Here is a 50,609-nt window from a genome sequence, read left to right on the forward strand (position 1 = left end):
ATGCATTTATTTTTATCTGTAGCTTATTTATGTACGAGAGAACAAAGTACATGAAAAAAAAAAAACAGACAGAATTTGAATTCACAAGACATGTGACACATAAACCATGTTATTAAACAATATTTATAATCATAATGTTATTATTTTGCAAGTTTTATTAATTATTTAGGCAATATTATAGTCATTGGTTGTTCATAATTCTGGCGGAGCTGGTGCATATTTCATCAACTGTAATCCCTTTCTTTCTTTCAAATCTGCATCTTCTTCTTCATCCGTATGCAGGACAAGGTTACAGGGTAGCATCATTGGTTGAGGGCATGGCTGTGCCACTGATGCAATGCCCTCTGCTGGTTTCGACAGGGATTTGGAATTTGCCTAATGTCCCCGGGAAAAACTCACCTACTCTTCGCGAAAGACACCATGGGGATCTATAATGTCCATGAACGAATGTTTATAGTTGGGACAGTTTATAATTGGGATGGGACTCGGGATTTGAACAAACATCAGACAGATTAGAGGAGAGTGTGCGAGTATGAAGAGTCACTTCCTACACTATTCCAATGGTGAAGAATGACTAAAATTTCTCATATCCTGATCCGGATTCGGATCGTCACCAAAAGCAAATCAATTTGTCCTTGTCACACACCCAACCTGTCCACCAAGTTGCGCCTGAATCCTTCAACAACTTTTTGAGTTATATATCCTGCTTACAGATAGACAGACAAACAAACACACAGCTAACGGCTCGTGTGGCAGAGGTAACTAGAACGGTAGTCAGTCGAGAGCATACCTCCGCCTAGTTGGCCATATCATTTATGGTGAAGAATTACTTCAAAATTCTACGAGCTGGATCCGGATCCGAATCTTCACCAAATTTGTATCGATTCTTCCTTGTCACACACACAACCTGTCCAACAAGTTTTGTCCAAATCCATCCATAACTTTTTGAGATATCCCGCTATGTATCGTTTTTGGCCCAATCTACCAATGGTGAAGAATATCACTTAAAAAATTCTAGTAGCCGGATCCGAATCCAGATTTTCACCAAAATCTAATCATTTCGACCTTGTCACATACGCTACATCTTTGCCAAATTTCGTCCGAATCCGTCCACAACTTTTTGAGATATTTTGTTCACAAACGGACAGACAAACGGACAGACAAACGTGCAAACAGACAGACAGGGGTGAAAACATAACCTCCATCCACCTTCGGTGGAAGAGGTAACAATTTGGGGAAATTGACAAGAATACCAATATATGTGGCTTTTCTTCAAATACATCACATGGTTTAAAACCCCAATAAGCAAATGCAGATGGGACGGTGGTGTTGATGCCGCTTCCGAAGGACAACCTATTCTGAAATGCTGCACCCAATGTGTATCCATGAAATGCCGTTTCAACAACCCACGTTCGTCGTTCCTGTTGCAACACATCTTAACAGGGACTTCATTAGTCGACAAATATAACCACTCTTCTTGAGCAGCACTAGAAGATCGAGTATAGAGCATGCAAGAGCAAAGCTAAACGAGCTAATTGTAGTGAGGGTATCCCATTTAAACCTAGAACGGCACTGGATAGTGGATAGAGTGCATACATACGCCAGGCTGGTTTTGTATCCCACTGATAGGCCGGATCTGGATCCGGACCTCAACCAAAATCTAATCGGCTTGTTCTTGTCACCTACCCAACTCATCCACCTCGTTTTGTCATAATCAATCCATAACTTTGAGACGTCGTGCTATATATCATTTTTGGTGCCATCTCTCAATGGTGAAGAATTACTTTAAAGATTATAGTGTTCGGATCCGGATCTTCACCAAAATCGAATCATTTCACCCTCGTGACACACCCAACCTCGTCCGAATCTGTTTGTACATTTTTGGGATATCCTGTTCAAAGAAAGACAGACAGGGGTGACAACATAACCTCAGTTCACCTTTGGTGGCGGAGGTAAAAACATTGTTCGTCCTCTGGGTTGTCTGATCATAAACTGTTCCCCATTAGCCTGTCTTTCCATACTCACAAACTATAAATACACATTACAGCAAAGACAGTTCAAGTGACGAGTTTCCAGCATGCAGAATTCCGACGTAAACATTCCTTCTTTTTTTTTTCAGACACAATCTCAATCCCTCTCATAAAATACAAGAAAATGAAATAAAATATTTCCAAAAAGCTTAAAACGAAACGTTTGACGAAGCACAGGTGAAGCAGACACGCCAATGAGCTGTCTAATCCGCGTTATATTCCCAGCCCAACTACAAACTATCAGCCTGGTGCTTCATGGGCATTGCCATTGCATCAACGTCCTTGGAAGAGATGATGGACATGATATGATGTCTAATTTTCCCTGATGGATATTACAAAAGAAAAATGCCACAGTACTTTCAAAAGGAGTGGGCCATTGTGTGTGGGTACTTTGGCCAAATAAATAAATAAATAAATAAAGCACTGCCGACTCCCACTGGAGAAGCAACGGTAATCTGCTCCGAAAGGCTGTCTTCTAAAGCTGAGGATACCTGTTTCTGAATTTTCCAAAGGGTTTTTATTCATTGTTAGGGTCAACTTGTTGATATAATGCATTCACACATCTCATCGAGTACCCAACGCACACTCCTGCACTGGGTCCGTGTTTGTGTCCATGCCACGTGCTCTTTTATTCCTCCCGTTTCATCACTCCTATCTTTTCCCCAGTGTGGTCTCTCAGCCAAGGGCAATAGTCAGGGCCCTTAGGGATATTTTGGGGCCGTTTGGTTCAAATTCTTCCAAAAGCACCTAATTTGGCCCAGATGTTGCCCATGCCATACTCGTTCGATTTTTGACGGGCGCCAAGACGGGCGCCCCCCCCCCCCCCCCCCGGGGGCCCCATATTAGCGAAATACTAAATGGCCGCCACCCGGATTAGAGGAAAATCAGTTAAATAACCAAAATGGTTGGAATCATGTATGATACCACTTTTCAGGGGTTTTCGAGGTCGAGGAATCCAATTATGATGTTATTTTGATGATTCGAGGTCAAGGTCAACCCTCAAGGTCATCTTAAAGGTCATTTTTGAATCAAACATGTCGGTTTTTGAGTTTTTTGTCAAGATTTACGCGAGGTTCACCATTTTATGTTTCTGGGTTGGGTAATCGAACTCTGACCTTATTTTTGACAATTAGAGGAAATATTTACATGTCTATTTCCTAATTTTCAGGCATATGCAGTTCATCAGTCTAATTACAAAGGTACGGATTTTGATGTTTTATGAACTGTACGCCATATCCTTGTGTTTAATTTTTGTGCGATCATGATCCGGGTTCATGTATACATGATTGTATACATGTCATAAATATGACGTCATAGGTCATGTGACCTGGCGGCCATATTGGATTTTATGAAAACCTTAAAAATGGATCCCTGCCTTCATTTTTCGATTGATTCATTTTGAACTTTGACCACTTATAGTACGCCATGTGATTGGATGCATATCCTAATTATGGCGTCATAGGTCAGGTGACATGGCGGGATGGACCGGAATGGTCCCCGGATCGCCTTGGCGCCCGTCAAAAATCGAAAGAGTATGGCATGGGCAACATCTGCGCCAAATTTGATGCTTTTGGAAGAATTTGAACCAAAATATCCCTAGGGGCCCTGACTACAAAGCATGGGAGGCAAATTCCTCGTGCTACACTTGGAACTCGTGCTCGAGTCGTGTGCCAGTTTGCCAGTTAGGAAGTTTACGTGCAATAGGACTCCCATCGGAATCGGTAATAGCACTAGAGCAGTGCTTCCGTCCCCTTCCGGACCCCCCAACAATTCTGCGGCCCCCCATGTAAACGACCGCCACACAGTGACAAAATTGCGACTTCTGAAAAATGTTTGCTTCTGAAAATGTATCGCGTCAACGTTCAGATGCCATTTGACATGTGATGTAATTTGGAGGTACAGGGTGCTGACATTACCTTCCCTACACCCTTTTCAACCACAATTACATCATCTGTCTTCATTGCTTTGGTGGTGGGACGTTCAAATAACAAAATGTTGCATTTCCTGTAGCTCCAGATTTCAATACCAGGAAATCATACCTCTCCGACAGACGCCAGTTCATCTCCATCAATAACTGCAAATCCCCCACTGCTCCCCTCCCCCAAGGTGTCCCCCAAGGTTCAGTTCTTGGCCCCCTCCTCTTCATCCTTTACCTGTCCCCCCTCGGTCACTTAATCCGCCGTCATGGTCTCCAATTCCACTGCTTTGCCAATGACATCCAGCTTTTCATCTCCACCAAGTCCATCTCCACCGCCACCCACTCTATCCTGACATACTGCATCACTGAAATAAAATCCTGGCTTCAAATCAACTTCCTCAAACTTAACTGTGATAAATCTGAAATAATCATCATTGGCCCAAAAACGCTCATAAAATCCACCCATAACTTTGCCCTCAACATCGACAGTTTCCCAGTATCCACCTCCCCTCACATCCGGAATCTTGGCATCATCTTTGACCAAACCCTCTCCTTCGACAAATACACTAAACACATTACAAAGACAGCCTTCTTTCACCTGAAAAACATCGCCCGTCTCCGTCCATCCCTCTCCTCCACGGCTGCAGAAACCCTCATCCATGCCTTCATCACCTCCCGTCTGGACTACTGCAACAGCCTCCTCTATGGTTCACCCTCAATAATCACCAATAAACTCCAATACATTCAGAACTCCGCTGCCCGCCTACTCACCCATTCCCGGACCCGTGACCACATCACCCCCGTCCTTTACAAGCTTCACTGGCTCCCCATCCCCCAGAGAATCCAGTACAAAATCCTCCTCTTGACCTACAAAGCCCTCCATAACCTGGCCCCATCCTACCTGGCTGACCTCCTCTCCAGACACACTCCCACCCGCAACCTCCGCTCTGCTGGTACCAACCTCCTGACCCCCCGGCCCCCCCCCCCCCCCATCCGGACCAAATTCAGATCCTGGGGGGACAGGGCCTTCTCCATCGCTGCTCCCACCCTCTGGAACTCACTACCTCACACCATCAGAGACTCCTCCTCACTCACCACATTCAAAACATCACTCAAGACCCACCTGTTCAATACTGAATTCAACATTTAACCCACAGCATTTAACCCCTGACTATCTCTTCTCCTTCTCCTTCCTTTTGCTTTGATTATTTACCTGTCGATTTTTGTCTTTTTGCACTTGTTTTTTTTGTACTCTGTCAAAGCGTCTTTGGGCTTCTTGAAAAGCGATATATAAAATAAATGTATTATTATTATTATTAAATCTGTTTCTGAGATGCAGGCAATCCCATAATACCCACATCAAGACACTTTCTCTTCAAAGTCCAAAATAGCGCTGTTCAAGAACTCTGTTGACGGAGACTTTTGTATCCCATGACCTTTTGACGCCACCTTCTCCCTTCCACTCTCCACTTTTGGTGATGTTCCCAAGACCTTATAAATACTTATGATGGAATGAAGAGGTCTACTTTGGAGGTTGTTAAAGCAAAGGGGGAGATTTCACCATCTTTGTGCCCCCCCCCCCCCATTCTTCTTCTTCTTCTTCTTCTTCTATATCCTATATCCCCAACCACCAGCATCTCTTTGCAGAACACACCTTATAAAATGAAAGCCCTCGTTTGTCTTTCTCACCTTTTTTCGCCAAACGCGTAGCAGCAACGAGACACTGTCCCAACGCCTCATCCCGTCTGTATGGGATGGACCACTGCTCGGTAAACACTCGGTTTTCCAGCTCGCACAGAAGCCCGACTGGAAACTCCTGCCGGGAATTCTGGTTGCCATTGACATCGGAAAGCTGCGAATGGGGGAAAAGGGGAACACGTTTTGATTTGGTGCACACAATCCCAAATCGGATAAAACGTCCTCATTTCAAATCGTCCTCAGCGTAGCCGATGTTAAATGGACTTCCATGACCTCCAGTTCCGAATGAACGTCGGGTCGCGTGGCCTACGGTGCTCGGCTATCCGAGGCGCGAGCACCGCATCGTCCAAGGTGGATCCGCACCTGCAGATCGCCGTGAGTTTCGCGGCCCGAGTCCGTCCGCGCGTCCCGCATGTCCACGTCGCCGAGGCCGGGCCGCTCGTGCGTCAACAGGGACACCGCTTCGGACACGTCGTTGTTGGCGAGAAGCAACGCTTGTCGGACCGCGTCCGGGTCTGGGAAACCCATGGAGAGCAGAACGGCCTCCGGATCCATCATCGAGGAGGATGTGGGGAGAAGGAAGGGGAAAGGGAGGGGCCTGGAAGAAGGGAGGGGGGAAAAGGCCGAAAGCGAGGAGAAGGGACGAAAAGGGGGAATCGACTAAAGAGCTGAAGAAGGAAGTAAGAGTGAGGAAGAGAGGGGGAAAAAATATGATATAAAAGAGAATCGTTAAAAACAAAAAAAACCCACAAGTTGAGACGGGGAAGAAAATGAGGAAGCGAATCACGAGAGAGAAGTGAAAAAAGCGCGATTTGAGTGGTGAACGAGAAAGCAGAGTAAAGAAAAAAAAAAGAATGCAAAAGGAAAATGATGATGATAAAGTCACCAACAAAAAGAGGTGAACGTCATTTCTTGGCTGCTGGTGATTATAACGGTGGTGAGGAGCATGTGGTGATAAAGCGGTGTATAACCTTATCGCTGTCCGCACGGCTGCATGCATTTACATCCGTTATTTTTTTTCTTTTTCAGACGTTAAATTCAAATGACGGATTGGTCCACAAAACCTGGTCCAGTTAGCACACCAACGTTGGCCGAAAGTTGACAACGGTTGAATGGTCGTAAGAGGATTTCCGAGATTGTTCCAACGTTGGTAAAAGCGACCTCTATTTACGAGCGTTGGTGCAAGTCCAGCCCCCTGGGGTAAAATAGATGAGACGTCGGTCAGCGTTGGAAATATGGACAAAACCCTAACTCCACAAACTTTCCCCTGCCAAGGACCCTAACCCTAAGCCCTCCACCCCCACCCCTACCCCCACAATCCCCACACCACATCTTCCACCCAACCCAAATTACTCACCCCCTTCCCTCCACCAACCCTCCCACCCCACACCAACTCAACCCCAAGTCCATAAACCTCTCCCCCCCCAAACCTGACCTCGAGTCCCCATCTCTCACCCCACCCCCAATCTCCACTCCACATCTTAAACCCAACCCCAAGTGCTCAACCTCCTCCTCCCCCAATCACCCCCAACTCGTCAACCTCCTTCCATCCCCCCAAACCACACTTCTCAAACCCCCTACCCTCTCCAACAATCGACTCCTACCTTTTGATTAGTGAAGCAATTCAGTGACTCGATATGCAAATTCCTGAAATTTCAGGTCAATTGGGTGAAAATTATTGATTTTATGCAACTTTGACCTTTCACCTTTTTATCTAAAAAAAACAATCGGCTTGTCGCTTTTAATTGGTTAACCAATTATGTGACCCAATATGCAAATTCTTTAAATTTCAGGTCAATCGGGTGAATTTTTTTTTTCTGGGGGATACAGAATCGAGGCTCGTATAAGAGCTAACACATTGAACATGAAAACATGCACATACACATAAAACATACAATGAAGGGAGCGGGAGACAAGAGGGGGAGAGAGGGAAGCACACAAGCACAACAACAGAACAGAACAGGGACATCGGTAGATCTGTGGAAGGGGGAGGGCTGGGGAGGAGGAGGGAAGGGTACATGGTATAAAGCAAATGAACACTACTAGGAATTTCAGGAAATAAGTTGGGGGTTGAAAGAGGTGGATCGGGTGTGTTTAATGCAACCTTCACATACACGGATTATTCTTACGAGTCCTTACGGATCGCCAACTCGTAGTCAATCGCAAGCATCCGTAGATAACTCGTCACAACTCGCAAAAACTTTTGACATGTCAAAAATCATCTTCCGTTATTTACGGATGCTTGCGATTGACTACGAGTTGGCGATCCGTAAGGACTCGTAAGAATAATCCGTGTATGTGAAGGCACCCTAAACGGGGGTAGAAAAGATCAAGGTTTGGGATGGAGGAAGATAAGAGATGGTGGTGAACAGATGTTTTAAAGACCTGGAGGGAGGAGTGGGATTGAAGAGAGTGAGGGAGTTTGTTCCAGAGGCGAGAGGAAAGAGGAATGAAAGAGTGAAGGTGAGCAGAGAGTCTTGATTTTGGCAGTTTAACTATAAGAGGGTTGCAGGCAGATGTTGTGCGACCTGTAGGAATATTTTGGGGACAGAGCCCAGAGAGAGCTGGGGGAGCAAGGCCGGAGAGGAGTCGGTAGAAGACAGAAAGACCACCAACCTGCCTGCTTGAGAGAGAGAGAAAGGCCCTCAGAATCAGCTTCATCGTGGGAGATTCCAATGATTCTGAATGCTTTCGTTTCAACCGCGTGAAGCCGAGCTAGGTGTGAGGCAGGAGCACCAGCCCAGAGGGGAGAGCAGTATTCCATTGAGCAGTTTTCCAATTGGCGATTTTACACAACATTGACCTTTGACCTTTTGATCTAAAAAAAAAACAATCAGCTTCTAGCTTTTAATTGGTGAACCAATTCAAAATATGCAAATTCTTTTAAATTCAGGTCAATTGGATGAAAATTCACGATTGTATGTGATGCTGACCTCTGACCATTTGACCTTTTGACCAAATTATTAATTTACCTTCTCCATATTCTCATAATAAATATTTGTTGAAAATTTGATGAAAAAACTCAATCCCACTGATAGGCCGGATCTGGATTTGGACATGAACTAAAATCATATCAACTTGTTCTTGTCACCTAACCAACTCATCCCCCAAGTTTTGTTATAACTCGTCCACAACTTTTTAAAATATCATGTTATATATCGCTTTTCGCCTGATCTCTCAATGGTGAAAAGTCAGTTTAAAAATTATATAATCCATATTCAGATCTTCACCAAAATCGAATCGATTCGGTCTTGAAACACACCCAACCTGTCCACCAAGTTTCGTCCAAATCCATCCATAACTTTTTGAGATATCGTGCTACGTATCATTTTTATCCCTGTCAGTCAATGGTGAAGAATCACTTTGAAAATTATTCTCTGATCCGGATCCAGATTCGGATCTTCACCAAAATTGAATCAACTCTTCCTTGTCACATACGTAACCCCTCCACCAAGTTTCATCCGAATCGATACATAACTTTTTGAGATATCCTGCTATATATTGTTTTTGGCCCTATCTCCCAATGGTGAAGAATCACTTTAAAAATTCTGCCAGCTGGTTCAGGATCCTCACCAAAATCTAATTATTTCGTCTTTGTCACATACACACACTCTCCGCCAGATTTCGGCTGAAGCCGTCTACAACTTTTTGAGACATCTTGTTCACAAACAGACAGATAGACAAACAGACAGACAGGGGTGAAAACATGACCCCCACCATAGCTTGTAGAAAATGGCAAACAATCGAAATTAAAGGGACATTCAAAAAATGTCGTGTGCATGCGGGACTACCCTTGCGTTCTTAGGAGGAACCAAGTAATGCTCTAGAAAAGTTAATATAATGGGGCATCAATTTGATTCATACATCTGCATGAAGAAGTAAATGTATTTTATTTGCCAGATGTTGGACGCCCCTTTATATGAACTTTTCTAGAGCATATTTTTATATATTTATTTATATTTATATATACACAGTATATATATTTAATTTTAATTCAAAAACTATAGCACTGAGGAGGAAATTTGTTTTGAAAGCCATTAAATAGACCTATTGGCTGATGTATATTCCAAGTTTCAGCTAGTTTCAATGTATAGTCCTTGAGATATGAGCGCCAACACATTTTGGGCGGACGGATGGACAGACAGACATCAACGTGATTTCGAGGGTTTTCTAAATATAACTCAAGACGGACGTTGCTGAAATTTTGAACATATTACTTCAACATACAAAGCATTCACTTATGAAAATTGCATCCGATTTCGTCCAGTAGAAGCCGAAAAACGCATTTTCAGTCCCCATGTAAAAGCTGCATACAGAGAAACGAACGCTTATATTCTTGGGTAAAATAATAGGGGCATAGAAAAGGCCCCCTTATGTAAGGGTATGTGCCACATGGTAAAGTATAGAACATAAGGGACATTCCATAGCTTGTAGAAAATGCCAAACAATACAAAATAAGGGGCATTCAAAAAATATCGTGTGCATGCTGGACTACCCTTGTGTTCTGAGGAGGAACCAAATAATGCTCCAGAAAAGTTTATATAAAGGGGCGCCAATTTGATTCATACGCCTGCATGAAGAAGTAAATGTATTTTATTTGCCAGATGTAGGGTGCCCCTTTATATGAACTTTTCCAGAGCATTACTTGGTTCCCCCTCGGAACCCAAGGGTAATCAGCATGCACACGATATTTTTTTGAATGTCCCTTCTTTTCTATACTTTGCCACATGGCACATACCCTTATATAAGGGGGCCTTTTCTATGCCCCTATTATTTTACCCAAGAATTGTATTGTATTGTATTGTACTAGCAATGGTACCCGCCCTATGGGCGGGGCTTCAATTGGGAGGCCCAAATGAAAAGGCAAAATATCAGAAATTGAAGGCTTGTTATATTTTAAACGATTTATATATTATTTTAAACGATTTATATGAACATCCGTTTAATGTTTCATCTATCGTTTAAATGTTATAATCGTTTAAATAATCATTTGCACCTACAAATTGAAGCCCCACCCTTAGGGAAGGTACCGTTGCTTGTAATATATAACTAGCCGAAACCCGTGGAACATCCACGGAAGGGAGGATGTGGTGTATGGATAGAGTGTACCATTATGGTTGGCATAGGGGATTTGCTTGTCCGAGTAAGAGTTAGGAAGAACGATGAGAATGAAGAGTGTGTATATGAACAACGATCGCCGACACTGGCACAAATGCATGCTCTGGATTGTCCACTCAGTGGACGGCTTGCTTTCGCCTTCGCCTGTCCAATCAGCGGACGGCTTGCTTCGCCTTCACCCAGCAGACGCCAATACGATGGCGTCGTAAGATGGCGTCGTATCGGCAGTTAATCGGATGCTTTTGGGCCCCAACGTCGGCTAATTCAGATTTTTCGAGTATGGCTGTACGTGATAAACAAAGAGCGCGGTTCGTAGATCGTAAATCCATTAGTGCCGTGGGCATCGAGTCACTGGGTGCGGCGTAAAAGGGATAACAAATTCGAGTCCTTACGCTATTATTATATAGATGGCGATACAACAATTTTTACCGCTTTGCTTTGAAGAACGGGAATGAAGGTGGAGGAGCGTGTTAATATGTCTGGTTGAAGGCTTTGGGTGGTGAGGGGGCTTGAAGCCAGATTTTAATCTTACAGCCGCCATGTTGGTGCTCGCAGTCACTGCGATACGAAGCAAAAGACGCCTCAGAGGTGTCACATTCACAATCGCTATGTCGTATGTACTCCCGATACGTGTTTCCTTCATTGTAAAAACTACCAAGTCAACAGTTAAAAGGATTTTGGGCCAATAGGTGCTATGGCCTTGGCAAGATCGATGGACACAGCGATCAGTTAGCTTATACACCGCCCAAATAGCTATGTGGATTTCTCTCATGTAGAGATTAAACCCACGTCGTTTGAACTTTGGCCGAGGTCATTATTTACTTTTAATGATGTTTATATACGAATCAAAAAGAAGATAATTGGTTTTGGGTCGTCCTTTCTGCATATCTCGTGGGATTGTGAGTTGGAGAGATGGCCGTGATGGCGGGGAGGGGGTTGGCATTCTCTCAAGCAGGGATTCAAACCATGTCCTTATAAAAGGCCTTTGTCCGAGGTCATTATTTTTAACTGTGTGTTTGCATTCGTCAGGTTGCGATCGGTGCAGCCGTTTGTGCGGTACCCGGGAAAATAACGTTATGCGGGAGTCCAAACCTGAAAATGCTGGAGACCAAAGCTGAAATTGGAAAAACAATATAGCCTATTTTACTCCAAGGGGTCCCAGGATTACCCACCCAAAATTTCGTTGTGATCGGTTCAGCCGTTTTTGCGGTACCTTCGAACGGACAGACGGACAGACGGACATTTGGTGAATTATCGTAAGATTGTATTGTTACAATCTTATCGGCACCAATGAAATACTAAAATCCCATACTTATTGTATTTGTTGTATTTGTTACAGGTTTCAAATTGCCCTTTTATGGATCATCTTTATGATTGAGCGACGCCGATTCGCGGAAATTCGAATATTCCCTCGAAATGTCCGTCCGTTCGGCGCCTCCATTGCTGCTCCGAATTTCCTTCGTCCGCTAATATTAAACAATCCTGATGTGAAGGTTCTATTTTGTTTATCTTGGGAGAAACATAGGATTTATTGCGTTAAGAACAACAGGACGAGGGCAGCGGATGCGGCGAGATCACGTGATTTCCTGAGATCACGGCGAGATCACGGGACGGGGAGGTGGCGTATGTGGGGGAGGGTGGCGTATGAGGGTGGGGGGGGGAGGGTGCGTATGAGGGTGGGGGGGGGAGGGTGGCGTATGAGGGTGGGGGGGGGGAGGGTGGCGTATGAGGGTGGGGGGGGAGGGTGGCGTATGAGGGTGGGGGGGGAGGGTGGCGTATGAGGGTGGGGGGGGGAGGGTGGCGTATGAGGGTGGGGGGGAGGGTGGCGTATGAGGGGGGGGGAGGGTGGCGTATGAGGGTGGGGGGGAGGGTGGCGTATGAGGGTGGGGGGGGAGGATGGCGTATGAGGGTGGGGGGGGAGGGTGGCGTATGAGGGTGGGGGGGGGAGGGTGGCGTATGAGGGTGGGGGGAGGGTGGCGTATGAGGGTGGGGGGGGAGGGTGGCGTATGAGGGTGGGGGGGAGGGTGGCGTATGAGGGTGGGGGGGGAGGGAGGCGTGTGAGGGTGGGGGGGGAGGGTGGCGTATGAGGGTGGGGGGGAGGATGGCGTATGAGGGTGGGGGGAGGGTGGCGTATGAGGGTGGGGGGGAGGGTGGCGTATGAGGGTGGGGGGGAGGGTGGCGTATGAGGGTGGGGGGGAGGGTGGCGTATGAGGGTGGGGGGGGAGGGTGGCGTATGAGGGTGGGGGGGAGGGTGGTGTATGAGGGTGGGGGGGGAAGGTGGCGTATGAGGGTGGGGGGGGGAGGGTGGCGTATGAGGGTGGGGGGGGAGGGTGGCGTATGAGGGTGGGGGGGGAGGGTGGCATATGAGGGTGGGGGGGAGGGTGGCGTATGAGGGTGGGGGGGGGAGGGTGGCGTATGAGGGTGGGGGGAGGGTGGCGTATGAGGGTGGGGGGGAGGGTGGCGTATGAGGGTGGGGGGGAGGGTGGCGTATGAGGGTGGGGGGGAGGGTGGCGTATGAGGGTGGGGTGGAGGGTGGCGTATGAGGATGGGGGGGGTGGAGTATGAGGATGGGGGTTGGGGGGTGGCGCAGGAGGGTGGGGGGCGTGGGTGGCGTTCGAGGATGGGTGGGGTGGCGTAGGAGGGTGATGTCATTGGAGGGTGGGGGTGGCGTAGGAGGGTGGGGGGGTTGGGTGGTGTAGTAGGGTGGGGGAGGAGTGGGGTAGGAGGATGGGGAGGGTTGCGCATGAGGTAGGGTGGCGTAAGAGGGAGGGAGAGGGGCGTAGGAGGGTGGGGGAGGGGTGGCGTAGGAGGGTGGGGGTAGGGTGGCGTAGGAGGGTGGGGGTAGGGTGGCGTTGGAGGGGAGGGTGGCGTAGGAGGATGGGTGGCGTAGGAGGATGGGTGGCGTAGGAGGGGTGGGGGTAGGGTGGCGTTGGAGGGGAGGGGGTGGTGGTGGCGTCGGAGGGGGGGGGGGGGAGCGAATAGGTTTTTTTGTTTGTTTGTTTACGACGTTAGTATGAATATACATGCTGCCCGGTCTTCTAGCAACCATTGAAATTGGTTTAACATACCGTGATGTGATACTCAGAATGATAGTTGATACTGATAAAAATACCTTTAGTCAGTGTAGTATACTGGTACCAGTACTGCGTTTTTCTACCAGGTGAGCGCCCAGGGGTATATTTTTATATTGTTCGGTCAGTCTTCCTCATACTTGGCTTTGCCTCAGCTTTTTCACGTTAATTCCATCTCTTTTGTATTTGTTCGGTATATGTTGGCCATGACGGTGCATTTAGAAACAGTATTTCCTCCGCAGTCGGATTTTGAATATTTCAGCTGTTGCGTGCGTTTTCCACTGTGTAAGATGCCGTTGCTTGAGGACATTCTGTATGTACTAATTAAAGTACTGTATTTGTATGGGAAATGCCTTCTGGTTGAAAGTAAAAAAGGATGGGTGCAAATGAAGTCTTCAGCTGGAATATCAAGTTGAGAGTGCGGGAAATTTGAGGTGAGCGGTGATTATTTTTTAGATTTGTTAAAAAACGTTAATTGTACCGAAGTGAGAGAGCGAAAGTGGACGTACGGGGTTTAATATATCCTTGTGGGATACTGTATTAAACATTATTTAGGCTTATTTTATTTACCTCATCCATATGTGTATACACTATACACCATAGATACCAATTTGGATTGTGATACTTGTTAGGATCTGGTCGATCTTCATTATTCTCCACTGCAACTCTCGCCCCGCCCCCAAGCAATAAAATAAAGGGAATTTAAAACATCCTGAGGTCTGACGTCTGAGAATGTTTGTTGTGCCTTCTTCGCCCCACTCTTCTTCTTCTCCTCATTGGATGAAGTAAATAAAAGGATGGATCGAATCAGTGTTTTCGGTAAAACACACACAGGACGGGCCAAATTCCTCGTATAATACTGCCTCATCATCTCTGAGTTCTAACTTGGGGAATTCCAATTTGGGCAATTCGAGCGGTTCGAGATATTCGCTTTTGTTTCAAAAAATACATGGTTTTCAGGGTTATCCCATAATGCCGTGCGCGCCGCCATGTTGGTTGCATACACGTCCTTGGCAACGGTTGCATCAGTAAGCTCTAAAATCTATCACGTTTATCCTGTTATTCTGACTTCCTGCAATGGAAGGTTATGCTAATTCTTTGGCCTTGGTTGCCTTTTCTCGCTTGCTTAGCTTGCCAACCAATATGGCGCCCGCGCACTGCATCATGGGTAGTGAAACCCCTCTATAGGGTTTTATCATAATTTATTATACTAGGGCATGCCCGTACTATATATATATCTAAAATTATATCCCCCCCCTCTATTTACATGAAATGGTTTGGTCCATTCGCAAAGCCAAAGCGAACGGCTTGCGAGTACGGTGACAATCCCCCCCCTCTATTTACATGAAATGGTTTGGTCCAAAGCGAACGTCTTGCGAGTACGGTGACAATCCCCCCCCTCTATTTACATGAAATGGTTTGGTCCAAAGCGAACGGCTTGCGAGTACGGTGACAATCCCCCCCTCTATTTACATGAAATGGTTTGGTTCAAAGCGAACGGCTTGCGGAGTTTGGTAAAGAAATCGCCATAGCGTGCACAAACGCGCAGGAAAGCGAAAGAATCGCAAATTAGTTTTAATTAGTTTTAAAACATAGTTTAACGCCAACATAGTTTGCCAACGGGAAATAAATGAATACGCTCTCAAATGTGCCGTCCGAGGCAGAGTCTGTTCGCCACGTTCGGCACACGTGATAGCTCGCTGCTCTCTGATTGGTTGAATCGTTTTTTGGACATAGCTCGGTAACTACTTCTCCGATTAATATGAAACCTTGAAAAGGCACATCCTCAGGTCCCCAGCAATATACCTGGCAAGTTTCAAGTATATCGGACCCGTGGTTGTCGAGAAACAGCGGTCACAGACCACACACAGAGATTAGTGGAATTATAGATAGATGTACACAGACATTAGAAAGTCTTTCACTCCAATCCCAAAGATACATACAATACAAGACCCTCCTTTTCTGCCTCCTTTCTCCAATCTCTTCCCAAGCTTCTTTCCTTTCTCTCCACTCCTGGTAAACCCTCCTTTCCCCTAACATCTTCCATCTTCTTCCTTTTCTTTTTCCCAGATTTTAATTTTGCACATCACCCAATTGCCCACCCAATGATGCATACGTAATAAGTAAATGGCCCTTTGCGGTTTGAAGTTTTATTTTCACCCCTGGACTTCACCAGGAACTTATTTCCATCAGGACATCCCAGAGGTTCTCACACTCGCCTCTGAACTGTCTCGCTTGGGTTTGAATCCCGACCCAGCTATAAAATGTCATCCTAGTGTTTCACTGGCAGGGTGATTTATCAATGTGTGTGCAGTCCCTCGGGTTGACGTTCAACTGGGTGTCCCATCTGCCGGTATTAGTTGGCAGACGTTAAAGATCCCACAGTGCCCTTCGTGAAGAGCAGGCGACCTATCGCCGGCACCCTGAACAAATTACAAATTCCTGCTGTAACGTACAGGGGGTACTGCATCGGCAGCACGGCTGTGCTCCCAGAAAATTAAGTTCACCACATCCACGTGCTGCATATGAAAGAAGAAGAACCTCTAGAAATTGAGGAGCCAAACTAGTTTGATTTTGCACTTTTTGAAATTGAAGAATAATTTCCCTGTTCTCTACTGACACTACAGATCACTACTACAGATCACTGCAGATCTACAGATCTCTACTACAGATCACTACAGATCTACAGATCTCTACTACAGATCTCTACTACAGATCACTACAGATCTACAGATCTCTACTACAGATCCTGAGGGGACAGGGCCTTCTCCATCGCTGCTCCCACCCTCTGGAACTCACTACCTCACACCATCAGAGACTCCTCCTCACTCACCACATTCAAAACATCACTCAAGACCCACCTGTTCAACACTGCATTCAACATTTAACCCACAGCATTTAACCCCTGACTATCTCTTCTCCTTCTTTTTGCTTTGATTATTTACCTATTGATTTTTGTCTTTTTGCACTTGTTTTTTGTACTCTGTCAAAGCGCCTTTGGGCTTCTTGAAAAGCGCTATATAAAATAAATGTATTATTATTATTACTATTATTACTGTTGTGCTTGTATGCTTTCCTCTCTCTCCCCCCTTCTTGTCTCCCGGCCCCTTTATTTATTGTATGTTTTTTGGGTCCGTGCATGTTTTCGTGTGTAATGTGTTAGCTCTTACATGAGCCTAGACTCTGTATACAATAAAAAATGAAAAAAATACTTTGGCCATAAGTTTTTATCAACTACCCACGATGCTGATAAAAACAACAATCGTATGCAATGACACAAACGATAAAAGAAGCTCGTTGATGCTATGTGCTTGTACCTGCATGTCACAGTCTCCCAAATCGTGTGCTCTTTCATTATCCAGGTGTAACACTTGAGGGAGAGTGGACAAAGAAAGGCTGCTTATCCAAGTTTCAGTGCCATGCCTCTCGTTGGTAATAAGCGCCCAAAGGGAGCGAAGAAGCTACGCAAGAAAGTCAACCGTCCCACTTGGGATGTGTGTATTGCTCAGCTGTTTTGTGTTTGTGTTTGTGTGCATGCATGAACCTATATACCTGCATTTGCTGTTATCTACCATTTCAAACATAGTCAGTTTGTGTGTTTGTGCAGATGTCTGTCTCCCTTCATAAGGGTAGGTTTTAAAGGCCAATCTTTTAACAGGAATGTGTGTTCAATATGGTCTATTTTTGAGGATAAAACAAACTCGAAAAACATTTTCCATAAAAGACTAATTATACCTCTTCTATTGGAATTGTACACGTGGCTTGCAAACCGAGCCTCAAGGGCAGTGTACAGAAGCGTTTTTTTTTAATACCAATAAATACAAGGCGCACGGATGTGAAATTCGCTGCACGTGATGTGCAATGCGTATAGAGTAAAATGAGTGTTCATTTACATCCGTATAAAACCACCGTTTAGAGGCCATTTTTCCCCGCAAAGCGGGGGTTGGCCTTTTCGGGGACCGTGGTAGTTGTTGTTTTTTGGTCCCCTTTTTGAAGCAATGTTTTACGGCCGGATGCCCTTCCTGACGCCAACCCTTTTTGCCGCCTTCAACAACAAACAGGGAATTACCAGTGAACTGGTACTCAATTAGCCGACCTCGGAAGGATGACAGGCTGAGTCAACCCCCCTGGCATTAATTCGGCGATCGACCGAGATTCGAACCCAGGATCCTAGTATCCTAAGCCGGCACCCTAGCCGCTAGCCCAACACCAGGGATAAACCCTTCAGGGATAAACACCATTTACATCCGTATGATATATAATAAATAAAGAAGATATAAGAACACCTGACACTAGGCCGAGGCTTCAGACTTTGGCACGCTCATGAGGCTGCACCGTCGAATAAACTGTTCCAACCCGTTGTATTTGACGGACTTTTTACTGGTGTAAAATAAATGGGCTGTAGTTGTCATATTGAGGGTGTGTTGAAAAGTAATGCCTACTATTATTTTCTCTAAAACAGATAAAGATATTCAAATTAAGCAGACCGATACTAAGATCAATATTTATTTCTCAACATAAACACCACTGTGGTCCACACATTTCTGCCAACGTTCAAGTAGTTTTTGGTTGCCGTCACAATAGAACAGTGCGTCCTGCTAACTTAAACAGCACTTCAAAGTGGCCTTGACATAATTGTTGGACAAAAACCTGTTCTCCACGAAGGGTGTTCCAATACAATGAATATTTTGTTCCAATACAATGTTTTGGGAAGAGATGAAAATCTGATGAAGCCACTGGAGATGCGTGTTGTTCTGGTGATCCTTTGTGGTGGTACTTCATTGACCATCCTTTACTGGCAGGATCGTAATGGTGCACCCAACTCTCATTTTTAGTCATCTCATCCTCCATTATCCCATCTCCATTCATCCCATCTCCAGTCATCCCATCTCCAGTCATCCCATCTCCAGTCATCCCATCTCCAATCAGTCCTCCTAACTCTCATCCACAGTAATCTCATCTCCAGTCATCTCATCTCCATTCAGTCATCCCAACTCTCATCCACAGTCATCTCATCTCCAGTCAGTCATCCCAACTCTCATCCACAGTCATCTCATCTCCAGTTAGTCCTCCAAACTCTCATCTCCAGTCATCTCATCTCCAGTAATGTCATCATCTCCAGTCAGTCATTCCAACTCTCATCTCCAGTCGTCTCATCTCCAGTAATGTCATCATCTCCAGTCAGTCATCCGAACTCTCATCTCCAGTCATCTCATCTCCAGTAATGTCATCATCTCCAGTCAGTCATTCCAACTCTCATCTCCAGTTGTCTCATCTCCAGTCAGTCATCCCAACTCTCATCTCCAGTCGTCTCATCTCCAGTAATGTCATCATCTCCAGTCAGTCATCCGAACTCTCATCTCCAGTTGTCTCATCTCCAGTCAGTCATCCCAACTCTCATCTCCAGTCCTCTCATCTCCAGTAATGTCATCATCTCCAGTCAGTCATCCGAACTCTCATCTCCAGTCGTCTCATCTTCTTTTTTTTGTATTCTCAGTCAAGGCTCGTATGAGAGCTAACACATAAAACGCATTTCACGCTTTACAGCACTGATAATGTCATGCTAGCACTGAGACATCTATAGTCAGAATCGTGAAACTTCGCACCCAGTGGTGGAAAGAACTAATGTGCGGACTGCGTTTTGTTTCATTCGAATATCTTCACCTGTTTTGGAGAAAAATAATAAGAGGCATTACTTTTCAAAATGTCCTCGTATTTTATGAAAAGTAACACTTTTCCCTCCTCTGTTATGACTGTTTGCATGGTTCTGTGATTTTGATAGCCTTTTTATGTTCTTTTTCTTATTTTAAGTTTTTTTTTCTTTTTTCTGCAGAGCACTATGACAGACATTGAAGCTATGAAAGCCACACCAGACGAGCTGGTATGTCATGTTTTCATTCACTGATTTATTGTTACAAATCGAGGCCATACATTGTCAGGATCATTACAACTCTTCTCTTATAATAATTTTTCATCGTTCTTCGCTGTTTTATAAAAATTTGATGAATCCAGTCACATGACAAACATTTAGCTGTGATTCCAGTAATATGTCAGGAAAATGCTATTTCAGTGTATAGGTTAATGCAATGTGTAGGGAGAGAGGTGATTGTTTTGGATATAAATATTCAAATTTCATAATATGGATGGCTCTGTTGCAGAAATGAGAGATAAAAACGATGGCAAAGCTAATCATATGCAATATATTTTCAGGCCCATCGAAAAGAAATTCACCATTCACGCAATAAGTCTCAAGTCCAGGGAGTTTTACGATCGTATTGTACGCACTCAAAAGTTCACACCCAGGCGACATCCAAGAAAAGTCGAGTTGGCCGAGAAGCTGCGGTCACAAAAGAGGTGAGACATCGGAAAGGTAAAAAACGAAAATCCACACTAACTTGCTAAGAATGCCAGAAAACCTTTTCAACCCACAAATCGTCAATTCTGCAGCAGGGCCCTTATCTGCGAGTAGCTTATAAGCACGAGAAACACCTGTGCCCTTCAGGATCAGCCTGGGAAGGGGGGCGGGGGGTGGGGAGTGGAGGGGCGATTGGTAGGAGGGATAGTGGGAGAGGTGGGGCAAATATATATTTGTGCTGTAGCTAATAATCCCCCCAACCCCCTCCCTCCCACCACGAAATTTGGCCCACGGCGGGAGTAAACCACCTGCACTGTGGAACGTACACAGACGAAAATCGTAGGTCCTCTCCTACTCTCCCAATCAAAGGGGCAGGCAGGTTGTTGTGCCCCTGACCCGGCCTTAGGTACGACCAACACGTATGCAAATTTGGTGGAAATCAGGACAGTCCTGTTTTTTCTATGAATCTCAGAGGTGTAACACACACACACACACACACACACACACACACACACACACACACACACACACACACACACACACACACACACACACACACACACACACGTCATTCAATAAAAGTAGGATGCCACAGGCAGTGCATGACAAACTGCAATGCATGCCTATTGCATCATCCGATTCATTGTACTGTCACCCGACTATGTGCGGCAGACTAAGTCTCTCTCAATTGACTTTAAAATTTTCTTTGATGAGCTACAGGATATTGACATTTTCATTGATGCAAGAAACTTGTCAGCCTCTATTTCCAACTGACCTAAATGATGACCCATATTTTAGAGTGAATACATAAGTAACTAGAACGGCACTCGGTAGAGAGCATACCTCTGCCAGGCTGAACAGTTTACGTTTTGTAACCCACTGATTGGCCGGCCTACCAGAATCAAATCGGCTTGTTTTTGTCACTTACCCAGCTCATCCACCTAATATTGTCATAACCTGTTCATAACCTTTTGAAATATCATGCTGTATATTGTTTTTGGCCCAATCTCTAAATGGTGAAGAGTTACTTAAAAAATTATCGTATCCGGATCTGGATTTGAATCTTCACCAAAATCCTTTAATTTTGTTCTTGTCATACACACAACCTCTCCACCAAATTTCGTCTGAATCTGTCCACTACTTTTTGAGATATCCTGTTCACAGACAGACAGACAGGAATGAAAACATAGCCTCTTCCACCTTTAGTGGTGGAGGTATTAAAAACAAATTCTTCATGGTGGTTTAATACTCTTGGAGGTCTAATAAACTCTGTGATGCCATTAAAATTGGGGGCCCAAATTGTAAAAACAAATCGTACAACAGCAATAAGCCTTCCCCTATATTAATTGGATATCTGCGATCACAAAGCGATCGCCAAGGGTAAGTCCGCGATCTAATGATGGTCATGTTTTTTTTGGACCGCCATATGAACTTGACGTTAAACATTTATGGATAGAGTGTAGATTAAGAAAACGTGAGCCCATCTACAGTCTATCCATAAAACTCAACATCTTGAAAATCAGAGGAAATTTAGTCAAGTTATGATCAAAAAGGTGTTATTTGTTAATTGGGTCACAATCCAAACTAGAACGCCACTCAGTAGAGCGCATACTCCCGCCGTGGGTCAAGATGGAATAATACGTTTTGTTTAACATCCCCTCTCCCCAAAACAATAAACGAAAAAGAAAGTAGGCCCTAACTGTCAGAGAATTTATTTTGATATATCTCGGAATTAGAGGAGAAAAACATCATTTAAGAATAAGAATAAAAGCTTTAATGCAGTAAAACAGAAAGAAAAATTCCCAAAAAAATTCCTGGATCCAGAATAATAATCTTAACTGAGCTTCACCAAAAACTAATCAATTATTCCTTATCCCAAGGGCAATCATCCCACCAACTTTCATCCAAATCCATTCAGAACTTTTCCAGATATCTTGTTCACAAACACACAAACATACATACACACACACACACGCACACGGACGGACACGATCGAATGCATTACTCCCTCCTAGGTCAAGCACACTAAATATCAGGTGCACAACTTCAGTGCAGGTACACTATTGCGATGCAAGAACATCTTGGAAGGCCAAGCGATATTTTTGAGATGCCGCATTGGCAAAACTGAGCAATGACAAAAAAAATGCCTTATTTGTTTTTTCAGACCGCCATTTCACCTTTAACCTGGATGGGTATCTATCTATAATTCCAGTAATCTCTGTCTGTACGTTTGTCTGTGACCGCTGTTTCTCGACAACCACGGGTCCGATATACTTTTAACTTGCCAGGTATATTGCTGGGGACCCGAGGATGTGCCTTTTCAAGGATTCATATTAATCGGACAATTACTTACCGAGCTATGTCCAAAAAACGATTCAACCAATCAGAGAGCAGCGAACGATCGCGTGTGCCGAACGTGGCGGGCACACTCTGCCTCGGATGGCACATTTGAGAGCGTATTCATTTATTTCACGTTTGCAAACTATGTTGGCGTTAAACTATGTTTTACAACTAATAAAAACGAATTTGCGTTTCATTCGCTTTCCTGCGCGTTTGTGCACGCGATGGCGATTTCTTTACCAAACTCCGGAAGCCGTTCGCTTTGGACCAAACCATTGCATGTAAATAGAGGGGGGGGATTGTCACCACTCGCAAGCCGTTCGCTTTGGACCAAACCATTTCATGTAAATAGAGGGGGCGGGGGGGGATATAATTTTAGATATAGATATAGTACGGGCATGCCCTAGTAATGTAAATTAAGAGTAAATGCGACTTACTCTAGGCTATCTCGAGAGGGAAGTTTCATTCCGATCGGACAAACTTTAGTCGAGTTATGGTGAAGCATGTTGGAATATCTATAACTGGAACGGCACTCAGTGGAGCGCATACCTCCGCCAGGCTGAACAGCTTGTTTGGCATCCCACTGTTAGGCCGGATCTGGATTCGGACCTGAACTAAAGCTAATCGGCTTGTTCTTGTCACCTAACAAACTCATCCACCTAGTTTAGTCATAACTCGTCCATAACCTTTTTAAATATCATTTTATATGTCGCTTTCACCCAATCTCTCAATGGTGAAGAATCACTTAAAAATTAAATAACCCTCGTATCCGAATCCATATTCAGATCTTAACCAAAATAGAATCTATTCCCTCACACACCCATCCTCTCCACCAAGTTTCGTCCAAATCCGTCCATAACTTTTTAAGATATCCTGCTATATATCGTTTTTGGCCCTATCTCCCAATGGTGAAGAATCACATACAACATTATACTAGCCAGATCCGGATCTTCACCAAAATCTAATCGTTTTATCCATGTCAAATAGACTACCTCTCTGCCAAATTTTGTCCAAATCCATCCGCAACTTTTTGAGATATATTGTTCACAGACACAAACAATCAAACAAACAGACAGAGGTGAAAACATAACCTCCATCCACCTTTGGTGGTGGAGGTAATAAGGTCATGACCTTAAGAATTATGTCAAGGTCAAATAATAACGACAACCCCACCTACTTTGTATTACCATTATTGATGCAAATTTCCATTCTGAAAGTTCCAGCCAGCTCCGAGATACAGCTCGGACATTGTCCGAAAAAAAAGAAGAAAAAAACAAACATAAATGATGATTTAGTACTGATAGGGGCTTAAGAAACTGGGGTGTCGTTAACATTTTGGGGCACAAATTGTAGAAAAAAAACCTTCAAAAAGTATGAGTGTACCCCTATCGTTTAGGGGGAGGCTTAATTACTAGTTTCTTTATCTCAATATGATAAAAGCAATGAAGATAAAAGCATAAAAGCAATGAAGAGTAGAAAAGCGGGAGGGCCGACGGGAGTTGTGGGAGATATGTTGAAGGCAGCAGGAAATTGGGGTGTGAAGAGAATGACAGAGATCTGCAATCTGGTGGTGAAAGAAGGCCGCATTCCAGTGGATTGGGAACTGAGTACCCTCGTCCCTCTATACAAGGGGAAAGGTGACCCTCTGGACTGTGGCTCGTATCGAGCGATAAAGTTATTGGAGCATGGAATGAAGGTATTGGAAAGGGTGTTGGAGAGGAGGATAAGGAAGAAAGTGAAGATTGACGAAATGCAGTTTGGATTTATGCCAGAAAGAGGAACGACAGACGCACTTTTTATTGTGAGGCAGTTGCAGGAGAAGTACATGGAGAAGCGGAAGAAGTTGTTTCATGGGTTTGTTGATCTGGAGAAAGCATTCGATAGGGTTCCACGTGAAGTAGTGACATGGGCATTGAGGAAGTTAGGAGTGGAGGAATGGTTGATCAGAGTAGTGATGGCAATGTACAAAAGAGCGCGCACAGCTGTCAGGACGAAGGACGAGAACAGTGGTGAGTTTGAGGTGAAGGTGGGAGTGCATCAGGGGTCGGTACTAAGTCCACTACTATTTGTAGCTGTGATGGAGGTGCTGGCTCGGAACGTAAAGGAGGGTTTACCGTGGGAGTTGTTGGATGCAGATGATCTGGTGTTGATTGCAGAAAGTATGGATGGACTGAAGGAGAAGATGAACAAGTGGAAGGAATGTATGGAGACAAAAGGTCTGAAGGTGAATATCGGAAAAACGAAGGTGATGGCAAGTGGTAAAGCATGTGGTGAGGTGGAAAGAACTGGTAAGTGGCCGTGTGCTGTGTGCAGGAAGGGTGTCGGAGTGAACTCCATTCAATGTACAATGTGCGCTGAGTGGGTTCATCAAAAATGTAGTGGTCTGAGAGGGTCATTAACCAGTGTGGCAGCTACATTTAAGTGTAAGGTGTGCACAGACAGAGCTGCAGATGGAGGAAATGTTGAGTTGGATCTTGGAGACGGCATGAAGCTGGAAGGTGTGAAAACATTTTGTTACCTAGGAGACATGCTGAATGGAGAAGGTGGATCAGACTCGACAACGGTTGCTAGAGTGAGATGTGCATGGAAGAAGTTTCGGGAACTGAGTGGCGTGCTGACGAGGAAGGGAGTGTCGTTGAAGCTGAAGGGAAAGGTGTATGCTGCATGTGTGAGAAGTGTTATGATTTATGGGCGCGAGACATGGGTAATGAACGTAGAGCAGCAACGAAGGCTGGAAAGGGTGGAAATGCGAATGGTTCGCTGGATGTGTGGAGTATCGTTGAGAGAGAGGAAGACAAATGATGAATTGCGAAAGATGATGGGAATAGAGCCTGTGATGGATGCTGTGAACAGAAACAGGTTTAAATGGTTTGGTCATTGGTTGAGGAAGGATGAAAGTGACTGGTTGAGAAGAGTGATGGAAATGAATGTAGAAGGAAGTAGAGGACGGGGAAGACCGAGAAAGACTTGGCTAAAGATGGTCGAAGAAGAAATGCGGGCAAGGGGGTTAACAAGGGGAGATGTAGAAAATCGGGCAAAATGGAGAAGATTGTCATGGGGACCGCAAGGCTAACCCCCGCTCTAGCAGGGAAAATGGCCTTAAAATGCCTGTTGTTTGTTTGTTGTTTTATCTCAATATGATAAAGCACCTATGAGAGAAAATTGTAATGTACCGGTATGTTGGAGACACTGATAATTTCTAAGCTGCTTTGTGCAGGTGCTGGTACAGCCGTATTCTCTGAGTGAAATGTTGTCACACGCTGATCGTTTGTTGGCTTCAGCTGAGGACTCGTATGAACATGTCCCACAGCGACGCACTGGTCAGTATGGACAAATACTGGCATATAAATTAATTTATAGTGATGGAGTAACGCAGATATAGGTACTGATGCATGTGTGTGGTGCAGGATTACTTTCTGTGACTCCAGCCCCTAGCACCCTGTGCAAATCGCCAGATGACCCGTCTTTGGTTTGGCCACTCGGTTCCACCTCATTCAAGGATGACCAACCCACTCAGTTCCGCCTGAAAGTAATACTAGAATTGATGTCACAGTTGATTTCAAGTGACATTGATGGCCTTACTACATGTTTTACTTGATATCCTCACCCTTGAGTGCTGATCAGAGTTAATCTCATGTTATGTCACCCCTCAGGCACTTAATGACATCCCGGAAGAATCGTTTTCAGTGGGTGATGATGATGAACAAAAACGTCCTTCCAATCTATCTGATGTTGAACATGGACATCCTCAATTCCACAACTGTCCACCCTATTCTGGTACAGTGTAGCTGAAGTGTTGTTGTCTTTGTAACATGTAATGTTAAATACCAGTCAGTGGAGAAAGAGCAATTTAAGATGTTGACTCTAAAATCCCAAAGTACTTTACAAAGGAAACGTAGTACTGAAAAGGATTTCAGGAAAGATTGAGGCTGTTGTTTTTTTTTAAGGCAGCGAGTTCCACTGTTGAGTACATCTGAAGAATGCTCAACCTCCAAAACTGTTTGGCCTAGTGCGGGTAATTACCAGGAGATTCCAGTCATTAGATCGTAGATTTCTGTAAAGGGCCCATTTTGTTTTTGGCTTTTTAAGTCATGAAAAATATTTTAAGTTATTTACATTTGTGTACTGTGAGCTCGTGCAATGTATTGGGAATTTTGAGAGATATGATCAAATTTGTGAGCTTTGAGACTGGCAGCCATATTATTGGGTGAATGACAAGGCCTTGAGAGAAGAGGCAGCAGATAAGCTAGAATGAGTTAGCACAAACCTCTTTTCTGTACAACAATTATCCTTGCTCTATCCAAAAATCTAACCTCCTGAAAGACCTAAAGTTGCATGGATGGTAGGTGAATATGTTTGTGGTCGACTGAGTGGGCAGACAAGAGAAGCACAGTGATATAGAAGATCATGGATGGATCGAGGGAACAACACGAGGACAAGGTGTGCTGTCACTCAGACTAGACTAGACTAGACTAGAGTGCAATATTCTTTTGCTGCCTGCGAGCACTTTTTCACTGGTAATGAAAGATTTGCCATCATTGAGGATCTGAGGACATATAAATATAGGAATTTTTACAACAAGTTGAGAGTTCATAGAACAACTCACCCCATGCAGTCTTGAGATAAATATAATAATAAACGTATAACGAGAGGAAAAATACAAAACTAGAACATGGGCGGGGTCTGTGAGCGGCAAGTTTGATTGGTCGTGATAACGTAAAATGCCGTAATATTTTTTCCATGTACTACTAAACAGAAGGTTTTTGTAAATTTCCAAAAAGGCAATTTGTGGTCTATTCAAGAATATAATTCATTTGAAATAAAATGCATAATGATGTCATAATGTGGACGGAGGCATATCGGTCAACGTCATGATGTCGAAGAGTGCCGTTCTAGTCTAATGGAGTTCAGATCGCTCAAACGTGTGCAGCGGTGACTTGTGTGCAGATTTGCCCTGTGTTCAGATTCGCTTTGTGGGTATTTTAAACCAAACTGATATTTGAATTTCAAATAGAGTATGCAATTCACAATGTGCATCCCTTTTACTTGACCTCAGTTTATGCTTAAAAAGAATTACTTTTTTAAAACTCAACTGGACTATATCCAGCTGAGTTTTTGTCGACACCCAGTGTCTGTCGTCCATCGTCCGTCGTCCGTCTGTCGTCTGTCTGTCGTCTGTCTGTCGTCTGTCTGTCGTCTGTAAACAATTCGACGTCTACGCTCTAAAAGTCACAAATATTGATCACATATTATTTAAAATCAAATCAAATATTGAGTCACAAATATTGATCAGTCACAGTTTGATTAAAACCTGTTATGCAGCATCTTTAAGACATAAACTAGTTTGGGATTGCATTTGGGCGTTGCACGCCCAAAAATGGGCGCGGCAGGGCAAAATATTGATATTGAAAAATCAATTTTTGTCATATATTTTTAGCACATATAAACTATATAGTTTGTGGTTCTATTATACATATTCTAACCATATTGATGTAGACCAGTTGAGTTTAGGTTCCCTGGAACCTCTAGTTTGGTGGGGGGAGTGGGGCAGGGGAGAATGTCACTCGTATGCCTGCAAGATGAAGAAACACAATCATTTATATAAAATGCGGCCACATTTAGGTATATTTGCCCTGGGACATTGGAGCAGAAGCACCCTCCCCTACATCCACCCTCACATCTCCCAACTAGAACGACACTCAGTCGAGAGCATACTTCCACCAGGTGAACAGTTTACGTTTTGTATCCCAGAGTAGACCAGAAAATCACAATACAGAATCGCATTTAGTCAAAATCATCCGTTCGCAACTCTTTGAGATATCCTGCTTTTATCGTTTTTGGCCCTATCTCCCAACGGTGAAGAATCATTTAAAAAATGATACGAGCCGGATCCGGATCCGGATCTTCACCAAAATTGAATCGATTCTTCCTTATCACACACACAACCTGTCCACCAAGTTTCGTCCACACACATAACCTGTCCACCAAGTTTCGTCCACACACACAACCTGCCCACTAAGTTTCGTCCAAATCCATCCATAACTTTTTGAGATATTCTGCTATATGTTGGTTTTAGCCCTATCACTCAATGGTGAAGAATCACTTTAAAATTAAATAATTCTCACATCCAAATCCATATTCAGATATTCACCAAAATCTAATCGATTCTTCCTTGTCACACACACAACCTCTCCACCAAGATCCGTCCACAGCTTTTGAGATATCCTGTTATGTATCGTTTTTGGCTGGGTTTTTTGGCAATGGTGAAGAATCACGTAACAAATTCTAGTAGCCGAATCCGGATCTTCACCAAAATCTAATCATTTCGTCCTTGTGACATATGCTACATCTCTGCCAAATTTCGTCCAAATCCGTCCACAACTTTTTGAGATATCTTGTTCACAAACAAACAAATGGACAGACAGACAGACAGACAGGGGTGAAAACATAACCTCCATCCACCTTTGGTGGTGGAGGTAAAAATAGAAGCTAACTTTCCCTACTCCCCTGCCATCGCACAAGTGCAAATGGGGAAATTATAATATCGTATTAAATCATGCAAACATACTTTTCAATTCAATTTACGCTGTAAACAATGGTTATGGATGCTATGGTGTATTGGGTGGTTCATGTGCAGCCACCCGGCTGCTGGTTGCATCATTTTTCTGTGGGCGCGTCTGCAGCTGATGCAATGCCTCTCTGGTACTCATTATCAGTTATCTGGTACTCATTTTGCTGACCTCGGAAGGATGACAGGCTGAGTCAACCCCACCTGGCGTTGATTCAACGGGATTCAAACTCAGGACCTTAGGATCCCAAGCCCGCTACCCTAACCATTAGGCCAACACCAGGTATTATGGTGTATCGATCTGGCAGGATAACCGAGACTTGGAGGTACGCACACTCGTCTCCACGCTGTCTAGGCTGGGTTCGAATCTCGCCCAGCTATAATCAATCACTCTGGTGTTTCGCATGCGAGGTGATGCATCAACGTGTGGGCCATCCCTCGGGAAGACGTTAAGACTGAGGAAGTGTCTGCCAACACGTGGTTATTGGACGATAAAGATCCAACAAAGTTGATCACAAAATGTAAGCAAGTTATCGCTGATACCCTGGAAACAAATTGCAATTCTTGCCACTTTCAATGTAACGTCATTGCTGGCCTGCTGGCTCTTCAAAGTATTGGGGCAAAAACGCTCCATGTCTGACTCCACAAGAAGATGGAAATAATTTGGGCAGTTGCAGAAGCAGACATTGTGGTACAGTCATAGTAGAACAGTTGTAGTGCCTTAATTCAGTGGCAATAACAGGAATAAACAATACTACTTTGATTTTTTTTTTTAAAGGTCTTTGGTTAATTTATTTTTGGGGGCCTTGGCCCTGATATTCAGTACAATTTTTGTCCGGACTTGTCCACGTAGATAGTACAGATGAGATTAGTTGTGTATTTTAGTTCTGGTACAAGTATATTGCATTTATGGATATCCTGTCACTTGTTGACCCCTGTTGGGGGCTGTACTGGGCTGTACGAGTGTGTGTGTTAGTGTCAGTGTTACAGCACTTTCCCCTCCACCATCAAAGGGAGAAGGCTCCTCCCCCCAGCTATCCATCAATGTGGAAGAGGCGAGCCTCAGACCGTTCCCGGTCTGTCATTGGTGGGACATCTGGGTCATTGGGTGATCTGCAGTGCCCAAAGTGGAAGAACTCCTCCCTGTGGCCAGTGATTGGTTATCTTTAGTGATGGGGGTGGGAGTGGAGCCATGGTATGTTCTGGACAGCGCTGTGATTGCTGAAGTGCGATCAGTCAGCAGGGATGGTTAGGAACTGTCAGTAAAAGGGTGACCTGGCTCTCACTCGTTCTCTGCACGTGGTCACACATACTCTCTGGCTATTCGCTTGCTGCACTGCTCAAGGTGGCTGCTGGGACGTCACATCTTCGTGAGCCTGCATGCCTATCTACTCCCTCTCAGGGCCTGCTCTCGTGTTGTTCTAACCGGAGTCAGCTCTATATAACAGCATGAGGCCCTTCACCCCATGCTAATTCTTCTCACTCACCCGGTTCAGTGTGCATTGCAGTTGTGTGGGTTTCGTCATAGCCGGGGGTTTCTTTTGTTCTGTATCAAGTACTATATTGTGCATAATCATTTTTTTGTGTCCGGGATGTCATATCGTCTGAACAATTAAATTAGTCGAAGCCAAAAACATTGGCACCCTTGCTCTTTTTTCAAATAATGCATCATTTCTTCCAGAAAATTGTTGAAATAAAAATATATTTTGGTATCCACATGTATTTCTTTGGTTTGCAGAGGAACAAAACCAAAAAAATTTGAAAATATTACGAAATCTTAGCTTATTCCACACAGAAATCTGAAAATGGCCCTGACAATATTATGCCAATGGCCCGGACAAAGAAATAATTATATTTCAAGCAGGTGATTCTCCTTTACTTTGGAATTGAACTCACCTGTGGTGAGTTGCAGGTACCTGCAATATAAAAATCACTCATTCAACTAGTTTGAATAGAGAAAAGCAGTCACTCTGCTGTCAATGTGTGTACCGCAATGAGCATGGAGAAAAGAAAGAAAACCAGAGAATTGTCTGAGGAGATCAGACACAAGATTGTAGCCAAGCATGGACAATCTCAAACCTACAAAATTCCATCTCCAGAGACCTTGATGTTTCAAATTGAAAATTCCATCTCCAGAGACCATGTACAATCTCAAGCTTACAAATCCACCCCCAGAGACCTTGATGTTCCTATGTCCACCGTACGCAATGTTATCAGGAAGTTTAATGCCCATGGCATTGAAGCCAACCTCCCAGGACGTGGCCGCAAGAGTAAACTTGATCGAAGATTGCAGTGAAGAATTGTTAGAATGGTGGAGAAAGCACCTCGATCAACTGTCAAACAGATTCAAGCTGACCTTCAGACACAAGGTAAGACAGTTTCAAGTCTCACCATCTGTCTCACCACTCAATGAAAGGGGGTTCTATGGTAGGAGACCAAAGAGGACCCCACTGCTGAGAATGCCCGACTGGAGTAGGCCAAAACACACCTGAACAAGCCAAAATCCTTGTGGGAGAATGTCCTGCGGACAGATGAGATCGAATTTGAGCTTTTTTGTAAAGCACATCATCTCTATGTTTACAGAAAACAAAATGAAGCCTTCAAAGAAAAGAACACCTTCCCTGCAGTCAAACATGGAGGAGGTTCAGTGATGTTTTGGGGTTGCTGTTCTGCCTCTGCCACTGGGTGCCTTGAATGTGTGCATGGCATCATGAAATCAGGAGACTACCAAGGCAATTTGGAGCGCAATGTTCAACCCAGTGTCAGAAAGCTGGGTCTCTGTCGAAGGTCATGGGTCTTACAGCAGGACAATGACCCCAAACACACTTCAAAAAGCACCCAGGAATGGTTCAAGACAAAATGCTGGACTGTTCTGAAGAGGCCAGCAATGAGTCCAGATCTAAATCCCATTGTCCACCTGTGGGGAGATCTGAAAACAGTAGTTGGGAGAAGGCACCCTTCAAATCTGGGAGAACTGGAGCAGTTTGCACTAGAAGAGTGGGCTAAACTGTAGGAAGCTCATTCATGGCTATAGGAAGCGCTTGACTGCAGTTATTTTGTCCAAAGGCTGTGTGTGCTACCAAATATTAAGTCTCGGGTGTCAATAATTTTGTCAATGCCATTTCTTTTTATTTTCTGATTTAAAAGGATATATTAGGTTCTGAATTAAAAACAAAATTTCTGTAATATTAACAGTGAAATAAAGAATTGTGGAGATCAAATACTTTTGTCAATTGCAACTTATTTTTAGAGAAAATTGTGAGTTATTGGAAAACGGTGCAAGGGTGCCAACATTTTTGACCACGACTGTATTTATTTCTCTAAAGCTGCCTGAGCCTCGTATTCCTGCCATTTTACTGCGTGGGCGTTTGGGTTTAATTTGGATCTCTGGAGTTGTTAGAGTTAGGCCTCAATTTGTGATAATCTCGTGTTTGATAGCATGCATGTTTAGACACACAGGATTAACGACACCATAACCACTGGGGTGTTCTGTCAGATAAATTGGCCTTCTGCCAGTCATCTCTGAAGCATAGCTTCAGTTAGGTTTGTCCTCACCTAAACTGTGAAGCGTTTTTGAGTGGGGGCCGTCCACATGACAATGTTTTTGAATTTGATTTGAATCAGCCTTCCCTTCCCTCCTTGTTTTCCTTTCCAATCTCAGATTCTTCATCATTTTGTATTCCAGCTTTACTGGATACTTTACACACTGAACTAGGACTTACAGTACAGGGAAATATGGGACGAAGAACCCGGAACCAGAATCTGACTGGTGTACATGGTCAGGATGCTGTCTTGGGTTCTACCAGACATGATATGGCTCATTACCTGGCTTCGACCCTCCAGGCTTGCTTGCACCTTGCCCGAAGATCCAAGCAGGTTAGTTCTTTTTTTTTTCCCCCTTGATCTAATGCAATGTTGCGCTTGAGGCTTGAAATGCTGTCGGTAAAAGGAACAACCGACGACAGGCAAATTTTCACGGATTTCTTAACCAATCACACAGCGTGATGTGACCTGGTTGAATAAAGTAATTTCATTTAACTGCATGAAGGAAGGTTGTGAATGAGCAGCTATACCAGCATAATTGCACAATAACAGTCACAGATTGCTAGCTATACATTTAGTATTGAGTATTAAAAATTATGGAATGTTTCAACCTCCTCCCCTCATTCTTCTCACAATATCCTTTAGACGTCTCGTACAATAACCTCCTCTTTACCCCTGATTACTCCTATTAATGTTTCCTAACTCAACCAGCTTACCTGCTCATTTAAGTGTTTCCTCCCCTCCCCTCCTCTTTTACTTTTCATTTATTCCCTCGATGTTTGTCCCACTGTCAGTTCAACTTTGTTCTTCCTTGAGCCTTGCTTCCGCAAAGCAAAACCAACAAATGTTCTCTTCGGAACCTACCCCTTTTCAATCTCCTCCTCCTCCTCCTCCTCCTCCTCCTCAACGTCTTCCCTGCTATTTTAATTTCTCACCCCACCCTGATGGCATTGGATTTATCTCATTGGATATGAAATTTTAAACATTTCTCAAGTCCCAAGGTCTGACCACTTGTGAACTAGTTGCAGTCTGTTCAGGGCTTGACCCGTCTGACTGGTTGTTTCATGTTGCTCGTTGCTAACAGCGACTATGAAACCTGAGTACATCTTTGCCAACATGTCACTTGAACCATTCTCAAGCAGATTCTTTGGTAATTTTACAGCTTCTACTTTTCTATGTGACACTTTATCACTTATAGGAAAAAAAGCTGTTTTGAACATCTTTGTAAAGGCTTGTTGGAAACATTTTTGTGCCATTTTATTTTAATATTATAAACATTTTGGCTCTTATTCGGGTCCTTACTTACAAAAAAAAATGAATGGTTGTAAGAAACAAAAACACATAAAGGGGACCAAACAATGAGCCCCCCCCCCCCCCGCCCCACTTCTGAAGGCTGCCCCCTATCTGCCAAAACGGGATCCTCTCATCTCCTCTCCCTATCAAGGCCGGAGTGCCCCAAGACGGTGTTCTAGGCCCAGTCCTATTCCTGGTTATCATCAAAATCTCTCTGACTCTCTGAGAAATCCTCTTGTTGATCTCTTTGCCACCCCAGGGTAGGTGTAGCTCTTTACCTTTGGTAGGCAGTCCACCTTGGAGAAGGAAACTCTGAAAATCTCCCTGTTGCATTGCAGGGTTTGTCTCTTTGGACAATGGCGAGGTCCACAGCTGATTCTGTGGTGGTGTCAGGAAGGGCATCCGGCCACAAAAAAAACATGCTTCAAACATGCCTTTTGGTGAAGCAACTATTAGGTGAATCATGGCTTACACCTCCAAGCATGGAAACGGCCTTAAAACGATGATGATTATAATGATGAGTCCACCCTCTGTCATGGTATCCCTCATCATTAAGATGGGCGGGCAGAAAGCCTCTTCGCTCTCTTCAGACCTTGACAAAACCACAAACTGGTCAAACACTTGGAATATGTCTTTCAATCATGACAAATCCCACCATCTTACTGTCTGTCTCCAAAAGGACCGTGTACCAACTCCACCCACCCTCCCTCCCCCCTCCCCACAACCCCACCCCGCAACCGCCATGTACTTTGTCAACAATCTTGTAGAAGAAGCTAAATCACTCAAACTTTTAGGCCTCACTTTCAGCCATGAACTCTCTTGGTTAACTTCACTTCTAAGTTTGCCTCCACAACCAGTCGCTGACTGTGTATTCTCCATCGTGTCCTGCCATGTCACACCTGAAAAGGCCTCTCCAGCTATGCTAAACAGATCTGGCCGATCACTCTCACATCATAGACAGATCGGTGGTTTGTCTCTGTCGTCTCCTTATTGGTTTTGCATCCTCTGCCCGCCCATTCCATGATATCCTCCCCCCCCCCCCCCCCCGCCCCGCCTCCCCTTCCCGCTTCCCCCCCCCCCGCCCCCTCAGGCTTCTGAAGGCTGCCCCCTATCTGCCAATAACCCTCTCCTGGTGAAACTCCCAAAATCCAGACTCGCTGCTCACCTCCACTCATTCGTTCCTCCTTTTTCCTCACCTGTGGAACCAGATTCCTTGGTCTCCTCAATCTCATTCTTCCCTCCAGGGCTTCAAGACAGCTGGTCACCACCATGTTAGGTCATGCCCCATCCACAACCATGATATTTTGTACCCCTATTAACCACCCCCTCAAGCCGAGTTCTTTCCAAGTTTCCGGCTTTTTCTTCCACTTCTGCTATTTAGAGTTAGCGACTATAACCATTTTATTCACCCCTTGTGTCTCATTCCTTGCCCTAATTCTTCCCCTGCTCTTTTATTTCTCCTAGTCTACTTATATTTTGGCCCTCAACTCTGCTGTTGGTGTATTCCTTCCCCACCCTCCCTCTCTCTACTGCTCTTTTGGTTCTGTTACGTCATAATTAGCCCATCTCCCTCACAGCGGGAGATGTAGTTTTGCAATCGTGTGGTTGTGTTGTGTTGTGTTGTGTGTCCGTGTCTCCGGTCTCCGGGCGTGCGTGCGTAAGCGAAGGACCGCATTCGAATTTGGTGTGTGGGTGCAACCCACGTCAAAATCCAAGATGGCCGCCGCCATGTATGTCTGATGCCATGTATGTCTGAACCTTGTAACCTGCATATCTTGAAAAATAAGCGAAGTACCAACTTCTAATTTGGTGTGTGGGTGTATCTCGGCATAAGGAAGAACGCTTTTGAAAATTGGGTCGCCACGTCAAAATCCAAGATGGCCACCACCATATATATGTCTGAACCTTGTGAGCGAAATATCTTGAAAAATAAGCGAAGTACCAACTTCTAATCTGGTGTGTGGGTGTATCTAGGCACAAGCAAGAACGCTGTTTAAAATTGGGTCGCCACGTCAAAATCCAAGATGGCCGCCGCCATGTATGTCTGAACCTTGTAACCTGCATATCTTGAAAAATAAGCGAAGTACCAACTTCTAATCTGGTGTGTGGGTGTATCTCGGCATAAGGACGCACGCTATTGAAAATTGGGTCGCCATGTCAAAATCCAAGATGGCCGCCACGATGTATGTCCGACACTTGTGAGATGAATATCTTGAAAAATAAGCGAAGTACCAACTTCTAATTTGGTGTGTGGGTGTATCTCGCCATAAGGAAGAAGGCTATTAAAAATTGGGTCGCCACGTCAAAATCCAAGATGGCCGCCACCATATATATGTCTGAACCTTGTGAGCGAAATATCTCGAAAAATAAGCGAAGTACCAACTTCTAATCTGGTGTGTGGGTGTATCTAGGCACACGGAAGAACGCTGTTTAAAATTGGGTCGCCACGTCAAAATCCAAGATGGCCACCGCCATGTATGTCTGAATCTTGTGAGAAGAATATCTTGAAAGATAAGCGAAGTACCAACTTCTAATTTGGTGTGTGGGTGTATCTCGGCATAAGGAAGACCGCCATTGTAAAGTGGGTCGCCACGTCAAAATCCAGGACGGCTGCCACCATATATATGTCTGAACCTTGTGAGCGAAATATCTTGAAAAATAAGCGAAGTACCTTCTGGTGTGTGGGTGTATCTAGGCATAAGGAAGAACGCTATTGAAAATTGGGTCGCCATGTCAAAATCCAAGATGGCCGCCTCCATGTTTGTCTGAACCTTGTGAGCGAAATATCATATCATAGCATGTTTTCTGCGTGTTCCACTTTGTCAACTCACATCACTTCCCCGACGGGGGACCTAGGCGTAACGCTTGTTCTTCCCCTGCGCTTTTATTTCTCCTAGTCTACTTATATTTTGGCCCTCAACTCTGCTGTTGGTGTATTCCTTCCCCACCCTCCCTCTCTCTACTACTCTTTTGGTTCTGTTACGTCATAATTAGCCCGTCTCCCTCGCAGCGGGAGATGTAGTTTTGCAATCGTGTGGTTGTGTTGTGTTGTGTGTCTGTGTCTCCAGGTCTCCGGGCTGTAACCTTTTTACCATTTGAGCTATTGTCATCAAATTTTCAACAAAGTTTTATTTTGAGAATATGGAAAAGACTAATTAATAATTTGGTCAAAAGGTCAATGGTCAGCATCACCTAAAATCATCCATTTTCATCCATTTGACCTGAAATTTTAATAATTTGCATATTTGGTCACTGAATTGGTTCACCAATGAAAAGTTAGAAGCTGGGGTTTAAAAAAAAATGTTTTAGATCAAAAGGTCAAGGTTGCATAAAATTGTCAATTTTTATCCAATTGACGTGAAATTTTCATTTGCATATTGGGCACCTGAATTGGTTCACAAATCAAAAGCTAAAAGCTGATTGTTTTTTGTTTTTTTTTTGTTTTTTTTTAGATCAAAGGTGAAAGTTGCATAAAATTGTCAATTTTCATCTGATGACTTAAAATTTGAGCAGGGTTTGCATTTTGGGTCACTGAGGCCTATTGCTTTTGAGCTCAAAAGGTCAAGGTCGCCTAAAAGCGTCATTTTTTTGTATTTTTTCTTTTATCTGTTTTCGTCATGTTTAGAATACGGGGAAGAAGAAGTCTGAATTAAAAGTGGAACGGCTTTGCATTTTCAGATGCTTTATAGTTTGTTCTGTGTTTTAGCTCCTCCACAAGCCACGACACTGAATAAAGAAATATTGTCTTAACAAATTATCTTTATTCAGAACAGTATAAATGTCTCCCCCTAACTCATATTTAAGCTAACACACTCATTATAAATAGGTTACTTTGTACTCTAAGTGATGTTTTTGTGCATGTATTTATTTGACACACAACTTGTTGAATATATTTATTGCCTTTTCATAAAGTTCTAACATATATGAGATATGCATCAGAGGTTATTAAATGTCGTTCTGCTCTGTTGTCAGAAATGTACTTTGTTTGGCCTAAGTTTTAGTAATCGCAGAAGATGCTTTGGAAGTCTGGTATGAAATTGTGAATACAAAATCCTACTGCATACATTGTATGGGAAACAGGGTGGGTGGGGGATTAATTGTATATACAGGGAAGGAGGGGCGGTTAAAATGCCTGCCATATATTGGCACAGGTAACAAATAGGTGACCGCTTCAGTTGGAATTTACACGATATATGGCTTTGACTTTACTTCAATGTGATTTGTCATGAGTTATTCCTGCTTTGGGTGACGGAAGTATTGTTACGGACTTGGGGTTAGGGGTTTACCATGAGGGGGACACCTCAGACTCCTCCCGAACTCTGGCCATGCAGGCTGCTGTGCCACGGATAAGTCCACGGCCCATTGGGTTGGCAGGCAACTACGGACGCCGATTGATACCACCAAACCTGGCAGGATCCTCGTTCTTTTACAAATGCATTACATGTCCGGTGTGTTGGCGATGCCATTTGGGGCACATACCCGTACCCTCAGTGCGTACTCATTTATTTATTAGGTACGGCCAAGCGGAACCATCAAATACGCACAAACTAAGTTAATGAGCCAATCGGTGGGGCAGAACTTCCCGTCTGTCTAAACATACACACTAAATGGGGCTAATAGAGAATGAGACGAAACGGGCAGGATGGAAACAAACTATTTACCAAATAAAGCACACGTATTTACAAAGCACATTAATCAATCATGAAAGGCACATATTTACAGGCACAGCAAACAATCAAGAAAAAGACACATAAAATAAGATTCTTACCCTTATCACTTATTTCCCTTCTACAATCTTAGCTACACACAGACCATGGTGCCAGCAGAATCGTACCCAGGAAACGTAGATAAGAGGAGAAGATAGAGCAAGGGGAAGGCGTTGGTTCGGCCTTTGGCTTACCCTGGTACACGTCGACGGAGGTGCCAATCCCTTAATGGGAGGGAAGCAAATAAGGAGGGGTAAGGAAAGCAGAAAGTGTAAATGTAAATGAGACTATGTGGGCTTGCGTATGCATCGAGGGAAGTGTGAGGTGCATATGTAAAGCCTCGACCGGAAGGGTGAAGAGGCGAGTCACAGTCAGCTCTTTATAAATTGTGATGCTCTTCTTGAGTCGAGGGAGATGAATTAGAATTTATTAATGATTGGGATAGCAAGGAAAATAAGTGTACGTCAGTATGGAGCTATCTCCAGGCTCGTTTGCCCTCGTGCCTCTGCCTCGTACTTGAACCCTTGTTGTGCTATTTTATCAGCGCCGTCTGGTGCAGCTCATCCTGGCTTCAGCACAATCAGTCCCGGCTCTAGTGCAATCGGTCCCGGCTCCAATGCAATCGGTCCCGGCTCCAGCGCAATCGGTCACGGCTCTAGCGCAATTGGTCCCGGCTCCAGCGCAATCGGCTCCAGCGCAATCGGCCCCGGCTCCAGCGCAATCGGTCCCGGCTCCAGCGCAATCGGTCCCGGCTCCAGCGCAATCAGTCCCGGCTCCAATGCAATCGGTCCCGGCTCCAGCGCAATCGGCTCCAGCACAATCGGCCCTGGCTCCAGCGCAAACGGTCCCGGCTCCAATGCAATCGGTCCCGGCTCCAGCGCAATCGGTCCCGGCTCCAGCGCAATCGGTCACGGCTCTAGCGCAATCGGTCCCGGCTCCAGCGCAATCGGTCCCGGCTCCAATGCAATCGGTCCCGGCTCCAATGCAATCGGTCCCGGCTTCAGCACAATCGGCCCCAGCTTCAGCGCAATCGGTCCCGGCTTCAGCGCAATCGGTCCCGGCTTCAGCGCAATCGGTCCCGGCTCCAGCGCAATCGGTCCCGGCTCCAGCGCAATCGGTCCCGGCTCCAGTGCAATCGGTCCCGGCTCCAGCGCAATCGGTCCCGGCTCCAGTGCAATCGGTCCCGGCTCCAGCGCAATCGGTCCCGGCTCCAGCGCAACCCGCCCCGGCTCCAGCGCAATCGGTCCCGGCTTCAGCGCAATCGGTCCAGGCTCCAGCGCAATTGGTCCTCGTTGATGGCTTCCTCTATCAATCATCTCTCAGCTGGAATCCTCCCCTGAGCAACATCCGCTCCTTCCTTAATAGGTCTTCCTGCTAAGCGTGTTTGAAAAGGCAGAGGGTTGTTGCTTCTAAGGTGGTTGTGTGGCTTACAAAGTGGTTGAGTGTGATGCTGGAAGAGATTGTTCATAACACAGAGAAAGGGAATTTACCAATAGCGGGTTGTACCCGATATATCGGTGAATAATGTTTAAATGGTGATTTGAAAGGGGGAGAAAACTGAATTGGTACCATGTGGTGCACGTATTGGTAACTACCATATATGAGCAATAATGAGTAGAGTTAAAGGAAGAATAAAGAAGAACAGGAGGGTTTGTTCGAGGAGGACGAAGAAGAAGACCTACTTTCGCCCTCAACGCATATCCCCCATTTCCCTGAGATAACGGATGCGGGCATGACTGAGCACATTTACCAACAATATAACTGACGAGGAAACTCCTACATGTTATGGATGTGCGTTCACCTGGGGGCCGGATCCATAACCGTCACAGTATGAACATGGCGAATCCTATAATTATACAATCCTGGGCCTACAGAACCATTTAGACATCCACTTTTTATTTGTAGGAGGGACCACGTGTGACTTGCTAAAATACAATATCACATTTTGATGCTTTTAGCAAAATGTTTACATCCCTGTTATTGTTTGTTGGTATGCGGTGCAGTGTGTATGTGCAACATGGGAGAAAGAAAGCAATAGAGAAAACAAAGGTGAAAAAAAAGTAGCAGAGGAAGAAGGTCAACAGGAAGCGGTGCTTACAAAGGTGGTGGACAATCAAGAGGAGAGTGCACTTTGCAAGGACCTCAGGGAACAGCGTACGTTTATGGACACACTTGCAGTTGAAGTGCTTTATCTGCATGAAGAAAACGTATCTTTACAGGTATAGTCAGCATGTTCAGCTCAAATCGGATTTCAGGAGCGTTGTCAATAACTCTCACGACACACAAAAAACTTGTCACATAACACACAGGACATGAGTTTTCATAGAAAATGGTGTAGTATATGCTTGTCAAGCTGTTTGACCCTTAACTTAACTGTTGTGTGGGGTACCTTTTTGATGTGTTGCATCGGTTTGTTGTTAATATAAATTGTTATTTTTGGTTTGTTAATTTTATCCTTCATAAATACAATACATCAGTAAATTTTTGTTGGGAATACCCCAATCAATTATTTATCTTCGAATGGTGGGAAAGATGACTGGCCTGTTGGGGACTGGAATAAGTGTGGGCTGGGGAGGGGGGTGGGGGTGGGGGGTGAGTACTGTAAATGCTGGTGCTGTAAATTTTAAAGCCAACTGACATTGTTAACGAACTAAATATGATTGCATCATTGGCATAAAATGTATTGTCTCTGCAGGTCAAGCTCCAGGACTCTCTCAACATGATGGAGCAGTTCATGGCATCCTTTGGCCATCCTAACCTACTCAACCAACCTGCCCAGACTATCTCATACATTCCTACCGTTTGCACCTCTCATAATGTCCCACTCACCAACACTGTTCAGGATGCTCAACCTGTCCAAAATATTCAAATCACTCAGCCAAATCAGCCCTTTCCTACCAACCAGTCTGTCCTATTTATTAATCCCGTCTCTCATGCCAAGACAGTTCCACTCACCCAGCTTACAATGAGTGCCCCACTTGTCCAACCTGCCTGGACACACTCCTCAACCCAGGCAATTTTGCACACGCATGCCACCCCAGTCTCACTCGCCAATCCGGTCTCGCTTTCCTCTCCGGTCTCGCTTGCCTCCCCGGTTCCGCACACCTCCTCGGTCTCGCTCGCCGCCCCGGTTCCGCACGCTTCCTCTGTCTCGCTCACCTCCCCGGTTCCGCACGCCTCCTCGGTCTCGCTCACCTCCCCGGTTCCGCATGCCTCCTCGGTCTCGCTCGCCTCCGTTCCCCATGCCTCCTCGGTCTCGCTCACCGCCCCGTTTCCGCATGCCTCCTCGGTCTCGCTCACTGTCCCGGTTCCGCACACCTCCTTGGTCTCGCTCGCCGCCCCGGTCTCTCTCGGCGCCCCGGTCTCTCTCGGTGCCCCAGTCTCTCTCGGCGCCCCGGTCTCTCTCGGTGCCCCGGTCTCTCTCGGCGCCCCGGTATCTCTCGGCGCCCCGGTATCTCTCGGCGCCCCGGTCTCTCTCGGCACCCCGGTCTCTCTCGGCTCCTCGGTCTCTCTCGGCGCCCCGGTGTCTTTCGGCGCCCCAGTGTCTCTCGGCACCCCGGTCTCGCACGCCGCCCCGGTCTCGCACGCCGCCCCGGTCTCGCACGCCGCCCCCGTCTCGCACGCCGCCCCAGTCTCGCACGCCTCCCCTTTCTCACATGCATCTGCAGTCTCACATACAACTACCGTCTCGCACGCCGTCCCTCTCACTTACACCACCCAGGACCTCCCACTCTCTTCTCATTTTTATGCTACCCCTTCTACGTCCAGCATTGCCTCACCACAAGGGCTGAACATTTCATCATCACCATCTCTTGGATCCTCTCAATGTCCATCTCTAGAATCTTCCAGCATGGTACCTCACGATGACCATTATCAGCACAAAAGTACATTAGTTTCGACCCCACCCCCAATTCCCACCCCTACACCTTCCACCTTACCCTCCTCCCACAGAATTAGAAATTATGACTGCATAAAATTAAGACAGATTAATTTCAGTAATGTGACATGATGATGTTGTCAATTATCTCACATGTTGAAATCTGATGTGCTTTTGGCAGGGAAGCTTCATGACAAGCTTGGAAGCACGTGTTGAAAATATTCGGCTTCAGCATATCCAAGCTTCCCAGCGTTTGCACTCGCTGCTTGGGCAGCATGAAGAAATGGGAAATGGGCCATTGAGGATAGCTGACGAACCTGCGCTGAGAAGAGAGATTCAAAGAGAGGGACAATATGTTTCAATAAGAGAGAGAACATCAGAGGAGGGGAAAGAGACTATTGGGGAATGGACAACTGAGCAGTTTGGGGAGAGGGGAAGGAGAGTTCCAGGAATTTTGGACAAAGAAGTACGAGAAAATGTTCGGAAAGGAGTGAGATTCAGTCAGCCACCAGTCCAGCCGTCTCCTGTTTCTCTTGTGTCCAATTCCCATTACTGCCCGGTTACCCAAATGTGAGTTGGTGAACACACTAATGGCTGAACAATTTTTTTTTAATATTCAAGATGATAATTCAACACTCAGATATTTATTTATTTGTTGAATGTAAAAATTCAAATTTTGGGAAGGCAGAGACCTGTTTTCTTATGTAGTGAGGGCCCATCTTTTGTGGTCTCTGAACTGTTAATGTTCAGCACTTGCATGACTCTCACCAAGCAAATTGTATCACCTCCATTCAATGAAAACAAGACTTTTTGAAGCCCTTGATGCTTCAACATCTAACTGATATTTTCCCCATTGTGATTGCCAATAAAACTATATTTTTTAAATGACTATCTTTTTTAATTGTTTAGCAGGTGAGGGGTGGGGGAAGGGAGGTGTGGGGTTCTTGGATGCTTTTGAAAGTGTTGCTTACACTGATTGCAAGAAATTCGTTTTTGTTATGCTTCTAAATGATTTCCATGCAGTTCGTTGACGCCATGTCAGTATAGTGCGTGCCTTCAATGTCGATCTTTTTTTTCTTTCTTTTTTTTTTCAATCATTTTTTCCCCGTTTCAGAGAAGATCGGTGCTCAAATGCTTCCTGTCCGACTCTGTGCTCTGTATCCATCCACAACTTTGTGCCTTGGCTTCAATAAACCATTCTACATTAAAACCTGGTGTCTCGTAACACCAATAAAACGTTCGATTCTGGTATCTTTCTTGGGTCAGCCTGTCCCCTTTTCTCCATCGAGCTAGTTTACCTCATTGCAAAATTCCAGATCCTACTTTCATGGTCTTTCTAGCCGGATTAACGAAATCTAGACCTGAGGAAATCGTGAATGAGAAAATCACCACTGTCGTGGCTGCCAACAATGCCCAAATAGCAGACAACACCAGCGCCATTATTAGCCCCATTTGGAGATAGTCCGAAACGGGGGCTTATAGATTGGGTCTCGTATGTCCGTCCGCAACCATATTTTGGAGGTATATGGACCGATTTTGGTCATACCTGGCACAAAGATAATGCATGACAGTATACATAAGCACATCATTTTGTTCCGTGATGCCGTCAAAGATGGCCGACTGGCGGACATTTTATTTGTTAAAAAACAACAACTTGTCCTCAACCATTTCTCTGACATGCATTTACTGCTGTCATTCAAACTTGGTACACAGATAATGAATGATTGCTTACGTATGCACGTAATTGTTTTTTGAGATGAGATACGAGATGGCCGACTGACGGCCATTTTGTTATTTAAACGTGTCCCCAACCTTTTTGCAGACATGCATGGTCCGATTTTGTTCAAACATGGCAAAAGGACAGTACACGATGGCATACACATGCAACTCGCTTTATTTCGCGATCTGATCAAAGATGGCTGGCTAGTAGACTGGCGGCCATTTTAGTTGAAACTAGAACAATGCGACTGTGTCGCCAATATGCCTCCGCATAGTCCCACAATGGGTAGATGCCCTCATTCACTGTCCTAAAAATAAACAAGTTTGATTTAAAGCGAGTATCACATATGTTACGTGCTCCTCCCCGACCCTCTGGTCATGGTGTACCTCCGAGCCCCGAGGGTGTGTTATTCTGTATGTCAAAGATCAATGGTGAAGCCACACCAATTGTTACCAACAAACAAATATTGTATTAAGATCACACAAGAATAACAGTGCAACAATAATAGTAATCAAAAGTACAATCAATATATATCCTATGATGGTACCATCAGTTTCGTAATATATAACTCACTGTGCTCCAAGTGAGTGAAACAAGAACATTCCCATTGTCTCTTTCCCTGCTTCAAACCCAAGTTGATTCCGGTTTCAAGCCAAAGTCGATCCCGGCTTCAAGCCAAAGTCGATCCCGGCTTCAAGCCAAAGTCGATCCGCTCCAGCGATCGTCAGAACGATGTCCAATCGAGACCAGAATCCCGTTCGGATGACAGTCACAGTCACGCGGCCAAAGCTGCGCAACGGCGCCCTCAAGGCGATTGGGAAATCCAAAGGCGCCCTCCAGGCGAATGGGAAATCACACCCTTGGGTATGGACGTTTCACGGCTCACAGTCGGCGAACCTCAGATTTACCTGAAAAATCCGCGTTGCACACACACACACCAGATAAACATCTGAATGCGGTGAAAACGGCTGACGAAGCAAAGAAACCTTGCTCGACGCGCAAAGCGCACGAGTTAAAATGGCCGACGGCCCGTACTCGAGACGTAACGGCACGACGAGGACTCTCTTCGGAATCAATCGCAAAACCTGACACGCAGGTGAATCTGTCACAGCGATAACAACTCTGTCGCAGGAATCCCTTTCCCGGGAAACCCAAAGTTCACTCTTGACTCTTGCTCGCCAATGTTCGCTCCAGACCGCGAAGCAACTATGCTTCTTCTCCGACTCACTCGCTCCGCCTTCTTCCCTCTTCTTCCTCTTCGTCGTCGTCCGGTTCCCGATCCGGTTTCTTTTAACACTAACTTTTTCACCTTTTGAAAACAGTTCATAAACTACAAACCTTTTGAAAACAATAATAGTACATGGAATCAAAAATGTTTACAGTGCATGAAAACCACAACAACGGAAGTGACGAATCCGTAACACATATCACAAACCAAGTATCACAGCTGTTTTCAAGTACCACATTTTCACCAGTCATGACAGTTTTCACATTGATCAGTGAAGCGTTTTCAGAGAAGGGATTTTTTTTTTAATTACCGGCTTTCAAGCTAACATGGCTTCCACACCACGTGACATTTGACCTTTAAAACATGTACACTCTGCATATGTATGGGTAGCGGATTACGTTTGTGAAGTTTTGTGTTGATGGGATAAGGTTCATTTTTCTATCCAAGATGGCTGACAAACCACGTGACCCACGACGTCATCATTTTCAAACTATATGCAACAATGCTGTTAGATGATATTTTTTTAAATTTCGCATCGATAGGGTAAGTGGTTTCAGAAATATAATTATTTACTATTTTCCTTCAATCCAATATGGCTGCCACACCATGTGACCAATGACGTTTTCGTGGGCATCTTTTAATCACCATGCCTCGTCAATAACACACGTAAAATTTTGAATCAATCGATTTGGTGGTTTGGGAGAAGATTTTTTAGGGTTTTAGGTTAAATCCAATATGGCTGCCAAAGCATGTGTCCTATGATGTCATAAATTTAATATTTCAATACAAATTTTATTGTCATATTTTAATACAAAATTTTAATGTCATAAATTTAATATAAATTTAATATTAAGCATTAGATCTGCCTGCAACCCTCTTCTGGTGAAACTGCCAAAATCAAGACTCTATTCACCTTCACTCTTTCATTCCTCTTTTCTCCCGCCTCTGGAACAAACTCCCTCACTCTCTGCAATCCCACCCCTCCCTCCAGGTCTTTAAAACAGCTGTTCACCAACATCTCTTATCTTCTCCCATCCAAAACCTTGATCTTTTCTACCCCCGTTAATTCACCCCAGATCCACTTTTTTGAAATACATACTTCCTTCCTGGAAGTCCCAGCAATGTCCATATGTTTTTTTTTTTACCTCTCCTAACCCCCCACCCCCATTCCCATGCCTCCTCCCCCCAAGCCCTCTCCCTCCCACAGATCTCCCGATGTCCCCGTTGTAATAATCAGAGTTACAACATTGGCTCAGTTCGTGAGTTTAATCTCAATCGATCCCGAACAATACCTGTAAAGAGAACCAGCGAACATCATATCGATATTCAGCATGCATCTGAATCAGTAATGGGTTTACATATGAGCACAAGCAAGCCTTAAACAAGTGGCGGTAAATACCATCTATTTATGCACCTGCGCAGCATACACTAACTGTCTCAGGTATGATCATTACGCTGAATGACCGAGTTCTTATTAGCGCCACATAGTGGACAAAAGACGCATGACACCTTCAGACTTTAGACAGAATTTCACCAAGAGCAATACCCAGCATGGGTGCGGCAGCCATTTACTTTCGACGTTGCAACGGCAGATGTCAATGACCAATACCTCGACGACCTCATCGAACTTCAGCAGAGCCAGACTCAACAACAACTCTTCGGCACAACAACGCTCAACGTTTTGGTGCCGCCTAATGGAAGGGTATCCTCACATCGCTAAAGTTGGCCTTGAGATCCTCACGCCGTTCGTTACAACGTATCTCCGCGAGCATGCGTTTTCGAAACTGGTGGACATTAAAACAAAGAAAAGGAGCAGGCTTGCATGCGAAAATGATTTGAGGGTGGCCCTTGCCAAAACAAAACGACGCATTTCGCAGATCGACTCCCGAAAAGAAGAACAGAAAACGCATTAAGATGCAATTCTTCTTAATTTTTTTTTGTCAAATTTGAGGGGTTCCGCGAGTGTTCAGTGGGTTTCGTTAGGGTTAGGCGCCTTTAAAAAGGTTAAGAACCACTGATTTATGCACCTGCGTAGCATACAGTTAATGTCTCAAGTATGATCATTGCGCTGAATGACCGAGTTCTTATAACGGCCGCGTAGTGGACAAAAGACGCATGACACCTTCAGACTTTAGACAGAATTTCATGACAGTCCCTGCGCTCTGCTGTTGTACTTGTGTGCTTCCCTCTCTCTCCCCATCTTGTCTCCCGCTCCCTTTATTATATGTTTTATGTGTCAGTTTGTCTTGTTGTGATCAATGTTAGCTCTTACACGAGCCTCGATCTTGTATACAAGCAAAAATAGGGTCATGGATCATGTGCGTGCAATTTCAGATTTTTACGATAAGGAATTTGATTAAAACCTTTTTGGCTGGTATACCACTTCACCTATGATGTCATCATTATCATGCTTTTGTTCCCCATTGGGAGTACTTGACAATGTGCCAAGTTTAAATTTTTCCATTCAACGGTTTCCGAGAAATAATTTTTTAATTAATTATTTGCGTCGAATCCAAGATGGCTGCCATACCACGTGACCCATAACGTCACATTTATCATAAAACCATTCTGCATGGGTGTCTCTCCTACCCTGAAAGTTTCGTCTCAATCGGACATATGGTTGCTGAGAAAAACGAGGTTAAGCCCGGACGTACGGACAGACGAACAACCCGAAAACATGATGAACAACCCGAAAACCGGATGATGAACACGTGTTAATTAAACGGCCCGACAGGGGCTTAAACTCAAATCCCAATGATCTTAAGGATCCCGGGGTGTCCTTTTCTAAGAGTAGTCTGCGCAGAATGGTTCGCTCTTCATCGATCTCTTGCCAAGCGATGCCGATCGCCACTTTTTAAGGGATTACATCCGCTCCCGCTTCATTTGTTTTGATACCGTGTCAGAAACAGCTCTCGCACACCATGTTGCAAATCGGCTCGAGGGACACGCCTCCCGCTCCCAGTGACGTAGCCACGTTTTGGAAACGCCCTCCTGTTCATCATGCCGTTGCTGAGGGGATGAGCCAAACTTGTGGACCGCGCCCGCAATGACGTCACGACATGTTTGGACGAGTGGGCGTGGCAAGTCGTAACAGAAAATTGACACGTTTCCTGGACACGAACGGGCGTCCCGTGTTGAGGGGTATCAGTACCCATGATGCAGTGCGCGTGTGCCATATTGGTTGGTAAGCTAAACAAGCGAGAATAGGTAAACAAGACCTAACAATCCTTCCATTGCAGTAAGTGAGAATAACGAGATGAATATGCGTCATCGTAGGGCTGTTGATGCTACCGTTGCCAGGAAGTGCATGCCTCCAACATGGCGGCGCGCACGGCATTATGGGATAACTACGAAAACCCTCGCGATACCACAACACCAGCATTACTTGGTGGAAGTTAAATATCCCTAAGAGTAGGTGAGTTATCACCGGCACGCTTAATACACAAATTACGTACAAACACTGCCTACGCATACTGCGGTTACCAAGTGGTCAAGTTTTCTTGCATATCCCTTGACAACAGGTTGTAGTGTGTGGTTGTTGTCTGGGCAACAGTTCCAACACTAAACGAAATCGCGTTCACACGAGTAGTCAGGTTCACTATGTCAATAAATTATATTTCGTTCAAAATCATGGTAGATTAGCAAACCTATACATTTTTGGAAAGGTTATAGCATAAGGAAACTAAAAATCAATGTTTACATTTGGAGAGATACCTGTATGGCGGCCATTTTGGATTTTCAAAATGGCCACTGTAAAATACATATTTTGTTCTATTTCTGCCTCTAATTACCCTAAAAACTTTAAAAAATATACTAAACCTATATTTTCAGGGACAAGGAATCCAATGAAAGTATCAAATTAGTGCTATGGGGAATGGTAAGACACGAATCAAAGGTTTTGAATTGCAAAATACTGTCTTTATATTCGCGATAAGTTGCATAATCAAATACATGTTATCATTTAGTACAGGCAGTTAATAACATCAAAATGTGTCACAATAATTCATATCACCAAACATACACAGGCAGTCAGCAAAATCATATATACACATGCAGTCAGTATAACTTCACATCAACACAGGCAGTCAATGACAAAATATACACAGGCAGTCAATGGCATCAAACATACACGATTACAGAATATGCCATTTAGAGTTCGTCATCACTGTCCTGTGTGTCGTATCCGACAATATAGTCCGCATCGTTTTCACAGTCCGTTCCACACAAGCAAAGGTCGGTCAAATTGATTGGCAAATCGAATTGGTCGAATGGTCGATCGAATCGAATTCGATGAATCGAATCGAATCGAATTGGTCGAATGGTCGAATGGTCGATCGAAGCGATTGGTCGAATTGGTCAAATGGTCGAATGGTCGATCGAAGTGATTGGTCGAATGGTCGAATGGTCGAATTGGTCGAATGGAATTGGTCGATTGGTCGAATTGGTCGAATTGGTCGAATTGGTCGAATGGAATTGGTCGGAATTGGCAAATGTAAACATTGATTTTCAGATTTTCCATGTAATAACGTTTCCAAAAATGTATAGGTTTGCTAATCTACCATGATTTTGAACGAAAAAACATAGTGAACCTGACTAGTTCAACTACAAAGGGAAACAATGACTCATCCTTGTAATCCACGCGAGGTATAGTACAGTGGACACACTAATTTCTGATAATGTATTTGTCCCACATGTAATGCATGTATTCAACTTCTTCTTCTTAATCTTGGTCTTCTTCTTCCTCACTTTATCTACGACCTCCTCCATGAGCCGCAAAGGCCACTTCACCTTCCTCCTAGCCTGGTGTTGGCTTAACGGTTAGGGTGCTGGCTTAACAGTTAGGGTGCTGGCTTAACGGTTAAGGTGCTGGCTTAACGGTTAGGGTACTGGTTTGGGATCCTATAGGATCCTGAGTTCATAATCCCGGTCTATCGTTGAATTAACACCAGGGCAGTTGACTCACCTTGTCATGCCTTCCGAGGTCGGTAAATTGAGTGCCAGCTCACTCACTTTAGTTTCACTCACTCACCGCAGGCAGGTAGGTGGTCTTTCTGTATTCTACCGACCTACCGACTCCTCTCCGGCCTTGCTCCCCCAGCTCTGTCCCCCAAATAGTTGTACAGGTCACACAAGATCTGCCAGCA

The 50,609-nt window shown here is 44.7% G+C and overlaps 2 protein-coding genes across 3 annotated transcripts in view; one reads left to right on the forward strand and one right to left on the reverse strand.

Annotated features, from left to right (window-relative positions):
• Positions 1 to 6,330, reverse strand: part of USP24 (ubiquitin specific peptidase 24) — a 251,269-nt gene extending 244,939 nt beyond the window's left edge. The window contains exons 1-2 of the mRNA XM_078771659.1: positions 6,010 to 6,330; positions 5,638 to 5,800 (exon numbers count right to left, since the gene is read on the reverse strand). Of these exons, the coding sequence (XP_078627785.1) occupies positions 5,638 to 5,800; positions 6,010 to 6,204 (358 nt within the window). The 5' untranslated portion in view covers positions 6,205 to 6,330. The remainder of the gene's footprint in view (positions 1 to 5,637; positions 5,801 to 6,009) is intronic.
• A 7,745-nt stretch (positions 6,331 to 14,075) lies between these two features.
• On the forward strand, positions 14,076 to 43,757 carry LOC137423786 (uncharacterized). 2 transcript variants are annotated; one of them, XM_068111291.2, is made up of 12 exons: positions 14,076 to 14,269; positions 17,198 to 17,329; positions 19,669 to 19,716; positions 20,046 to 20,189; positions 25,748 to 25,850; positions 25,938 to 26,059; positions 26,184 to 26,307; positions 32,760 to 32,974; positions 40,644 to 40,859; positions 41,336 to 42,493; positions 42,699 to 43,087; positions 43,632 to 43,757. In XM_068111291.2, exons 2-12 carry the CDS (start codon positions 17,255 to 17,257, stop codon positions 43,708 to 43,710), a joined length of 2,673 nt encoding a protein of 890 aa, XP_067967392.2. In that variant the 5' UTR covers positions 14,076 to 14,269; positions 17,198 to 17,254; the 3' UTR covers positions 43,711 to 43,757. The 2 variants fall into 2 exon arrangements, with proteins under 2 accessions (XP_067967392.2, XP_067967400.2); XM_068111299.2 differs by lacking the exon at positions 40,644 to 40,859 and having other exon boundaries at positions 14,093 to 14,269.
• Positions 43,758 to 50,609: the final 6,852 nt, after the last annotated feature.

Source organism: Myxine glutinosa, chromosome 1, assembly GCF_964187855.1.
Source record: "Myxine glutinosa chromosome 1, kmMyxGlut1.1, whole genome shotgun sequence".
Taxonomy (NCBI): Eukaryota; Metazoa; Chordata; class Myxini; order Myxiniformes; family Myxinidae; genus Myxine; species Myxine glutinosa.

Coding starts and splice junctions, on each gene's coding strand:
- LOC137423786 (XM_068111291.2), top strand. CDS start 17,255: ATGCCTCTCGTTGGTAATAAGCGCCCAAAGGGAGCGAAGAAGCTACGC. Junction 19,717..20,045: donor AAGCCACACCAGACGAGCTG/GTATGTCATGTT, acceptor ATATATTTTCAG/GCCCATCGAAAAGAAATTCA. Junction 43,088..43,631: donor TACTGCCCGGTTACCCAAAT/GTGAGTTGGTGA, acceptor TCCCCGTTTCAG/AGAAGATCGGTGCTCAAATG.